Source organism: Cynocephalus volans, chromosome 1, assembly GCF_027409185.1.
Source record: "Cynocephalus volans isolate mCynVol1 chromosome 1, mCynVol1.pri, whole genome shotgun sequence".
Lineage (NCBI taxonomy): Eukaryota > Metazoa > Chordata > Mammalia > Dermoptera > Cynocephalidae > Cynocephalus > Cynocephalus volans.
The window spans coordinates 199,661,056-199,733,144 of NC_084460.1; the positions used below are offsets into that span (position 1 = coordinate 199,661,056).

A 72,089-nucleotide genomic window follows, 5' to 3' on the forward strand; every position below is an offset into this window, starting at 1 on the left:
ATAGACCAATGGAATTGACTTGAGAATCCAGAAATAAATCCATATATCTCTGGTCATTTGATTTTTCACAATGGCGCCAAGACCATTTAATGGGGAAAACAACATCCTCTTCAACAAATGCTTCTGGGACAATTGGTCCATAGGTAAAAAATGAAGTTAGACCCTTACCTCACACCATATGCAAAAATTTAATCAAAGAATGGATCAAAGACTGAAAAGGAAGAGCTAAAGCTATAAAACTCTTAGAAGACAACATAGAGGAAAATCTTCATGACCTTTGCTTTTGCAATGGATTCTTAAATATGACACCAAAGGCACAAGCAACAAAAGAAAAAAACAGATAAATATGATGATCAAAATTAAAGACTTTTGTGCACCAGAGGACACTAGTAAGGGAGTAAAAAGACAATCTGCAGAATGGGAGAAAATATTTGGTCCAAAATATATACAAAACTCTTTCAACTCAACAACAACAACAAAACAATATTTAAAAGTGCAAATAATCTGAATAGACATTTCTCCAAAGAAGATATACAAATGGCCAACAAGCAAATAAAAAGGTGTTAATTGATATTAGTCATTAGGGAAATGCAACTCAAAACCGTAATGAAATACCATTTTATACCCACTAGGATGGCTATAATTAACAAAATGAAAAATAACAAGTGTTGATGAGGATGTAGAGAAATTAGAGCCCTCATGCAATGTAATGTAAAATGGAGCAGCTGCTGTGGAAAACAGTAAAATAAGCTAACATAGAATTACCATATGACCCAGCAATTTCACTTCTATTTATACACCCAAAAGAACTGAAAACAGGTGTTCAAATACATGAATGTTTATAGCAGTTCTATTCATAATAACCAAAATGTGGAAGCAACCCAAATGTCCATCAACTAATGACTGGATATACACAATGTGGCATATCCAGTGGAATATTATTCAGCTATAAAAAGTAATGGAATACTGATACTGCTATTACATGGATGAACCTTGACAACATTGTGCTAAGTGAAAGGAACCAGAAGCAAAAGACCACATATTGTGTGATTCCATTTATATGAATAGGCAAATTTATAAAGACAGAAAGTAGACTAGTGGTTGCCAGTGGCTGGACACAGGGACATACGGGGAGGGACTGCAAACGGATATAGGGTTTCTTTTTGAGGCAGGAAAATGTTCTAAAATTGTGGTGATGGTTGCACAACTCTGTGAATATGTGAAAAACCATTGCATTACACAGTTTAAATGGGTAAAATATATAGTATGTAAATTATCTCTCAGTAAAGGTACCCAAAAATGTTACCAAAAAAACACAGAAAACACACACACACACACACACACACACACACGCACAAATGGAAAAAAAAAAAAAAAAAGGAAAGGAAAGAAAGAAAAAGAAAAGTTCATATGGGCTAGACCCCTCCAGTCCTTCAGCTCTTATGGGGCAGGCCCCTTGCTCTCCTTCACCCAGAGTGGGAAAAACCTCCCAGGGTCAGCTGCTGACCTCAGCTGGCCCTTCTGGGTTCTTTCTGGGCCCTCCTGGTCTCAGCTGCTGCATGTCTCCCTGGCTCCCTCCTGCGAATTGCCCATGACAGGCAGGGATTGCTTGGTGCCTTTTCTCACCCACTTGTATTTTAGGATCCAAGGTGATCCTTTGTCACCTTCTTTTATTGTAAATGTCCATGGCTTTTTAGTTTTGCTCTCTAGTTGTTCTATTTTTATGTGGGGATTCAGAAAGATCCAAACAATTTTCTAGCATCGCTGTCGCCATCTTCCCAGAATTCCCATAGAAGAACATTGTAAAATACCCCTTTTTGACATGGGTGTCAAATATTTTCCCCCAGTTTTCCTTTTGTCATTTGGGCAGCTTGGATGGGTGACTTGGAGAAGAGGAGATGGGGGAATTTGGGGGTGCTGTGCTGCTTCCCCCACCACGTTCTGTATGAGCTGGTGAAAGCACTTCCTGATCGCTGAGGGAATTCATCTTATTCCCCCGTTTCAACAGCCCTCAGGCTCTATAAAAATGACCAGAATTTCTCAGGTTGTTATTAACATTTTCTCCTGGGCTTCTTCAGTAGTGCAATTCGGTTCACCTATTGTTCAGAAAATATTGCTATGGTAACCTACTCTGGTATATACAGCAGTTAGAGTTGAAGAAAAAATGTTGGATTAAAAAACTGAGTACTCCAACCATTTATCACCAAAAGGCACTTGAAAGAATTAAGAAAAACAAACAAACGTAGGTACATTGCTGTGCTTTGTCCATTACCGATGAGAAAGGGTTTAATCCAACTGGAATTATCAGAGACAATTCTTTAGTGCAAGGAATGTTGGTGAATGCAATTGCTTGCCACACTGAGGTTTGAAGGTTAGTCTGTCATGAGACTGCCAGATGTCTAATTTTGGGTCAAAATGTAGCTTGTTTTAAAGTTTCTTCAAGTCCTATGGAGTTCCATTAATATTTAAACCCGAGATTCCATTGCTGTGAAAGCCTGTCCAAAGGTTCAATGCAGAAGTCCAGTCTCTTACAGCTACTCTCTTCCGAATGGCTGACAAGAATCCTGAAAAATGTGCACATATACAGACAAATTCTTTACTGGGAAATAGGAGAAAGACGGTATTAATTTCCTTTCGCTGCTGTAACAAATTACCACAGACCTAGTGATGTAAAACTACCGGAATTTATTATCTTACAGTAATCAGAAGTCTGAACTGGGTGTCCCTGAGCTAAAATCAAGGTGTCAGCAGAGCTGCATTCCTTCTGGAGTCTCTAGGGAAAAATCTGTGTCCTTGCTGTCTACATTCCTTGGCTGATGGCCCTTTCCTTCATTTTCAAAGCCTGCTGTGAAGTATTTTCAAATCTCTCTGTGGCTCTTGATCTCTGCTACTGTCGTCACATCTCCTTCTCCGACTCTGACCCTCTTGCCTCCCTCTCATAAGAACCCATTTGGATTACAGTGGGCTCATCTGGATAATTTGGGATAATCCCATCTCAAAATCATTTACTTAATCATGTCTGCAAAGTCCCTTTTGCTGTACAAGGTAATGCAATCACAGGGGACTAGGATGTGGACATCACTGAGGGGCATTCTTCAGCCTACCACTGACCCCAACAGCTCTCAGGTATGCCCGTCCTAATCAGCAGCCTGTCTTCTCCCATGGGTTTCTGTGGAGCTGGAGACCCTCCCAGCTCTGATGCCAGGGGAGCTAGAATGCTACCCAAACCCTTAAATCCAAAGATGCTCAGGGTGGTTCTTATGAAATAAACACTTCTGAAGTATTTAGGGTGAGGAAAACATCTGATAGGGAACTGTCGTGTTCTGATTCCATTACTCACCTGCCAGCCTTCTCTGTGACTCTGCTTCATCAGCTACTGTCATTTTCTTTTTCATCTTTAATCTCTCTCCCCTTTGACCAAGGATATGCCTAAGTCTCTTCCATCCTATAAAAGCAAACAACAGTATCATCCCAAGCCACTCCAGCACTCCTTGACCTAGATGAGCTAGCAGTACAAAAACCATTTTTTAGCAGAAAAAATGGCCAGGAAATGTGTGCTCATTTTACAGGACATTGCCATTGTGATGGACACCATGTGGCTGCTGTACAAGAATATTCATTGTCCTCTGTCATTACTGTCATCCTCTCTATGGCAGAGCCAGTGTCTCAGGCCCATGGCTTGGCATTCAGAGAGCAAGAAGAAGAATGATCTTTCCATTTTGGTTCCTAAATGGCAGCAGGGCATGGCCATCCTACCACAATGATATATTGCAGACAGGTCCCCCCAGCCCAACCCCAGATCAATTAGAATTAGGTGTGGCTGCATGTGAGACAGGCAGATATGCATGCACATGCACACACACAAACACACACCAGAGATAACAAGTCTTAACCAAGGTAAAACTTTATTTCTGTGACACATACATAGTGTTGAAGTAGGGAGTTCAGTGCTGATATGGTGGCTCCATGATCCTCAGGTACTCAAGTTCCTTCTGTCTGGTATGTTACCATGATTAGCATGCAACCTCATAGTCCAAGATAGCTGCTCACACTCCAGACATCATTTCTGCTTTCCAGCTAGAAAGATGGAAGTGACACAAAGGAGGAAACAACACAAAAGATGGGACCCCATATTTCTGGGCTACTTTTCAGAAGTTGCACATGCACATGATACTTCTGATATTTCATTGGCTAGAACTTACTGCATGATCATACTTAGTTGCAAGGGAGGCTGGACAAAGCTTTTTTCTGAGCAGCCATGTGCCTAGTTAAAATCAGGGGCTCTGTAATTGAGAAAGAATGGATATTGGGGGAGAACCAGCATTTTTTGCAACAACCGCAAACAAAAAGGAAGGTTGAATACCAGCTAATTTTTACCTTTCCCAAAAAATTGATAAAAGACCACTACAGGTTCTATGTTGGCTCATTGTCTTGGTTCTCCTCCCACTCTTGGGCCATCTGTTTTATTCTTTCTCTCTACTTCTTCCTCTCTGACTTTATCAATAAAGGTACTGGTTGCAAGTAACAGAAAGTGACAGTGTAACTGAAGAAAAAAAACAAGTTAGAAAGGGCTCACAGAATCAAAGGGAAGACTGAAAACTGCCTTAGAGAAGTCATAAAACAGGTAGCTGTGGGGGTTTGGGAAGCAAGAATTATTTGACACTCTCATTGGGAAAAAGATGCTAAAGTTAATGAACTTCAACTATTTTTTCTTTCAATAATTACATCATGACTCCTAAAATGTTAAGTTGTGTTTGAGAAAGTTTCATCAGTCTGGCGTTTTCTCATGCCTGTACCATCGTCCCTCAGTAACTGCAGGGGATTACTTCCAGGACCTCCACCCCCACCCCACTTCTCAGTTACCAAAATCTGTGGGTGCTCAAGTCCCTTATACTCATGTAAAATGGTGTAGTATTTGCATATAACCTACATACATCCTCCCATAGACTTTAAATCAATTCTAGACTACTTATAATACCTAATACTATGTAATACTATGTAAACAGTTGTTAGACTGTATTGTTTTTTAATGTGTATTATTTTTATTGCTTTTTGGGGAGGGAATATTTTCGATTTGCAGGTAACTGAATCTGCAGATACAGAAACCATAGATAAGGAGTGTGGACTGTACCTCCAATAGAGAAAGGGAGAGGGGGGAGAGAATTCTCGAGGGAAAATTGATGCTATTACCAAAGAAGAAATGGATGCTGGGCAGCTAAATAAACCTATAAATGCTTCCTACTCTTCTCCAAATATAGAGCAATAAATTTTTACTGCTCTGGTCTCACCTGCTGTCCTCTCCTACACACTTTACTCCTCTGCCACATGATTCTCCCACTATAGCCCAGCCAGATGTTTTCACCGTTCTTTCTCTGCACAAGCTGTTCCCACTGCCTGCAATATCTCTCCAGTCCTCATGCTTCTTGGAATGTGAGTCCTTGGCCTTGGTGTTATAACACTGCACTCTAACCAACTGAGCTAACCAGCCAGCACCATCTCTTTACCCAAGAGATCTCTATTGATGCCTTCTGTTTCTGGCCAATGCTCATGTTGCCCATGAGTTCCTCAGGCAGCACTAGCTTCCCATCTTCTGAGGTTCCCAGAGCTCTGCTCTTGACAGGTTTACTTATATGTACCTCCCTCTATCTGTAGACTATGGGCTCCTTAGGGGTAGGGCTTGTGTTGCTCTTCTCTGCTGCCTCAGCATCTGGCACAGTGCCTCACACAAAATAGTCTCTCAATGAAGTTATTATGGTTGAATCAATGGCTGTAAGTGTCTTGTTCCAAATTCTCTTCTGACTTCCAGTGTCCATGCTAAAGCTACCCCTGGATATCCAGCCAAATTCTCAAGACTGACTTACTCCAAACTAAGTCTCTCTTCTTCCCCATAAATCAGCAGCTCCTCCTGATTTCTTTTCTGTTCAAGTCCTATTTATTGGGCTCATTCTATGCTTACTAGACACAAGGGGTTCAAAGATAAAATAAGATTCAGTCCATGCCACCAAACATGGTCTCAATCAGGGTTTCCCAGCCTTGGTACTATTGACATTTGGGGCTGGATAATGTGTGTTGTGGGCTGTCCTGTGCAGTGCAGAATGTGGAGCAGGGTCCCTGGCCTCTGCCCACTAGATGCCAGTAGCACCTCCTCCCAGTCATGACAATTAAAGATATCTCCAGACAAATTAACTCAGTTGAGAACCACTGGTTTAGATGCAGAGACATAAAGATACAGAAAGAGAAAATTTCAATATGAAGTAGATGTAAACACAAAGTACAGAAATGGTCTGTAAGGAAATTAAATTGAAGACTTCAAAAATAATTGTATCTACACCAATGAGCTGGCCAATAAGCTAAGGCTTTAGTCACATGAAATAATTAAAAGATTATGTCAGACAGCATTGTCATAGGTGGGAAGAGGGAAAAGAACTGACACTTGTTTAGCCTTGTCAGTTGTGCAAAAATTGCTTGGCATTTGTTGATTTATTTCATTCTCAAAACAATCCTGCAAGGGTAAGGATTATTTCCCATTTAGTCTGATGAGGAAAGTGGCTAATGAGGTAAAGTGACTTGCTCAAGGCCACACACTGGTTTCTCTTGTATTTGCTAATGGCACTACCTTTCCATCACCTGATCTTTATGGTCATCATACCCTCTTGTCATCTTTGAACCACCCCAGCTGTATTATTCATCACGTCTGGAAGATGGCAGTACCACAGTGACCTCCTGTCTCTCCAGTGACCTTCTTTCCCTCTCCAGTTTTCCTCACCTCCAGTTTCATCCCTGTCCTTTCCACCGTAAACCTTAGCCAGGATGAATCCTGATGCATAACTGCATACTGCATCTCAGTTCTCTCCGTTGCACAGCAAATTCAAGTTCAAACCTCAGGGCTTGGCTCTCTAGTCTGTTTCTCTGATTTCCACCAAGGTCTCTGGCCCCATCTCCCACTGCCTTCCCAAAGCATATGTCATGCTCTGCTAAAAGCAGCTAATATTTCTTAAGCACTTACTGTGCCAGTTCACACAGTCCTTCCAGTAGACCAGCAAGGATGATAGTACTGTTCTTATTTTACAAATGATGGCCACGAGACACAGGGAAGTTGCTTGTTAGTGAGGGACAGTGCTAGAACTCACACACATGCAGACCGCGGAGCCCAGGCTCTAGGCTGTGCCCCCAACCACCCCATACCGCCTCTCTGTCTTTGCTCTCACTGTTCATGTTGACTGAACACCATGTCTTCTCTCTTCCTTCACTGCCAGATAAAGTATCCTTCAGACTCAACTTTGACTGTACATCTTCCCAAAGCTGTTCTTGAGCATTCAGCCCTTGAGATGGTTATTTTATCTTTGTAGTACATTTCCTTCTGGATTTATCTCAGAACTCTCACAGTAAGCTCATAGACCAGAACTGGACTCTCCCCTGCATCCCTAGGCTCTTCCTCTTAGCAGATACTCAAATACACGTTACCTATGAGAAAGAAGTCAAGGGCACTGCTCCTATGGTGTTTGGCCTTTTTTGTTTTCCTCACCCAAAGCCGCCCTGGTAGCTGTGACTACTGGAGTGTCAGGGCTGGGAGCTGAGCTTTCTGTGTCCTTGCCCCAGCACTGCCAGCACTGGATAAGGGCTCAGGTTCTCAGGTACTTGCTGTCTGCATCTGAGGATGTCAGCAGCTCTCCCTCAGGGGAGCAGGGAGGAGGAAAGTCAGGGAGGAGGAAAGTCAGGGAGCAGGAAAGTGCCCAGCTTTGGGGCTGAGCAGAACAGCACTTGTATACAGGCCAGGCCATTGACTTACTAGCTATCACAGATGCTCTTCTGAGCTTCTACTTCCTCATTGTAACATCTGGATAACACCATCTTTCTCAGGGCTGCTGGGAGGCTTAAAGAAGTTAAAGTATAGGGGACCTGAACACCCCACTGTCAATATTAGACAGATCATCTAGGCAAAGAATCAGTAGAGAAACACAAGATCTAAACAATACTCTAGAACAATTGGAATTGGCAGATATCTACAGAACATTCCATCCAACAACCTCAGAATATTCATTCTTCTCATCAGCACATGGATCATTCTCCAGGATAGATCACATATTAGGTCACAAATCAAGTCTCAATAAATTCAAAAAAATTGGAATTATCCCATGTATTTTCTCAGACCACAATGGATTAAAACTAGAAATTAACAATAAACGAAAATCTGGAAATTATACAAACACATGGAAATTAAACAGCATTCTACTTAATGACATATGGGTCCAAGAAGAAATCAAGCAGGAAATTCAAAAATTTATTGAAACTAATGAAAATAATGATACATCATACCAAAACCTGTGGGATACTGCAAAAGCAGTATTAAGGGGGAAATTTATTGCATTAAATGCTCACCTCAGAAGAATGGAAAGATGGCAAGTGAACGACCTAACACTTTACCTTAAAGAACTAGAAAAACAAGAACAATCCAAACCTAAAGTTAGCAGATGGAAAGAAATCATTAAGATCAGAGCAGAACTCAATGAAATTGAAACCCAAAAAACAATACAAAAGATCAATGAATCAAAAAGTTGGTTTTTTGAAAAGATAAATAAAATTGACAAACCATTAGCATGGCTAACAAAAAAAAAGAAGAGAGAAGACTCAAATAACAAAAATTAGAAATGAAAAAGGCGATATTACAACTGATTCATATGAAATACAAGGAATCATTCGAGACTACTATACACAACTATACGCCAACAAATTTGAAAATCTGGAGGAAATGGATCAATTTCTGGACACACACAAGCTCCCAAAACTGAACCATGAAGATGTAGAAAATTTGAACAGACCAATAACAATAAAGGAGATTGAAGCTGTTATCAGAAGGCTCCCAACAAAGAAAAGCCCAGGACCAGATGGATTCACAGCAGAATTTTACCAAACATTCAAAGAGGAATTGACACCGATTCTTTACAAACTATTCCAAAAGATTGAAACGGACGCAAATCTCCCAAACTCATTCTATGAAGCAAACATCATCCTGATACCAAAACCAGGTAAAGATATAACCAAAAAAGAAAACTACAGGCTGATATCCTTGATGAATATAGATGCAAAAATCCTCACTAAAATACTACCAAACAGAATACAGCAACACATACGTAAAATTATTCACCACGATCAAGTGGGATTCATCCCAGGGATGCAAGGTTGGTTCAACATATGCAAATCAAAAAATGTGATACACCATATTAATAAACTCAAACACAAGGACCATATGATCATCTCTATAGATGCTGAAAAAGCATTTGATAAAGTTCAGCACTCATTCATGACAAAGACCCTCTATAAGTTATATATAGAGGGAAAATATCTCAACATAATTAAAGCCATATATGCCAAACCCACTGCCAATATCATCCTGAATGGAGAAAAGCTGAAAGCTTTTCCTTTAAGAACAGGAACTAGACAAGGATGCCCACTCTCACCACTCCTATTCAACACAGTGTTGGAAGTACTAGCCAGAGCAATCAGAGAAGAGAAGGAAATAAAGGGCATCCAGATTGGAAAAGAGGAAGTCAAACTGTCCCTGTTTGCAGATGACATGATCCTATATATCGAACAGCCTAAGACCTCTACAAAAAACCTCTTGGAATTGATAAATGATTTCAGCACAGTAGCAGGATACAAAATCAACATACAAAAATCAGTAGCCTTTCTTTTCTCCAATAGTGAACATGCAGAACGAGAAATCAAGAAAGCCTGCCCATTTATAATAGCCACCAAAAAAATAAAATACTTAGGAATTGAGTTAACCAAGGATGTGAAAAATCTCTGTAATGAGAACTACAAACCACTGCTGAGAGAAATTAGAGAGGATACAAGAAGATGGAAAGATACCCCATGCTCTTGGATTGGAAGAATCAACATAGTGAAAATGTCCATACTACCCAAAGTGATATACAAATTCAATGCAATCCCCATCAAAATTCCAAAGACATTTTTCTCAGAAATGGAAGAACTATCCAGACATTTATATGGAATAATAAAAGACCACGCATAGCCAAAGCAATGCTGAGCAAAAAAAATAAAGCTGGAGGCATAACACTACCTGACTTTAAGCTATACTACAAAGCTATAATAACCAAAACAGTATGGTACTGGCATAAAAACAGACACACTGACCAATGGAACAGAATAGAGAATCCAGAAATCAACCCACACACTTCCTGCCATCTGATCTTTGACAAAGGCACCAAGCCTATACCCTGGGGAAGAGACTGCCTCTTCAGCAAATGGTGCTGTGATAACTGGATATCCATATGCAGGAGAATGAAACTAGACCCATACCTCTCACCATATACTAAAATCAACTCAAAATGGATTAAGGATTTAAATATACACCCTGAAACAATAAAACTTCTTAAAGAAAACATAGGAGAAACACTTCAGGAAATAGGACTGGACACAGACTTCATGAACACGACCCCAAAAGCATGGGCAACCAAAGGAAAAATAAACAAATGGGATTATATCAAACTAAAAAGTTTCTGCACAGCAAAAGAAACAATTAACAGAGTTAAAAGACAACCAACAGAGTGGGAGAAAATATTTGCAAAATATACATCTGACAAAGGATTAATATCCAGAATATATAAGGAACTCAAACAACTTTACAAGAAAAAAGCAAGCAACCCAATTAAAAAATGGGCAAAAGAGCTAAGCAGGCATTTCTCTAAGGAAGATATACAAATGGCCAACAGACATATGAAAAAATGCTCAACATCACTCAGCATCCGGGAAATGCAAATCAAAACCACACTGAGATACCATCTCACCCCAGTTAGGATGGCTAAAATCCAAAAGACTCTGAACAATAAATGCTGGCGAGGTTGCGGAGAAAAAGGAACTCTCATACATTGTTGGTGGGACTGCAAAATGGTGCAGCCTCTATGGAAGATGGTATGGAAGTTCCTCAAACAATTGCAGATAGATCTACCATATGACCCAGCTATCCCACTGCTGGGAATATACCCAGAGGAATGGAAATCATCAAGTCGAAGCTATACCTGTTCCCCAATGTTCATCGCAGCACTCTTTACAATAGCCAAGAGTTGGAACCAACCCAAATGTCCATCATCAGATGAGTGGATATGGAAAATGTGGTACATCTACACAATGGAATACTACCCAGCTATAAAAACGAATGAAATACTGCCACTTGCAACAACATGGATGGACCTTGAGAGAATTATATTAAGTGAAAAGAGTCAGGCACAGAAAGAGAAATACCACATGTTCTCACTTATTGGTGGGAGCTAAAAATTAATATATAAATTCACACACACACACACTCACACAAACCGGGGGGGGGGGGAGAAGATATAACAACCACAATTACTTGAAGTTGATACGACAAGCAAACAGAGGGGACATTGGTGGGGGGGGAGGCGGTTAGGGAGGAGGGAGGGAGGTTTTGGTGATGGGCAACAATAATCAGCCACAATGTATATCGACAAAATAGGAAAAAAAAAAAAAAAGAAGTTAAAGCATATAAAGCAATTAGCTCTGACCCTGACCAACCTCGGGGTCAGACTCGTTTCTTAACAAACTCCTAAGTGTATGCCCTGAGCATGCAAGGGCCTACCAAGTGTTTGTCCCTGCTCTTCCCTAAACTGTCCTTTCTTTCCTCTAAGTTGGATACAATGAGCTGCCTATAGCTCTCCTGCGCCCACAAAACAAAGACAAATCAAGTCACCAGCCGTTCCTGCGTGGAAGGTGCCTCTGACAGCGCAGGAGCCTCAGCTGTCCTCTTTAGCACATCAGAGAGGCCCCCTGCTGGGGAGATAGGGAACCATGGAAGGGTAAGACTTCTCCAGAAAGAGGGCTCCTTTGAGCAATTTACTGGCCCAAAGCATCTGAAACCATTACTGTTATTTTGATGGTAGAGAGAGTGTGTGAGAAAGCAGGTTAAGTCCTAGAAAATGTCACTTTTCTTATTCCTTTCTTCCCCTTTTTTCTGATGGATGTTCTTGTTAGTATCAATAGCTTTTGTTTCTAACAGCTGACTCTGCTCAACTTTGTGCAGATAATCTATGGATATCATTCCTTCCTCCCTTTCTATAGAGGAGGAAACTGAGGAACAGAGAGGGGAAGTCACTTGCTCAAGCCTCACTCTTAAGTTCTGCCTGACTCCAGAATCTGCTGCCCTGTAACGTTTGATGCCCCCAGCCCTGCCCTTTTACAGCTGCGTATATTCCCCTCAAGGCTGTGAGCAATGCCCAGGGTCTTACTTCTTCCTGCCTCCAAATCGTCCAGATTGAAAGCAGCTTCTCCCTGATCTGTCCTTAGAGGTGGTGAACTTGCCACTTGTTCTGCCTTTGATGCATCCTTACTCTAGATGTTTCAAGTCCCGGCCTCGCTCAAAATGAACCATTTTCCCTGTGCTCAGGAACACGAAGGCTCTGGGCATGGATGTGAATGGCAGCAAGCAACCTGGACATTTTACACACAGAGGGGGAGACAGAAACTGAATCTCAGAAGTTATATCTCTGTGCTCTTAGTTATGGGCAACAAAAAGTCACTCTGTATGATTTAAACTGAAAAGGAATTAATTGAAAGGCTATAAAATGGCTGCAGAACAAGGCTTGAAAAATAGGAACCAGGGCAGGTAGGTAAAAGGCAAGACCACAGCCAAAGTCATGCTGCATGCTGAGACTGGTGCAAGTATGGCTGCTGCCTTGGATGCAACAGCCAGAATGACCTCTGTTTCCAATGCAGCTGCCTCTGGAACCTGGGTGAGAAAGCCTCCACTTCTACTGTTTCTGCTTTTATTAATTAGTATCTGATTCAGAATCTGGGCAGGTGTATCTGATTGGTCAAACCCAGGACAAAACTCTGCCCTGGCGGCAGGGGAAGCATTTCTGCTTTTCTGATGGTAGGTGATCTCAGCAACCCACCAGGAATTGAATGGCATGGTCTCCCAACACAGGAAGGTTAAATGCTGGGCAGCCCATCCAGACAAAAAACGTCCACTACAGTGGTCATCCAATTAGAATTTTCTCTATCCCCCCTTAAGTTACAAATGTTGATACTGGGTCCTCAAGGGAAGAATGGCTTCCTTTTTTCTAAAGGACATGCGGCCAAGGCAAATTGGTTTTATCTTCTGTACCAACGCCAATTAACAGTGACTGAATGGAGAGCTGTTGAGGGATATTAAGGCTCAGTCCACTGCAGGGAGGTATGGGGGACATGAGTGCTAGGCTGTTCTACAGCATGCTGCTTCCCACATAAGGCATTCAAACAAAAGCAGCTGTTTCCCTCTAAAAACCCAAGCCCGTATGTCCCCACCAGGCCATCCTAGTTTGTGGATGATTATGACATACTAACACCATTGCCTGTGCTGGGTATTTTCACTCTGCAAGGTGACAGCAGAAAAAGTTTAGTGAGAAGCTGTATGCTTATAGATTGCAGCCTGGCTGTTCCTAAACCTAGCTGTGCGTAAGAATCACTCAGATTCCTCTGCCTAGCCAAATGTCTACTTAATCAGAATCTCCTGGGGATGGGGCAAGAAAATCTTAGTCCACTGGAACCTGAGAAGGATGCAGGATTTCCAGGCTTGGAAATAGCTGAAATACTTGTCTGCATCTATCATATCATTTGGAATACAGTACTGTAATTGTCCATGTTCTCTATTTGTAACCAGCCTCCCTTCTGAGAGGGACCTGACCACAATCATGTGTCCTCTGGTTTCTGGCACCTAACAGGCTTTTAATTTATGATGAATAATGTTATCCAAAGGCACATTGTTGTTGCCTCTAACAGTATTAATCAGAAAATGGCATTAATCTACTTGACAACTACCTTACAAGAGTTGCAAGACTGGATCACTTTCCAAATCCTGAGTCTGCTCTTCAGAATTCCAGGGGATCCAGACTCAGAAATCCTTAATCTGTTCTCCAAGAGTCCCAAACTGGCTCGTATTTGGGATGAACCCCTGTACTTGCTGCTGCTTGCCAGCAAGCTTCTCACATAATAAAGAAAGCTAACATGTGTTGAGTCAGGCACTGTCCTAGCACTTTTTAACACCTTATAGAGTAGGTATTATTACTCTGATTTTACTCATGAAACACACCCAAGTTAAGGGCACAGCTGGAATTTAAATCCAGGCATTCTAGTTCCACTTTTAACCCTTAGTTAATTTATGAATAAACTAGATCCTTTTTTGGTTATCTTGAATTCAGCTTTATTTATGCTAAACTGGCTGGTTAAGACAAAAAAAAATTAGATATAGCAATGATTAATCTTCACTGTAGCCGAGAGGACCCAAAGGCTTCTACTTGCATGCAGTGGTCTGCTTGGCTGCCTGCCCACTATGCCTTCTAACCTCCATGGCTGAAGCCACTTAATACCACTTGTCAACTGCTACCAGCAACTATGCTCTCAGCACAGGAACCTAAGGAGCCCTTCTTGTACAAATGTGACTTTCAGATGGTGCTGCCGTGACCTTGTGTGTGACTCTAGTAACTGGCTCTCTGACGTTGGAGCCCTGGCTGGGCTGGTCAAGTCTGGTTGTTTAGATGTTCCCAGCCTTGACCATCCTGGTACCAGAATAGCACACAACATCCAGTGATGTTATTACAGTAGGAGCAATCTTTCCACCTTCTGTTCATATACCCTTGTCATAAAACCTCTGGAGACTGATTCAAACTGGCAGTCAACAATGGCAAGACAAACAGGGGCCCTAGACATGCCGAGACAGGGAGCCAGTCTGAGACAAGCAGGTGTCCAAGAACCCAAATCCCAGCAGACCAAGCAAGAGTTAACAAAGCACAGTCATAAATAAAATATAAAATTCACGTAATTATTTAATGACACAGAAAAATAATGTCATGAAACAAGCTGGTTACAATTAGTAGGTAGAAGATGACTCCATTTTTGATAAAAAAAACATTAAAAAGTATGAGCATGCATAAGAAAAGTTAGAAGGTTATATACCAAAATATTAACAGTATGTACTCCAGTTCAGTGATTAAATATTCTTTGCTTTTGTGTATTTTTTGAAACATGATTATTTCTGAAACAACAACAACAAACAAAAAACAAGGTACCGGAAGGAACAGTTATTAAATGCCAGGAGTTAGAAACCCAAGAAGCCAAGCTAGGAACCCAGCAGTTAAGGTATGAAACCCAGGACAAGTCCAGCAAGGGTGACAGTGGTCAAGCCCAGAGGTGGAACATTGTTCTTTTCTTTTCCTACTGGAATGCTGTTTATCGGACAGTTTCCTCTACATTTGATGTTCTCAGCATACTTACATTTTATGGCTACAAATATTAACTGGCACAACAACAAAATGATGCTAGCAACTTTGGTTTTGAATTGGTACAAAATGTAACTATTTCTAGTTGTTCACTATGCAAAACACTAGAAATCAAGTGTACCTACAACAAAAAACCCACCCTACTAAATAACTAACTTTCCTATTATTTTTCTGACCTCTGTTTGTTTTCAATTTTCACTGAAAATCTGTTTTTTGTTTCATTGATCTGGAAGAGAGAATTTTTTTTTTTTTTTTTTTTTTTTTAACAAAGAAACTGACATTAATGTACACTGAGCACTGTCTGATGTCTTGGCCTTTAAGTCTACTTGACAGTTGGCCTTGTCTTCTAAGTACTCTGCAGAATGGGAAGGACTCACCCAAACCCAAACCACCTTGAAATAAACAAATCTGAATGAGTATCACCGTTGTGTTTTTTAAAATAGATGTTTGCTAAGTTACCAAATGGAGAATAGCAGAATATACCTAAATTGCTGTAAATGAGGCTCAAAAATTTCAATTGTGCACCCTCCCCCCTCCCATGTTAAGACTACTAGGGACACTTCCCTCGAATGACACATAACCCATATTTCTTGCTTCTTAAAAAAAAAGTAGTGATACCAACTTTATCCTAAGGTGCTGCTTCTTAGGTTTACCCAAAACTCTTTGCCCTTTTATCCTGCAGCATCTTCAGGAGGGGTCAATAGATAATATTAAGATCCAATAAACAACTAAAACCAAAAAATAAGCTGAGACTATTTTCTGCATTACCACCACCTGTCCAGTATACTCTATCACCTTTTATAGCAAGTTAGTACATCAATCCAGGCCACAAAAACCTTTATGCACCAGGAAAGAAAAATACAAAAACAATTATATTAAAACAATGATACAAAATTTTTTTTTGAAGGGGAGGGGGAGAATATTTAAAATTAAAATACTGTATCATTACAACAAAGACCCAAATAATTCCTTGCTTTGTCCTTGGGTAACCAAGGAATATTAGTCTGTATTATATCCCCCAAATAAGACTTGCTGGAAGTAACAGTGCTCAGTTCTTGCAATCCAAGTCAATTTATACTTGTTAGAGCAGTCCAAATTATAAAGGCTACAAAAATTCCTTCGTCAGAACTAGAGAAAAGAAACCCACTTCAGGGCAAAGTTATCCAAGATGAAAGTGTGTGATTTCAGTGAGAGAACTGCCTCCTGTCAGATGATTTCTTACTAATGTTTTTAAAGATTTTGGACTTCTCAACTTTTTTGGTTTTCTGGTAGCCAAATCCACCACCACCTCCTCTCTTTTTACGCTTGTCTTCATTGCTGTTCACGTCTAAAGGCAAACGTTAAGGAAATCAAGCAACAAAGCTAATAAATTCCAATATAACATCTACACAGAAAAAAAACTCGCATGCAAACTATTGTTTCTACCATAACCCCTCTCCCTGAACAATGAAAAAGTAGAAACATAAGCATACATAATAAATTTCCAGAAAATTAGGAGTGGCCACAAGATTGTGAACCGAAATTAGCAGATCGGTCTGATTTTAAAACCCAGTATAATAGTCATGTTAATTATTTCCTCCACACAGTAAAACTCAAGGACATTAGTGAGTTAAGAGGTCAATCAGGAAGTATAAGGGAACTCATTAAAAAACACCCCCAGTGTCAAAACAAATGACTTCTGCTCAGAGCTGATTCTGGAACACTTAACCAAGTGAAGAAGCTGTTCTTCCTTTCCCATGATTCAACATACATTCATTACAGTAGTTATTTACTCAATGCCTACAATGGGGATGCTGACCCAAGATATGGTCCTCCACTCCCCTTAGAAGTTACTGCCATGCATCAAAGAACAGAACTCATTTTAGCTGGTTCAGTTTCTTCTGCTAAAAATGTGGTAATAAAGCACACATTATAAATTGCAACAGAAGCAACTGGAGGTATTTCCCGCCTTTTATCTTTAGCAACATTTAAGGTTTCTTTTCTTTTGCTGAACTCACCACTTCCTTGTAAAACCCTTCAATGACTCTAAGAGAATTAAAAGTCTTTTGAAAGGTCCCATTCTCTCTTCAGCTTCAGAGCTTCCTGTTCCTCCAGCTACAGTGTAGAGTACATCCTCAGCCAACAACACAGCTCTATTACTTCACTTCTCTGTGCTTCTGCCTAGAATGTACAACTATCTATGTGGGTCTCACTCTCTGATGAATTCCTTTGTCTTTTTAAGGCTTAAATCCTGTGAAGGTTAATTCTCGGGGTCAACTTGATCAGAATAAGGAATGCTGAGAAACTTGGCAAAGCTATTTTATTAGGTGTGTCCATGAGGGTGTTTCCAGAAGAATGCATGAGAAACTATCACTCTCTCTGCTCTGGCATTTTCTGGCCATGTGAGACCTCTGCATTGCTGTAAAGCCACCACCAAAAAACCCTCACCAGATGTGTTCCCTGGACTTTGGACTTCCGGCCTCTGAAACCGTAAGCAATAAATTTCATTTTCTTACCAGTTCAAGGTATTTTGTTATAAGCAACAGAAATGGACTAATACAAATCCTAAGCTGCCTAGCTCCTGTAGCTCCTGTCCTTGCTCACTCCACCTTACCTCTGTCCTGTGCTAGCACAGACAAGCAGACATTGACCAAGATGACACTTGAGCCTCCAGTCCACAGCCAGAGCACATACCAACCCACTGCAAAGCCCCGAATGCCCTTGTCAAGCTTTTGTCCTTAATTCCAGGATGACTTCATAACACAGAAAAGGATACTCAGATCAACAAAAGGAGGCACCTTGAAACCGAATGACAGAGCAACTTGAGGCAAATTTAAGTTATTGACATTAAAGATCTGCTTCAGAGAATGGGAATCATACGCTCGAATGTATGACTTATATGCTTCCTGCGCTGACTTATGAAGAAAGTAGTTCTTTTCAATCAATTTTTCAAGCTGAAAAATAAAGAAACATTGCTTTTAATGAAATAAAAAAGCAAACTTCAAATATACTAGAACAAAGCCATTCCACAAAAAAACATATTTATTCTAACACACTTGCTACAGGCTATGGATTATATGCAAAATCATGCTGCAATAAGAACAATGCAAAAGTTCTTACAGGGTGTGAACCGAAAGGAGGAAGAGAGCACAGGAATGTGGTAACCAACACAGCAAGAAACCTTAAAGATCGCAGTCCAAACCTCCCATTTTATGAAAGGCAGAATCAGAGGACAGTGACTGCCCAATGAAACACTATAAGGGTAATATTGGGACGAGATTATCTCTTACAAATGTATTTAAAAACATACCTGAGATTGAATATCAGAAATTTTAGACCAAGAAAAGTCAAATTCATTTAATGGAACCTAGAAAACAAAAGTATAAAGATTAGTAAAAAAGGATGATCAACATTTAAATTTTTACTAGGTATTAAAGAAAGAGAAGGATGACCAGTCCTACAGAACTCCCTCAGACAGATAGAAAGATATGCTTTCTCTAGATTCCCAATATCAATGGGAAAATTTCTCTTTGCTCTGCTGAATTAGGAAATCTTCTAATCTGCAATTCTGTTTTCCTGAAAAGTGAGGTGAGATTAGAGTGTTGGGGGATTGAGTGTGATGTTAACTAGGGAAAATATACACTACTTTCCCAAAATGGCAGCGTGAGAAAAGGCAACAGGTAGTAGCCATCCTGGAGGCAGTTGTAGGAAATGGGGATTAGGGCTGAAGTTAGTTTTTAACAGTGAGAGACTTGAGATGGTACAGTGATAACTGCAAGGGAGAGATCTAAGGTCAAGGGCTGATGAATAAGGGAAAGGAAGAGGCAAGAGCAGGAGTGAATGAGGATCTCCACTGCTTCACATGAGGTAGGAGGGAAAGATACTAGGATGAAGAGTTGTAGAGAAGACTGCAGGGAGAGAGATGAGTAGGCATGAGGGAGCTTAAAAGGAGAGGGGAAGGTTTCAAATAGGGCTGTAGGAAATGGGAGAGGAGAGACTGGGGACACAAGAGCATTGCTGAGCAATGCAGAGCTAGAGGGCTAAGCCACCTGGGTAGTACCCTTTGTTCCAACTTCCTGGGCCAGAAGCACATCCTTACTTAACTGCTGTAAAAACTTTTAATAGCACTGCCCTGACTCAGAACTCCTCTGACACATCTAGAAATGGTGTTTGCTAAAGTCCTTCACAAGAGGAATCTGTTCTCAACTTAAGATTTTCCAAGCAAGGATCTTTACCTTGGATTGTTTCAAGTAACGAAGGAATCCCAATTCTTCTGGGCGCAAAATGAGCAAGGCATGCCCTCTTCCATTCAGGCCTCTGGCTGTTCTACCCACGCGATGAATATATTCCTTTGGTGACAAAGAAAATCTGAGCTAATGCACTGAGTTCCACATGGGCCCTCTGGCAATGTCCCTGCATTTCAAGTAAGTGCACAGTGGGGGACAGAGGCTTGTCAGCACACCTGTCCTGAGATGGTGTGCCTCCCACAGGGCTAGGCCACACACACATTCCCAATGCCTCCCACAGGGCTAGGCCACACACACATTCCCAATGCCTCCCACAAAGCCAGGCCAGCATTCCCTCTGCACACACCATCCCTGAAGGGGTAACAGGCCATAAAAAGGCTGGACACTGTTCATATTAACACTGTAATCTAACAAAATGATTTTTAAGTGTGCTTCATCTTCAAAATGGCTTTGAAAAGACATGTTTAAATGTTAGTTGACAATTTATTATAAACCACTGTTTGTTGAAATTATTTCTCAAGGAAGCTAATTCTACTATACATTCTACAGAATATTATATACCTCCTCAAGCAAATTTTATTTCCTTCAGACATCTGCTGCTCTTAACAGATCATTCCAAGGCTCTAACATTCCTAACTTATGCTCCCCTGATGCCTCTCAAACCTCTTTGTGCCCTCCTTTGGGCCTTGTAAAACCCGAAATACTTATCAACACCAGAGAAATACTGCAGAGTCACTGCACAGTAGGGATAAATGTTATAAATGTGAAATAAGGTATTTTTCAGGGAACCTGGAGGGTAAGTGCATTCCTTCCTGTAGAGCCAGCCTAAAGACATCCATGGATGCCAGTTACCTTAGGGTCATCTGGAGGGTCATATTGAACAATCCAGTCAACTTCAGGAATATCCAGTCCTCTTGCTGCCACATCTGTACACAACAATATCCCCGAATCTGCATTGCAGAATTGGAAGAATGTGGTTGTACGCTTATTTTGCTTCTGCCTTCCCTAGAATCAAATGAAAACATCCATCAGAGCTGGAACCTTGAAGCTGTTTCTGGGAAGTCTAGATACAGAACCTCTGACTGTGGAATTGTTACTTTACTGCAAGCTCACTCCCTGACCTATGTCCTATTTCCCCAACTGTACAAAGCCCCTCGAGAACGATAGAGTCCCTTACTCCTTTGTAGTCCTTGTCTCTCCAAACCCAGCAGAACTCCCTCCACACAGGATTAATTATCCAATGATGATCAAACTACTCAGACCTACGTTTAGAGGAGAGTAATACCTCCAATCCTGCAATCTACAGAACTTGATAAGCATAACCTGTTTTTAATAATTTCATCATAATCACTTACATGAATAGCCAAAACAGGCAAATCAATGTAGTTCAGCAACTCGTAGTGGTATTTCACGGACTTACAAGATGAAAAAAAGACCATCAGTTTCTTCTTTCGGTTCTTCTTAAGGAATGTAAAGAGCAGAAGAAATCTCTTTTCTGAGGGACAAACAACATATCCCTAGAAATGGTTCAAACAAACAAATACAAATGAATCAAATGAACACTTTCAGCTTCATGAACCAATGTAATCTAATTGAGAGCACTGGTAAACATAGCACATATACCATCATGCCTTATCTACAGCATTTTAAAAACTAAACAACCAACCAAAAGGTTTTTAAGCTACATCTAGTTACAGGGAATATTTTATTCATCAAAAGACTCAATCTTAAAGTTCTTGTTTTAATCAACCCAGTGTGGATCTCTGCAACCTCATTTCTATCCTTTCACAGCTACATGTCCTGGGCCAGTCTCTCCATCATCCAACTCACCTCAAATCTTATGGGGAGAGATGATTAAAAACACTTTTTTTAATCGCATTTAAAATTGGCAGTGATTAATAATGCCTGCCATGTGGCAAGTGGTATCAACAGAGTAAACAGAATTGATCAAATGATTCAGAATTCATGATTTTTATACCCGCAGAGTCTAGACCCAATTCTCAAGTTCACTATACTTGAATTAAAAGTTCATTAACCCATGTGCTTTCTGAATGATCCTCCAAACAATTATAAGAAATCACCAAATAAGAGCCTTAAAGTTTTAAGTTACTTATGAAAAATACCTGCTCAAGACCATCCACTGTTGCATTAGCTTTGTCATCATCAACGCCAACATACAATGGCTCCTTTTTCAGGGAAATCCTGGCCAGATCTTCAACTTTTCGAGTTTGTGTGGCAGAAAAGAGCATGGTCTGTCTGCGTACTGGAACAGATACACAAAAAGTAACCCAAATCTTTCAGGAAATGTTTGTAATCGCTTCACAACTACAATTACTCTACGCAGAAACATCAGGAATGAGAAATGTGATATCACCACAGATTCTACAGATATTACAAAGGGTTAGAAAGGCATATCACGAATAACTTATAGGTCTATAAATTTGATTATTTAAGTGAGAGGGACAAATTCCTTGAAACATAAACTACTAAAGTTCACTCAAGAAAAAACAGAAAACCCGAATAGTCTTAAATACACTAAAGAAATTGTAGTTAAAACCTTGAAAACTTCAGGCCAAAATGGATTCCACTAATGAATTCTCTCAAACATTTAAGAAATACTAATTCTTCAGAAACTTTTCAGGAAATCAAAGAGGAGAGTTTACTTACCAACACATTCTTTGAAGCCAGCTATTATCCTAAATGAAAACCTGACGATGCCATTAAAAGAAAACTATGGACTAATATAATTCATGAGCAGATGCAAAATTTCTTAACAGAATTTTAGCAAAGTGAATCCAGCAATATATAAATTTTACCATATTAACTACAGAAAAAAAAATCTGGCCATTTCAATTGACATAGAAAAATCATTTGACAAAGTTTAATATTCACTTCTGATTAAAGCCCTCAGCAAAATAGGAACAGAAGGGATTTTCTTCAATCTCCTAAAGGGATTTACATAAAATGTATAGCTAACATCATACATACTTAATGGTGAAAGACTGAATGCTTTCCTCCTAAGATCAGGATTAGGACAAGCATGTCTGTTCTCACCACTTCTAATCAGTAGTGTAGTGGAGGTTCTGGCTGGGGCAATCGGGCAAGAAAAAACACTAAATGAAGTAACTGTCTTTTTTTATAGATGACATGATTACCTATGTAGAAAATCCAAAAGGCAACAGTCACCTGGAGTCATACTAAATGTTGCCTGCAGAAATAACTATCTCACTGGATATGAGATGAATTGCATTTATTTGAGTGTATACAAGCAATGAACAATTGAAAATTAAAACTTTAATAAAATACTCAGGAATAAATCTCACAAAAATATGAAAAAATCTGTATACTTAAAACTCCCAATATTATTGAGAAAAATTAAAGACTTAATAACTGGAGATATTCCTTACTACAGTTACATGACTCAATACTGTCTTCCAGCAATGATCTCCATTCAAAACAGGCAACAACAGCTCAATGGATAAAGAAACTGATATACAATGGAATGCTACTGAGGAATAAAAAGTAAAGTACTGATACATGCAATAGCATGGATGAATCTCAAAAGAATTTAAGAAACCAGACCCCCAAAAAAGTGCATAAGATATGATTCCAACTATATAAATCTCTAGAAACCGCAAGCTTCTCTACAGTGACAGAAAGCAGGTTAACAGTCGCCTGGGAAAAGGTAGATATGTGAGGAGGGGTGACTGGAGGGACTGCCAAGGTGCAAGAGGAAACTTTTGGGTATGATGGACATGTTCATTACCTTGATTGCAGTGATGATTTCATAGGAGTGAACATGTCAAAAGTATCAAATTGTATACTTTAAATGTGTATAGCTTATGTCAATTATACCTCGATAAAGCATTAACAAATCATAAGGAATGAAATCTTAGCCTTATTATAGATATAAGCAGTTTATAATGTTATAAGCACTATAACCAAGGTATGTACAAGTCAAATCTAACACAGAAGGCAAGTCTATTACTACCTGGGAGATGTTAGAAGAGCTAAGAATAGTTAAGAGTGGGGTGGGGTGAGACATGTTAAAACTGTTTAACTTGCATTATAACCTCTAAAATGCCAATTTATTAGTCACGTGATACAGTCACTGTATCATGTGACTAATAAATTTGATGCTTGATTTCCATAACACCTCTAAGGTACTTTACTTGGCTTCTATAGTAAAATTGTGGTATTAATACAGTAATTTTTCTACAGGAACAACTCCTATCTGCCTCCAACAGGCACTTTGTAGAGCACTTGCAGATGTTACCTACTTACCTGGCAGAAGTTTAATAATCTGCTTTAATTCCTCTTCAAACCCAACATCCAAGATACGATCAGCCTCATCAATAACCAGACACTGTAGGTTTTTATACATAAACCCTGGGGTATTCTAATAAAACAAAGGACAAAGAAAACTGTTAGTTGTCAAGTTCATGTTTCATAGAAAACAATGAGAGAGGCACTACAAAATAGTGTTCTCTTACCTGCATATGGTCCAAGAGACGGCCTGGTGTGGCCACAATGATATTGATCCCATTAGCAAGTTTCTGTGCTTCAGCAGATCTGTTACTGCCGCCCATTATCAACCCATATGTGTGAACATGATGAGTCATTAGCTCCTTAAGAACCCCAAAAGTCTGCATGGCCAGTTCTCTAGTAGGTGAGAGAATAAGGACTCCTGTTCCTAAGATGCAAAAGATGATATTTGGTAAAAGTCAAACTGTGGTTGTCACTATAAGTCCTTAACAGCTACAATAAACTTCTAGTGAAATAATGACAAAAACAAACAGATTAAAAGCTTACCATTTCTGGGCATGAACTTTAATTTAACAATAAGTTCAACAGCAGGGATGAGGAATGCCAGGGTTTTACCACTGCCTGTTTTTGCAGCTGCTAGAAGATCTCTAAGTATTAAAAAGAGAAAGACATTTAGTCTACTCGTTCAGTAAGTATTTACTAAATACCCACCATGTGCTATGCAAACACATTTTAAAGACTAAGGTTAGAATATGAACAAGACAGACAAAGTCCTTATCTTCTGTATCAATCAAATCAATCACCTGAGTTATATAGCTAACTCAGAAACAAGAATTGTGCTACAGAACAGAAGTGAACACTTATCTTCAAGCATCTGCAAATAACTTAATGCCGGCTAGATACATGACCCAACATACAGTACAAAACCAAGGAAACACTGGTGTTTTCATTAACAATCTACTAGCCCTAAAAATAGATATCATGTCCAAGCATCAATATTAATCATACCTGCCTTCCAAAAGTGGTCTGATACTTTTATGCTGAATTTCAGTCATGTTTGTAAAGCCCATTTCTTCTACAGCCTTCAGAGTGTTTTCATTGACAAGATTAGTTAGAGAAGCAAATGAAGTATCTTCAAAGGCTCCTAAACAGAAGACAGTTTATTATTGGCAAATTTATTTTTTTTAAATACTGCTTTAGTTGCCTAAACTAGTGTCACTTAGAAGAGCTTCTTGCAGTAAGAAGAAACTAAACCCCAATCACTCCTATGTGATAATATTAAGAAAAAGACCTTATACTGTTTATGTTTCTGACTCTTCATGGCTGTATGATTTAAAGTCCAGAGCCCATAGTGTAACAAAATAAGGGGAGGAGGAGGTAACTGAGAGACTTACAGGAAATGAAAATGCCAAGGCAGGGGGAAAAAAAAAAGAGTCCTGAGAGAAATAAAATGTTTAAAAAATCTGATATAAAAAAATAAAAACATTGAGCTTAATAAAAACTGAGTATGAAGTCTTATCAAAAAAGTAGATCATCTCACACAAAAGGGACAAACGAGAATAGTGAGATATAGCCACAGAATTTTAGACTGAACCCACACATTGAGTGGTGTGGTGGTTCTGCAGCAGGGAAAGGCATCAAAATCACCTGAAGAGCTCCCTCCTCCCACATGCCCAGGCTGAATCCAGAGATTCTCACCCTTTGCACTACTGATATTTTGGGCTGGACAAATTTTTGTTGTGGGAGGCAATGCTATGCATTACAAGATGTTATGCAGCATGTCTGAACTCCAGCCACAAGATGCCAGTAGATTGCCCCAAGTTTTGACAACTAAAAATGTCCCATAGGAGTAGGGTGACCAACCTTCTTGGTATGCTTAGGACAGAGGGGGTTTCTGGGATGCAAGACTTTCAGTACTAACACTGGGAAAGTTCTCGACAAACCAGGATTAGTGAGTTACCCTACCTGGGAGGCAAAATTGCCCTGGTTGAGAACTACTGCCATAACCTTTGCAATTTTGATTAAGCAGGTGTGGGATTGGGACTCAATATTTTAACAAACAAAAAACCCAAACCAAACAAACAACCTAAGTAACTCCTAGACATTTCTGGTTAGGAGCAGCTAATTCTAGTCTAAACTCTACTTTATACAGGAACAAAGGCCAAAGGAGGTTAACCTGGCCCAAGTCCCTCAATTACATTAATTTCATCACTCTTTCATTATTAGTAACTGAGCCTATATTAAACTTCTGGTCTCCAGACTTCTGGGCCAATGATTTTCCTATTACAACATGGAATGAACCTTTGAAAAGGAAAAACAAAAAAACCCCAAAGGATCCCAGAAACTATCTGTGCACATATAAAAATATTTAGTGTTAGGAATGGAGAAAAGGGAAAAAAAGAAGGAACAAAAAGAACTAAAGCATCACAAAGTAGAAGATTTAAAAAAAAAAAGTAGGAGATATTTACCTTTTTTCCAGGTAAATTAAAAGTCATAAATGAACCTTCAACAATATAATCCAGACAGGTGTAACATTTTAAAGAAAATGTATCTGGAAAACTTCCTGGAAGTTACCTGTCAGTCCCAGGGGCAGGCTGGGCACTTCACTGTCATCTTCCTCGTTATCTGGCTTCTCCACACTGTTTTCTGTCTCTTCGGGAACCTCAGCACTGCCTTCTTCACATTCTCCTTTGTTTTCAGTTTTTGCTTTTTTTGTATCTTTGGTTTCAAAAAACAAAACCCCCCAAATTTTCTTAAATGAGGTCAACAAAATAAAAGATTTGTGATGCAACAGGTGTATTTTCAAAAGCTGAACATATTCTGTATTAATTTGTTAAAAACCAAGGGTATATATACATATAGATTTACCAACAAAACTTTTTTTGAGGCTTCTTAATGTATTATACCATCTCATTAACATTTTTTTCCGAAAAGTTCAACTAAGCGAAATAAAGACACTAATTATAAGTTCCATATATTTCACTGAGAAAAACAGCACATCTGATTAATGTAATTTTTAAAAACTCATTACAAGCACTGATTTTTCTTCCCATGCCATTTGTCCTAAATTTCCTATGGAAGCTACTTTTGTTTTAAAGACGAACAGAAAAACCAAAGGCCCTTAAAGTTACTAGAGATAAACTGTAAGGCAAGGGCAACAATGTACTTATTGGGGTGATAAAAACTGGACTGTTCCCTGATTGTAAGTGGTAAGGGAGAAAAGGAGGTAGAGCTTCCTAGCTTCTCACTTCTAAATTCACAACTTTCATAAGGTCCTAAACTACCTTTCCAGTCATACCTCTCATTAGACTCAACTCAGGACTCTTCATAGCCCAGGACTGGCCTCTTCCCTGTACCTTACTGCCACCTTTCTGGGAAATGGTCAGCTCTGCAGGACCCACATGTTCAAAAGCCATAGATGTCATCAGCTAGTCTCCACAGCTTATCACTTTTGTTTTCCTCAAAATAGTTCTTAACGTTTACTCATAAAGTTAAAATTCCCAGCACTGTGACCCAATGCTTGAGAGAAGAAATGATGTCACTTCCTGGGACATACTCAGAATAAAAATCCTAAAGGCATCAATAATTTTAGAGCAGGATTATAATCACTTTAGAAGTCCAATGCACTATCCATTGCGCAACGGAGCCACCTTGGAGCAGGATTATAATCCCTTTAAATCAAAATTAATTCCCAATCCTCATGCTTTTCCATATCTTGTTTCGCTTTTTGTTTAAGCAATTCCTCATAACCTACAAATTAGTTTGTAGGCAGTGTGAAGACAAACAGCCATACATGTCTGAAAAAGTTCAAAGCTCCTTTCTAGATGAAACCTTTATTTCATATAAGATATGTACCTAAATAGGGTGTTCTTATTCAAGAGCTGGCACACTTTCTACAAAGAGCCAGATAATAAATATTTTAGGCTTTTTAGACCATACGGTCTTTGTTCCATAAAGACATGTCTTTATGTACTATCTGTGTACTGTCTTTTTGCCACAAAGACAAAGTACACAAATGGCCATTGCTGTAATCCAATAAAGCTTTATTTACAATAATAGGCAGAAGGCTGGAGAGTTTGCTAACTTTGGTCCTAGTCTACACTGAAATCTCTGATTGTACACATATCAACTAAAATGCCTATTCCTTCACCTGAGGTTATCCAAATTCAATCATCTTCAAAAAATAGTCCCTCCTTCTCCCCCTCCCCAACATTATCCTGCCCATTCTATTCACTTGGAAATTAATGTTCCATTTATTCAGAAGTTCCCTAAATGCTCTTTTATACACTTTGTAACTAAGTCTCTTTCAAAGGGTGGAATTTATGGTAGGGAAAAGGAAGAAATAGGGCAAAAAAGAGGTAAATGAAAAGAAAAATTAATGCAAAGTCCCTTCATACAGAAAGGCCTAGGAAGATGACGCAGATTGCTTTAGTGTTAAATAATTCTACGATGCGGTTTGTAAGTTGGTAAAGCTAAAATACTATGCCATAACATACCCTATTCATCATAAAAAGCCCAGATAACTGCCAAGAAGATCAAACTTCTAGAATTCTAAGGAGATCCTTACTTAAGTGTAAGGGTTTCTTCAAGGTTAGAGAATGTAAAAACGACACATCGCTCAATTATTTTGAGAAAAGTTAAATGCACATTCCCACTAATAAAATGTTTCCTTCAGCTACAAAGTTAGTCTCTGATAATTGGGGAATACAGGGAATTCTCATACAAGGGTACCTCAAAAAGTTCATGGAAAAATAGAACACATATGAATCTTTCCATGAACGTTTTGAGGTACACATATGTCTTGTGCACACAATAATAGAGGAAAGGTGAAATAACTGAAAAACTGTGTGAATGGCTGAAGTTCAAAGAAAATGAAGTACCTACCAGGCCCAGCATCAGTCATCATTTTTCTCTTTTTCTTCTTCTTTTTCTTTTTTGATTCTGAATTGGGAGACTGTGTTGCTGTTTCTCCATTGGTTACTATGGTAGATTTCTGGAAGGATTTTTTAACTTTTACTTTTTCCACTGCTTCTTTAGACGTATCTCCATTTTGGGTTTCTGATGAGCCCACATTCATAGACTGTTTTAGTGATTTTTTAAGTTTTCCAACTCCCACTGTTTCTTCAGACACATCTCCATTTTGAGTTTCTGACAGGCTCACAGCTGAGGCCCCTGTTTAAAAACAGAACATACACTGTGACAGAAAAGGGGAGGTTTACTTAGAAACACTGGAATCCCAAATGAGAAATACCATGGCTTCCAGGATTCAAATTATTTAGATTTTTCTTCTCTTGCATGTACATTATTAAAACCTCTTGCAATTTTATGGTGTTCTCCTATAGGAAAAGTAAGTTTCCTTTAAGAAAAAATGCTGGAAAAAGGAAAGCAATATTGACTTCTTATCTTTAGTAGACCATATCTGTGCTTTAAGGAATCCAGGTCAGGAAAACTTCAATAAAATCAAACATTTAAACAGATGGAGTCAGACAACATCAGTTACAAAATAACATATGACTAACTGATATGCTGAAAGACATTTACATTTTATCACAAAACTTACTTCTAACTTCAAAACATTCAACCCCAACTCTCCTATACTCTTCATATACAAATACCTGAGCACGTCTTTACAAAATACTTGAGAATGTGTTTACAAAAATCCCCTTTTATATATGGAAAAAGATAAAATGTAAGTAACATTATCTTTTGTTCAAACTGTTATCTACATCTACACCAAGAAGTAGTTAGTAACACTGTCTTATTCTACAGGAATTGAAAATATAAGTGAACTTCAAAACACATTCCTAAAACCCATAAACCTATTGCCTCCATCAGGATTTCTTTCAATCAATTAATGTCTATTGAAAATCTACTGGGGTGGCAACATACCTCCAACATTTTCTTCAGCAGGGGGGTACACTACAGGGGGGTGTTATATCTTACATGGGACTCAAAGGGTTAACACAATGACTTCAAGATCTCTGGCCCACTGTCAGGAAATTAGGACTGCAAACGAGGTGGGTAAAAAAGATAATACTATCCATGTAAAATCCTTTTCACTTAAGTCACCGTGCAGGACACGAGTATGCAGAAGCTCTTAGGAAATCTATATATAACCTAAAGTTGGCAGTAATGGGAGTATAGGGAATGAGAAACTTTGTGTTCAACGTGCGCAGAAGACACTTTTCAAGCTGAATATGAGGAAGCGCTACATTAGAAGAGTGAGAGAGAAGCTCGGTAGAAAAAGGCATTGGTATCGGGAAAGCTCTGTAGTGACACCTGGGCTTTTCTTGAAAGAAATACAAAAATTAAATAGATAATGTGAAAGGTAAGTGCATAGAGATGAGAAAGTTCCACATGTCTGACTGGAAACGGGCGGGGTGGGATGAAAGTGGTGAGGGAGTAAAAATGTGTAACGTGGAAATGCAAAGGCAGGTTTCGTTGGAAGGGCGCAAGAGAACCCAGAGACCTGCTCTAACCCTGAAAGGAGAACCTGATGCTCAAAAAGGTCGGGCAGTTCTGGGGCCACGCGGCGAGTGGCCAGCAGCTCCGGACCTGACCCGAGGCGGCCCTACGCTGCTTTCTCACTCTCTACAATCACCGGTGCTCCTAGGGATGCTGCCTGCACCACACCGGAGACGCCGATACTCCCCAACATCGCGGCTCGCCCTCGCCGGCCGCCCGAGAGCTCCCAGCCCGCGCGTGGGCCTCTCAGCCGCCGCGTCTCACCCTGTAGCTTCAGGTTTCGCTGCCGCAATTTGAGGTTCCGTTTCTCGATCTTCTTGCGCAGGAGTTTCATAGGCAGGTGAGACATGCTGTCGAAGAAAGGGCTTCACCGCTGCGCCACTGCACAGCTCCTCTACTCTCCGAGTTGACGTTACTTCCTTTTCGTCCACACGTGCGCAGTTCTGCCAACCGGAAATACGTCACAGGAACCCTGGCGCCTTGACAAGCGGAAATAATTCCGGGCGGACGTGCTTTTGAACGCATGCGCCGAGGTAGGCTTGGCGATCGGATTCTTTGCAGCGCCCTCTTGGGGAGTGGAGGCTGGATCCTGCGCCGGGTTTACCTCATGGCTGAGCTGTCTGCGCCGTCGGGAGATTTCGGAGATTTGGAAGTTTGAGCTTAACGTAGAGGGAGACTGAAGAAACGAGATCGAGCGGAGAGTCTTAGGGAGTCTCGGTTTTTATGTTCCTACTCTCTTTGGATTCTGGACTATATAGGAAATCGAATAAAACCTAAATTTTCTCTATATGTGTGTGTGTGTGTGTGTGTGCGTGTGTGTATAAATAAATATATATATGTGTTTCCAAACTTCTTTGACCACTCTCCTCATAAATGCTTTTCATGTCACTTGGTACACATACACACGTAAATATAACATTTCTTAAAGGAATACTCCTTCAATTCCATTCATTCCATCATAAGTTCTATTCTTAGTCCATTAAAAATGCTGATTACTATGCGTTTATATTTTACTTTTTTAAAAAAAATAATATTGATTATATTATTAATGGGTTGGCTACAGTTTGAAATACAGCACCTGTGGACCCTCCAGGAGACCAGGAGCGAAACTGAATCTGGCTAGCTCATAGTTATCTGTTTTTGTTTGTTTTTTGGGAGAAGAGGGGATGCATAGAATGTTTAATTAAAAAAAAAAAAGAAAATGTTACCAACATTAAAAAACTAGGAGAGTTTAATGAAAATTTTTATTTTTCTTTAAAAATTGGCCCAATGGGCTCAAATTCCTCTTGGCAATAATCAACTTGAGTTGACTACATCTAGAAGAGTCAATGAAACCGGGGTTAATTTGTTTACTTGGAGAGGCAGGGTATGAGACCCTAGGGATAAGACATGATCATAAGGAGGAATGGAGAGGGAGAAAACTTGGGAGGAGGTTAAAACACAATGTGAATGAATCGAATGAGAAATCACACTGTATTGGACTGGAAAACCAAGATAAACAAACAAACTAATCATGATGCGCTTAGATTAAGTTGTTAATGATGAAGTAAGCTGAGAAATGAGTCAGAAATTTAAACTGGCATACACACACACATATACACATATAAACAAATATCTGCATTTAAATGTATACATAGATTTATATATGTAAGTTTAATTATATGTAATACACATACGTATTCATTTCTATCTCTGTCTCTATGTACACACATATGTATTCACATGATTTTATACCTGAGTGTCGGGGTCTGTGACTTTGAAATTTATATCCGTCACTCTTAGGTGCAACAACTAAAACGTCTTCCATATAGAAAGTGCTCAAAGTTATTATTTTCTCTCTATTGTAACTTGAATTTGTGGGGCAGTTAATGCTTTGGTAGTAGTAACAGAAGGATACTCTCTTTTCTCTAGAGTATGACCTTTTTCCAGCTAATAGTGAGGATTGACAAAGTCATTTCCGTGAGACCATAAAACCCATGTTTCTGATGTGTTCAAGACATTTAGATCAAGGAAGCTGATCCCATGAGATGAATGGAAATGCTTAATTTCAGGAATTGATAACTTTTAAGATGTAGGTAAGGCTTTGATGCCAATTTTTCTGGATTTTTAGTAAAAGAATGAGGAATTATAACCTTGCATCAACTCTCAAAATCAGGGTTGAAGGTTAATTTAAGAGAGTGACTTTCCGAGACACCATCAGCAGTTATTCTAGCAAACAAATGAGTGCTATTGGGTTGGATATGCAGAAAATACCTATGAGGGTTTTGGGAGATAACAATTAATCATGCACCCCTGAAAATCCTGATGCCCCTCACTGCTAGAGCCTACTGTAACTATTTAATATATGTTTAAGTTTTTAAAACTTCTTGCTTGGGCTGTCCATCACAGATATCTCTTTCCTCACAGTATAGTTATTTACCAACTATTCACCCATTTAGCCATAATTTTTTGAGCATATTTGTGCTAAGAGTGTGTGGTAGGTGTGTGCTAAATGCTGGGGATAAAATGGTGAGCAAGATAGACATGGCTCACCTTTGTGGAGCTTACAGAGCTTACATAGAGAAGGCAGAAAGTTAAACATTTACAGTTAACTATGGTGGATGCAATGCTAAAGCAAGCACATGACAGACAGGATCGACCTCCTAGTCTGGGAGTGGGGCTAAGGATGAAGTCTGTCATTCAATACCCATGTACATAAGTACTGAGTTAGCGGCAAGCAGCAGAGGAAAGGGAGATGCTGCCTTTTCCCTTCCTGCTAAAAATATTTAAATTTAATACAGACCAAATCTCATCTATGTTCTTTCAATTTTCACTTGAGATCCTTAAACCTTAGACAAGTGTTTGTAAAATAAAAAGCAGATTTGTGTAGTTTCTTTTCACTTAAATGAAAAATGCCACACTTCACTGGAAAGAGAAATCAGTCTATTTCACCAGCATCTTAGAATTGTGAGTTGGAAATAATTGACTCATCTTCTCCAATCATTGCATTAGGACCCTTGAAGTGATTTTCTAGGAACTTTCAAGGGCTATTTTGTTTATATATTGTTAACCACCATACAATGTATAGGAACTTAAAAAGTTCTATATTACTGTGAATAAACAGGATGTTGCTTCTTGGACTTTGTTGCATGGCTTTCCTGAACCAGACCCAGGTTCTGTGTATTTCTACATTGTACTGACCAGATGGCGTGTACTTAAGAAAAGTCTTCTTCAGTGTGCTGATGGAGATCATTTTTAAGGAGCATCACCACAATTTACTATGTCATTATTATTGCATTGGTCCTCAGAGCTGAAGAGGGTACAGATGCATAAACAGAAACCTTTCATTCAAGAAGTTCATTCATTTATTACTTTTCAAAACAACATCATCTACTTTGTGCCAGGTATTGTTTTGAGCACTGGAGATTATTAGTGAACAAGATAGGCAAGGTCCTTGTTTCCAGAGAGCTTCTGTCTAGGTAAGGGGAGACGGATGTTAAACAGGTAAACAAATGAGTGAACAAGGTAAATTTACATGGGACTAAATGCTGGGAAAACATTAAAACAAGATGGGCAGGGGGATCAGTAGGGGGCAGGGCAGCATGCTACTCAGGGTGGGAGGTATTTTTTGTGGTGATAAAGTCAACCGGGCAAAGATCCTAGGTCAGAGCAAAGGCTGGCAAAGACACGCCTTAATATGCTATTAAAAGACAATACAGAATAAGAGCAGATTTGTAGCCAGGAGAATAAGAACAAATCTCCAGGGGAGAGAGTCTGGGGGCTAGGACAGCCTTTCCGAGTGAAGCTTGAATATTGGTGGGCAAGGTGACAGTGGCAATATTAAAAGGACAACTTCCTTTGACCACCTTCCCTAGGAGACATACAGTCTATCCTTTTCCTAGGTCATTGCAAGTCATTCCCATTTAGACTTCCAATGTTCTGCACAGTGCCTGGTGTGTAGTAGACTCTCAATAAATGTTTGACTCTCTGTTTTGAAAAGATCTTTCTGATGGCAGTAGAGAGAATGGAGGTGAGATAATTAACCAGGTGGCTGTTGCAACAGTTCAGTGGGGGACATTATGAAGGTCCTGGGGCCAGAACAGAGTGAGTTTAGATATATTTTCCAGGAAGGAATACACATAACTTGGTGACCAGTTGGATATGAGAGTTAGGAGAAAGGGAGGGGCAGAGGATGCTTCTGAATTTTCTAGCTTGGTTTGTGTTATAGATAATAAAGGAAGAGGGAAAAAAAAGTTTGGAAGATGCTGGTGAAAAGGAGGAAGGGAAAAGAAAAAATGGGAAAGAAAATGAGTTGTGTTGGACAGTTAGCTTAAGAATTACATATAATAGATTACTTCTTGAATGAGTGAAGAAAGGAGTGGATCACTACTTTAGTAACTGTGGACAGATGAGAATTGGACTAAATGGAGCTATGGTTCTTTCAAAGTGTGATGTTAATTGCCCAGCAGTTTTGGCAGCAGGAGCAGATAAGGAACAGGCATGGACAGGTGGCAAGTGAGGAATGAGGGTGTCAACAGGGAGTAGATCCATTAGCAGTTATCGAAGGGAGTTGGGTAACTGATAGCAAAGATAAATGTGGGAACAGATGAAAATGTCCTGAAATAAGAGGCTGCAGTTTGGGCATACTTTGATAATTTATGACGATATAGATTCTTGAGAAGGGCAGTGGGACTGATCAAAGTTATGCTTTTGGAGGATCTATTTGATAGCAGTGTTCTGGTGGACTTGGAAGGGGGAAGAATTGAAACCAGTTGGTGGCTAATTTTGTAATCCAGGAATAAGTGATGGAATCTCAGGTGCTTGTTTCAGGTCCCCAGGTGGTCTTCATTGCTCGGCACACCCTTCCCTTCTTTCCTGCCTCCTTCTCCTCATTCTTCCAGATTCATCTTCAACGCAGCCTCCCCTGGGGGGTTTCCCTACCGCCCCAGGCAGGGCTGCTCACACCCTTTTCATGGCTTCCTGCATGTTGTGCACAGTTTCACACTGGATGATAATGTACCCTCTTTGAATATTTTTCTCTTCCAATACACTATGAGTTACCTAATGGCAAAGATACTATGCTTGGGGTTCCAGAATTCTGCCTGGCACATAGTATGTATTCAGTAAATTGATTTCCATCGTGTTGAATAAATTAATGACAAGGAGAATAGAAAGAAAAGAGTGAGTCAAGGTTATATTTGGAGGACAAAACTGCCAAGATTTACTGACTGATTTAAGGAAAGAAGAGCTGTCACCAGTAGAATTTATATTCATTGAGGATGGAGTGGGAATGCTGAGTTTTTGGAAGGTAATAAATTTGGGGTGTAACTGTATCATATACACATATATGCCATATACATGAGAGTACTTCAAAAAGTTTGTGGAAAAATAGAATTAAAAGATAATATGAATTTATTTTGTAATAGAGATTTATTCTGAAATATGTTATGCAGAATGCAAAGAACTATATTAAAATGATATTATTCATAAAATTGTACAACTCTAAATATTAAGTATTGATATAAAGATGAAGAAATAAATTTCTTTAAACTTAGTTTTGTTTAAAATAACATATTCTCTAATGCATAATAATATTGGATTTTGTAAATGGCGTCTTTCTTTCATTACATTTCTTCTCTTTCTTGGACGTCTGATCTTAGCTCATAGAGTTTATGATTATTAGTCTTTGGTTCCTGAACCATTTGATGCTGTTGTTTTCTCTAACATTTTCATGATTGTGGATATGATTCGAGGCTTCTAATGCTAGGAATAGCCTAAGATGAAAATGAGAATACTGAGGATGAACTTGATCTGCTTTGCTTGTCTTGTGATAAGAATCTTTCCACGAACTTTTTGAAGTACTTGCACATACATATATATTAAAAATTACATTATATGTTATATATTATATATAACATAAATATATAATATATAAATGTGTATGTATATATTTTACATATAAGAATGCTTATATATATATAAATACATAACATTTAGCTTGGAAACTATAACTATATTAATATAGCAGGTTATAGTTTCCAAGCAAAGTGCTTAGATTCCAAGAATAAAATAAAAATCAGTGGTTAAGGGCTCAGGATTTGAAATAAGAGAAATATAGGCTTGACTCCTAGCTCTGCCATTTACTGACTATGTGACTTTAGACAAATGTTTACCTTTTTTAGCCTCAATTTCCTTATCTACTTGAGGAATAGGGTAATAACAGTTATTCCACAGAGTTGGGTGAGGATTCAATGAGATTATATATGTTAAGCACATTTAGCTTGACTCTTAGCTTTTATTAAAGGATGAATGTGATTATTATTCACACATGTATAGTAGAATTAAAGGGGAGTTAGCCAGGAATAGGGACAGCTAGTTAAAGTCGATAACTATGAGTAAGACTTTGAGCTGAGGATTAGAATTTCTATCAGGGTGAGAAAGTTAGGGATAAGGGAAACAGATCCCACATACATTCGTGTAATTACTTTTAAGTAAGTTAAATTAAACTGTATTTATCAAAGCATCTGGTGGAAGAATTTCTGAATTTTGTACATGAAATTTGGGTTGAAACACTAGCCACATTCATATGATTACTCTGGAGCAATATATCCAAGCCAGGGTCACCTTTCTGCATCAAAGGAAAGAGAATGTGTTAGCTCTGGGTCTAGGGTTATGATTACTGAGATGAGGTTTTCTTGAAGCCTCATGCTGAAAATTGATGCTGTATATCCATTTTCAGAAGACAGAAAACAAACATGGTTATCAAATGCCGAAAGGAGTATCTTCACATCCTTTAGCTGAACATATGCCATTTATGATTAGCTGGTTTGATTCTCCAGCCTATGACAGAAAACAACCTGTTGCAGATGTCCAAAGATTTACTTGCTTGGGTTTATATAAAAACAAGAGAGACTAACTCATCCGATCTGACAGAATGTCTAACTTGTATTCCCAAACAGGGATCTGGGGTCCTGACCTGGAATAGGAAAGGCAGAAGTACTGTTGTTAGAAGGATTCATGGAATGTCAGAGCTGCAAGGAATCTTGGGGTATCTAGTATAAATTTCTCAAAGCAGAGGCTGGGGGGGGGGTTGCTATACAGGCCTTTCTTCTGGGAATGGGGCATGGAGAATATTTAGCTAGGTACCCTCTGTCAAGAACATTAGGCTTGTTTATTAAAGAAAAATCTGATTATATATTCTTATGTATTTCTCACACATTGGAAAGAGTTGGTGAAACAGGCATCATATACCTGGTTTTAGAAAAAGAAAATAAGTCCACTGAAACAAAGGGGCCCAGTACCCTCGGTATCATGAGGGGAGAATTAGGTCCAATATTGGTGGGATGTTCATGCCTTGTCTACCAGGACTGAGCCTGATGCTAACCTGCACCTTCGGGTTTAAATAACATTTTTAAAGGCAAAATGAAACAAGAAGATACATTTCCTTTAGATAATTTAACATCATAATCTATTTGTCCTTTAAAAGTTATTTCTTAATCACTATCCATGAAAAATGTGAAGTGGGCTAGTCCAAAAGAAATACTGATAATGGCCCTGTGAGAAGTCAGGTCCAGGAGTTAGGGACAAAATCCCTAACTCGTTTTTTTTCTCTAAAAATGTCATTTTTCTGTCTGAAATTGTGACATTTATTGCTGATCTCATTTGTCACATAGGCATTAATTGTTCACCTCTGTCCAGTAGTAGTCATGTTTTATATCAGGTATTTAATAATGGTATTAATTGAATATTTATATCAAGTATTTATTAATGGTATTAGGGCATTCATAATGAGTTGGCCTCAAACTTGAGTTATTTGGCCTACAATTTTATAGAAGTGTCTCATATTTTGGACTGGGGTAGTTTAAGATAATGTTGAGATTATTTCTATATTAATTGATATTTGTTCCTCACATATACCAAATCAGCTTATAGCTGGTTTGACTGAGGGATCTCACTCAAGCTGCACTAGGGTGCAAACATTGCAGAGTTTGACTTTTTAACTTTTACTATATCCTGTTAGATTTTTATGCCCACTATGCTGTGGGATTTCTTAACATCATTGCAGTTTGATTTATTATTTATGCCATCTTCAGTTATTAAAGCATCTGGCCTATTGAACATGTCAATCTGATGTTTAAATGAAATCTCCCTCCTCTCTCTAGAGCAGGCTAGGCATTTCTCTTCGAAGATTTGAAAGGGAGGAATGAGGCATTGCCTGCTTTCTTCCTCTTTTCTCTTCTTGTGCTTGTTCCTTGGGCATTGTAGTGAGAAAGAGAAGAAAACAATAGAAAAAGTCATTTCCTTTCTTGATTTTTCATGGTGAGTTCATTCCCCTTTCTTTGTTGGTTGGAGTGACTTTTCTTCTTACACAAACAACTGTACATTAGTGGTAAGGAGATCATTTTTCTTATTTTTCTGGTCTCCATCCCTTATCTAGTTCCTCGCCTGAAGACTTAGGCAGATGGAGGCCTCAGCAGTTTCCACAGACAAGGAACTCAATTCTGAGAATTCCGCATAGGCATTGGTGGTCCTTTCTTTGACTCATATGCATCTTCTAGTTGACCACCCCATTCTCAGTGGCAGCCTCAATGTACCTTCCTGTCATGCACATACCTCATTGTCCCATGCTGTAGAGGTAGCCAGCAAGTCTACAGCATCAATCTCTTCTACATTTTGTGGGCCCTTTAGTCTCTGTAATTGTTCATCTTCCTCTAAGTTTCTTAGTATGGCCTTGCAGTGGAGCAAAATGTACTAGAAAAGTATGCATGGTTATTTTCCCTTGCCTCTTTCTTTGTATCTTTTCTGCTCAAACTAGTACTAACAAGTCTTGTACTTAATGCTTCATTATCACAGGCTTATTCTTCAAATAGCTGTCTGTGAATTTATGAGCATAAAAGTCTTCCTGCAGAAATGTTGCAGGTGTAGGCAAAACAAGACCTGAACTGTGAACATGGTTGTGTTAACTCAGAACATGTATTTGTAGCTGTATTGGTGTTATTTATTCCCTTTATCTTGGGAAATGTACTTCTGTGACTATGAAAGAAGAATGCCTTTTTACTGTCTGCTTTTTCATTTGGTCAGCCTTATGTCTGTGTGAAAGGGTAATCAACCAGCATCCCCAGTACTTACAAGGCCCGGAGCAATGCTGTCTAGATTTGGGGCCAGCTACTTAAATTTTTGTGCTTCATTTCCTTATCTATAAAATGGAGCTGATGTTAGTAACTACCTGATAGGGTTGCTGAGAGAATGAAATGAATAAATATATGTCAAGTGCTTGGAGCAATTCTGTCATACAGAAAAGCTCAATAAATGTTTGCTAGTATCATTAAGGTATTCCTCTGGTTTGCTATTTTGTGTTTGTAAAGAAAACCTTATGCAGGCTGAAAGTAGCTGGAGATGTCATCAAAGACATGCTTCTTGGGCTCTGAGCTCTTGGTGCCACAGGGACCATACCTTATTATATTTGCTTTCCCAGCATGCAGTGTGGGCCTGGCACATAGTAAGTACTCAATAGCAAATGAATGAATGAATGAACATGCACTCAGTTCTGCATTAATCCTTGGTGGTAGGCATTCACTCTTTGGTACACACACGTTAAGTCACGCAGTACAGCTCACACTCCTTGGCTTGAAATTCTCCAAAGAGTGGGGAAATAAAAAAGCCATTTGGAGGCAAAGAATTTAAGTCATAAAGTACCAATGACCTGTTTTGTTAGATGACTTCTGCATGGACTTTACTATCAACTTAGCTTCACAGAGTTTTGTAATTGAGAAGCTACTTCCATGTTTTTTTTACTTGAAGTAACATTAGCACTGCAGATCTTTCTACTTGCTGTCAAGGCTAGCAAGTAGGGTCAACTGAATAATGAGCAGATTAATCAAAACTTCAGATGCTGCCTCTAGCTCATAACTTATAGACTGACAGGTTCATAATCCTTAAAATCATAATTTTTCCTAGGGTAGAGGGCTTTTTTATAACAAGCTACTCTTTTTTTTTTTTTTTAAATAGGAAGATTCCCAGTAAAAGGATTACAATCTCTTTTTCTTCAGTCGAGTACACCTCAATTCTTTATATCTATTCAGATACAAAAAGTGTTTAAAGAAATCATGATAAGGGATTGATTCACACATACACACACACACAGAGAAATATGGACTAAACCTCCAGACTTATCCTACTCTTTTCAGTTTGTAAAGTTACTTATAGCCACAAAGTCACTCAGAAATGTGCAGTTTTCTATTAAGTCATTAGGGCTGTGGGTTTAAAATTTCTAGTCCACATTCAGCTCCTAAACCAATGTCTGAGAAAATATAGTCATAATTGTACAAGTTCTCCACTGTACTTCAGGTCTTGAGAATTTTGATTTTTGTGACTGAAACAATATATTAAATCATACTCTAACAACAACAACAACAACAACAAAAAACAGCATAAAAAAAGGAATCAAGAAAGTAAGCCCATTTACAATAGTTACTGAAAAAAAAAAAAAAGGAATAAATTTAACCAAGGAGGTGAAAGATCGCTACAATGAGAACGACAAATCACTGCTGAAAGAAATTAAACAGGATGCAAAAAGATGGAAAGACATTCCATGTTTACAGATTGGAAGAATTAATGTTGTGAAAGTCAGGTTTCACCCAAAGTGATCTACAGATTCAGTGCACTACCCCATCAAAATACAAATGACATTCTTCACAGAAATAGAAAAAATAATCCTAATATTCATTTGGAAAAACAAAAGACCCCAAATAGCCAACGCAATCCTGAGCAAAAAAATAAAGCCAAGGCATTACACTACCTGAGTTTGAATTATACTATAGAACTACAGTAACCAAAACAGCATGGTACTGGCATAAAAACAGATGCATAGGCCAATAGAACAGAATAGAGAACACAGAATCCAGAAATCAATCCATTTACTTAACAGACTACTGTTCTTTAACAAAAGCACCAAAAACATACATTGGGGAAAGGACAGCCTCTTCAACAAATGGTGCTGGGAAAACTAGATCTGTATGTGGAAGAATGAAACTAGACCCATACTTCTTGCCATATACCAAAATCAACTCAAAATGGATTAAAGTCTTAAATGTAAGACCCAGCTATGAAACTCCTAGAAGTAAACAGGGGAAACACTTCAGGATGGAGGCCTGGGCAAAGACTTTATGAATAAGACCTCAAAAGCACAGGCAACAAAAGAAAAAATTAATAAATGGGCTTATATCAAACTAAAAGCTTCTGCATAGAAAAGGAAACAATCAACAGAGTGAAAAGACAACCTTCAGAAAGGGAAAAAATATTTGCAAACTATACATTTGAAAAAGGATTAATATTCAAAGTATACAAGGAACTCGAACAACAGTAAAAAACAAATAATCTGGTTAAAAAATGGACAAAGGAGCTGAATAGACATTTTTTAAAGGAAGACATACAAATGGCCAACAGGTACATGAAAAAATGCTCAACATCACTAATCATCAGGGAAATGCAAATCAAAACCACATTGAGATATCATCTCACTCCAGTTAGACTGTCGATAATCAAAAAGTCAGAGAATAACAAATGCTAGTGAGGATGTGGAGAAAGAGGAATGCTTACACACTGCTGGTGGGACTGTAAGTTAGTTCAGCTATTACAGAAAACAGTACGGAGGTTTCTCAAACAACTACAGATAGAACTGCCACACAATCCAGCAATCCCACTACCAATTTTTTGATAAAAATCAAAATTCTTTATAGTCCTCTATATATCTAAAGGAATATAAAGTCTAAGTGATCCCTGAACTCTCATGTTTATTGCAGCTCTGTTTACAATAGCTAAGATATGGAAACAACCTAAATATCCATCATCAGAAGACTGGATAAGGAAAATGTGGTATATATATATACAATGGAATACTACACAGCCATAAAAAAGAATGAAATTCTGCCATTCACAGCAGCATGGATGAGCCTGGAGAAAATCACATTAAGTGAAATAAGCTGGGCACAGAAAGGGAAATATCGCATGTTCTCATTCATAAGTGGGAGCTAAAAAATAAAAAATAAAAAATAAAAAATAAATAAATAAATAAATAAATGGGCAAGCAAGCAAGAAACAACAATCACAGTAATATACTGAACTTTAAGAAGGAGAGAAGAGAACTGTGGTTACTAGAAGTGGGGAAGAGGGAGCAGAAGTAGGGTTAGCGAGAAATTAATTAAGGGACACCAAGAAGGTTATGTTTTGTAATGAGGATTATGTTAATTATCCTGATTTGATCATCACACATTGTACACAAGTATTGATATTCTACTCTATACTCCACAAATATGTATAATTAATTATGTTTTAATAAAAAAGAGTAATATTAATAGAACTTTTAAGAGGTAACAGGGAATAAAGATCAGCAATTCCTTAAAAAAGAAGAGAAAAAAAAATCATGCTATTTTTAACAGGATTCAGAATGGGATAAAAATATGCTTTAAAAGTTAGGACTGGCCAATTAACTCAGTTGCTTAGAGTGTGGTGCTGGTAACTCCAAGGTCATGGGTTCGGATCTCCATACTGGCCAGCCACCAAAAAAAAAAGTTCACATGGCTCACAGACCTTGGTTATAAACCTCAGAAACTTAAGTATTAAAATTTTATCAAAATAATGGTTGTATATATAAAAAGAAAAAAAGTATTGTTACATTTACAATGAAAAATAAGACTCCCACTCTAGTCTTCATCCCAGTGGTAACTTGCTTTAACTTTCTAAGTTCTTCTGGTAAAATGTCACTGTATTTCTAAGTAACTCATACATTGCTCTATCTTAATTTAAAAATTTTAGGCTTTTTTTGACTTTCTATATTGATAGGGGTAATTTTCTCTCTTAAATAGGTTCTCTTAATCCTTTCTGGTATAGTTATGTTACTGTTTTTATTAATTATTTATTATTATTTTTGCTTTCTCTCTTTTTTGTTTTATTATTTTTCAATTAACTAATTAATTATTACTGTTGTTTTTTTACATCCTAAGATGTTGCAGAGCAGTGGGAGGGGGAGGGGGTAGGAGGTAGAGGGGTAGAGGTGGGGGTGGATGGGCAGGGCTGGCCCATGGCTGTCTCCTTTGCTGGCCTAGTCGTGGAGGGCAGGGATCGGATGTGGCTTTAGTTGTGGAGGGCAGGGATCGGATGTGGCTGAAGCCCATGGGCCCCACTAACTTTGACTTGGAAGCCCAGGGGGCTTTCTGGCTGTGGCTTGGTTGTCACTGGGCTGGATGTGGTTGTTGGGGGATGTGGCTGAGGCCTTAGGCATCCCCCATCCCAGCTCAGGTGCCCAGGGGACTTCTAGCTGTTCTGTTTTATAGGTTTTCTCTGGTGGTGTTATACCTTTATTGGTTAAGATCAGAACTTTTATCTGTGTTTTTTTTGCATTTTCTTTCAGTTCTGTGTTGCATTATTAGCTACTCCCACCACTTAAACTCTGCACTGGAACTAATTTGTTGTCTTTTGATTACTTCTAAAATGGGGGAACTTCCTGTGGGGACCAGCACTTGAGCTCTGTGGTTGAGCTAAATTGCTGCTTTGCTACTGATTCTCCTGGGAAAACTTTTTGTGCAGCTCAGGTTTTAATTGTTGACCTTTTAAGTACTTCTGCATCTGGTGAAGTTCGATACACCTGGGTTGTGTGGAAACTCTGGTCTGGGCCTGAGTCTTTTCGGTAAACTATATTCCTTGCAGTTCTATATTCCTGACCCGTCTCCACTGAATGGTCCTGTGCTGATTGGGGGGCAGATCAGCTGTTCATGCTGTGCCCCAGGGTTCCCCTGGTAGGCCCGTCTCCCCCACCTCCCACACTCCAACCACTTCCCATGTGTTGGGAAAAACAGGAAAATGTCAGGGTCCCTCCTATGTTCAGAACCTTGCTGAGCATTTGCTGTAAATATGCTCAGGTGTTCCTTGTTACCACTTAATGTAAGTTGTGTATGGGCACTCAGGTGTCCAGGGTTGGGGACTTAGGTATAAAAGACTAACAGCTCTGATCCACAGTTCTTCTCAGAACTCAGAGGAGCCACTAGGATAGTTGCTCCTAGATCTGAATAAAACGCATTCATTTTTCTATACCTATGGCTCCTAGAACCTTTTTTTTTTTCTATTATCGAGCTCACAGACCTGCGTGTGGAGGGTTTGTAACCCAATCTGTGCAACAGACTCGAGAGGTTTATAAGCCCTAGCTTTACACCATGGGATGGGCCCTGTGCTGGTCCCTTGTGATGACTCACCGGACTCTGAGTAGCTTCTTTTTTCAGTTGTGTGTGGCCTCTCACTCCTATGTGGGTTCACAGGAACGCTGTCAGTAGTCTCTCTGGCCTGGGGGCCACTAAGGCCCTCCTCTCCCCTGAAGTCTCCAAGCAACTTCACACAAAGGGCACAACTGTAGCTTTTGCCAGCTCCTGCTCTGTGTGTTGACCAGGGCCAGACTTGAAGTGGTCAGGGCTCCAAATGGTCGGAAATGTTTCCTTCTTTCTCTCATCGTGTCTTCTCCTGCCCTCATGCACTCCATAGGTCTCTTCTTTTCACCTGAGCTCTAGTGGCCCCAGCTTGGCTGTCTTTGCTTTCTAACAGTTGTAAGTTGGTTGATTGTGGGAGAGAGAGATGCTGGGGACTGTCTCTTCTGCCATCTTGATTCTCCGTCCCCCTGTTTTTAATTATTAATTCATGCTTACCTCATTATACTTAAGCAAATATTACCCATGACGGAGGAATATAGCTTTTTCTTTTCTTGGACACCCTAATTGTCCTTATTTTCATTTAAACAACTTATTATCCACCTATTTTTAATTTTAAAAAGATGCACTAATATCATGAACATATCATAATCATAGAATTATCCTTTGTTTTCTCAGAGCTATCCCATTTGGAAGTCTCGATCCTATTGCTTCAATTGTTTCTTTGCTCTTTGTACCTGTTACCTGATGCCAAAAATTTTAATAAATTGGGACAGATTTATATTGCTTGATAAATAGCTCCTCCTAAATCATAAAAAGTGTATTGGGGGAAGAAACTTAACCATATATCACTTATACTGAGGAAGATTTTAAGATCTGATACCAAAGAGTATTTGTCATTTTCTCATGTGTGACTTGTGGTAGAAAAAGCCTTTTCTCACCTCATCATGAATCCAGCCTGATTTTGGCTAGTTCTCAACGTGTTTTATAACTTGGAGAATCTAGTCATTCTTTCTGCTCCTGATAATTATGTAAGAAATAAAGTAATAGCAGTATAAACAATTTCTAGGTATCTAACTGCCCTGGCTACTCCTATCACTTGTGAATAACATAAAGGCAGTGAATTGATCTGGAAGCTTTTCTGTTACCTTTTTCAGATATGTTTTGGTGGAGTATACTATAAAGCAAATCTATTTCACAGGGCCTAGTTTCTTGTACTTTCAGGTTTAGTCTTACTTCTTAAAAGTACATATAAAATGTTGACCTTGCAAAAAAACAGGAAATTTTCCCCAGGCTATAGTCTCTGTTTTAAGATAAAGAATTGTAACACAGCAAGGCTGCTAGTTCAAAGACAGACAAGTTACTGATTGATAGGTAAAGATACTGGGAAGCAGTGTGGGGAAAAGGAATGTTTGCTAAGACTAAGCCTTTTTTTGTTGGTGGATCACTTAAATTGCCTTATGGAATGTCACTTTGCTTGTTTTACTGAATGTTACCAGCCTATATTATTAAACTATAACCCCACCTATGTTCTCTTCCTGTAACTCCCTGGTCTGGAGAATAAATGCGGGAAGAGAACCTCGATTCGTGGTTAATTTCCCAAATGAAAGGAATGCCCTCTTTTGAGGATTCCAGGAGATTAACCACTTCAGGGCTTCTCATTGCTCAGAAGAGATGGGTTTTGAGTAATCCTTTGTGGCTCCATCATCCAGGGGAAGATGGGTGACAAATCCATGGGAGGCAAAGCAATATGTTTTTATGACAAACTCATAATCTGGTCCTTTAACCATATTTGAGGGTCTATTTAAAGGCTTACTTACAGACCACACAGTTTGGCTCTTACTTTGGCATTGCTGGATATGAAAGTACAAGCTTAATTTGGTAATCCTTAAGGAAAAAGGAAATGCATTAAGTTTAACAGGTAAGGTACATAAATCAAGGCAATATTCCTGTTAGTTGCACCAGATTCCAGTTAGTGCCTTTCCTGGTACTGTTGTGTAGACACACATGAAGCTGTCTGCTCTTCTGGCACTCAGCATTAGAGGAATCCCACACAATCATTCATTCAGCAAAACTGATTGAGTGCCCACTGTGAGCTGGCATCACGCAAAGTGCTGGGAACACAATTCAGACACAGTCACTGCTCTCCAGCTGCTGAAAGCCTGTGAAGGTGTCAGGCGGTAATTAAATATTTTCAAGTGGTTGTATCATTACAAAGGAAAAACAGGGTTCTAAAAGAGCATATGGCGTGGGTAAGTGCAAAAGGCAAAGGCAGCTGTTACTGCCTCTCATGGGGGCAGAACTGCCACCTAGGAGGAAATTTGGAAATTTGTGGGAGCATTTATCCTTGCCCTCCACATGACTGGTGATAGGAAACATAGTGGGAGAGAATCAGTGTTGAACATCCTGCAGCTCACAGGAGGTCCTGTACACAAAGAATTGTCGTACTCCGCACATGACTTTCAAATATCCTTCTGGATACTCAGAAAAGTGTGTTTAATTATCTGAGCTTTGAACTGGACTCAATTTTACATATAAATGCAGAGTATTTTTGCATGATGTTAGCATATGCAGAAAATAAGTCTTCCACTCCAGTCTTCCTCCACTTTCTAAGTTCTTCTGGTAGATATTGTATTTCTATACCTTAATTTAAGAATTTTAAGGCTGTTTTGGCTTTCTGTAATGATAGAAAACCTTTCTTCTTTTAAGTCAGGTCTCTCCTTAGTCCTTCCCGGCATACTTATGTTACTGTTCTTAGCTCAGTATAAATTGAAGGAAGATTGTAATTTATTTTATTTACAACTTTAAGGGGTTGTGTATCATTCTGAAAAATTATGTCAATGATGGCAAAGCTGTTGATGGCATTTGAGTCACCAACATAACAAACCTGTATTGTCTACATCTGGGGTTTTTGCATTTATACTGATTCTATATGTGAAAACATATGCAAACATGAGATTACTTCATTGAATCTTTTCACATGGTCATGACTAAGCATTTATATACTGAAATACATGTTATTATTTATTATAAATTGCTTTCCTTTTATTTCTGTTTTATTTAGAACACTACATTGATTGTTTTGAAATTATACGTGTAGAGATGTTATATGATCTGTAAATTTAATTTTAGAACAGTAAAGGTGACAATACAAAATATTTGTTATTAAAAAAAGAGATGGGTCTTATAGAGTTGAGAAGCACAAGTGTGCGACAAAGAACTTTCTAGAACAAGTAGCATCTCACCCTAGGCTGAATGATGAGCTGGAATTAACTAGGCAAAGACAGTGGGTGAGTGGAAGGGTGGGAGTGGGGTGCAGTGTCAGACGAAGGGGGCAGGTCTTTGTGGATGATGGAGCCAGGGGAGTTCAAGGAACTGAAAGACGCTCCCATGGCTGGTGTTCAGAGAGTGAGGCAGAGAGTAGCATGAGGTGAGGCTGGTAAGGTGAGTAGAGGCTGGTGCCTTCCAGGACGTGTAAACCAAGTTAAATCAGATTTTGATTTTAATTCTAATGTCAATGGAAAGCCATCAAAGGGCAGAGAGTGATATAATCAGATTTTCACTTGGAAAAATAACTGCGTGTAGTGTGGAGAAAAAATTGCATAGTGGGGAAAATGCAGGGTGAATATAGGGGACTCACAGTCCAGGAGAGAGATGACTGTGGTCTGAATTAGGGTGAGGTAGCAGTTATGAGGAAAGTGAACACATCTGAGAAATAATTAGGAGATAAATAGACTTTGGAATGAATTGCTTGGTGGTCACTGGAAGGAGGGACAGGATGGTGTCAAAGATGAATCGTAGGATTTTGGCTTGTGCAACTGGGTGATGAAACCGTTCAGAATCCTGGAGGAGGAAGAGGACCAGGTTTGAGTGGGGTCAAGATTGTAAATCTGGTCTTGGAATGTTGAGATGCCGATACTGTTGAAACCACGAGGTGGAGGTGGTGAGTAGGCAATTGGGGCCTAGAAGAAGATTACAAGAAGTCTGGCCAGAGGTAGAAACAGGGCTATTTGTATAATCTTAGGGGCAGTCTTGGCCATGATTGTATAAGGAGACAGTGTAGGGTAAAATGAGAGGAGAGCCCAGGATGGAGCCTTGAGCAACTTCAACATGTAGTGCAGGACAGTGGTTCCTAAAGTGCGGCCCCCAGACCAGTGGCAGCAGCATCACCTGGGAACTTGTTAGAAATGCAGTTTCTTGGGCCTCACCCCACACCTACTTTCCAGCTGGGGTCCACCAGTCTGTGTTTTAGCAAGACCTCCAGATGATTCTGAGAACACTATATAAGAACAGAAAGGAGTAGCCAGAGAGGATGGAAGGGTAAGAAGAGAATGTGGTGTCATAGAAGCCAAGGATAAAAAATGTCCCAAGAGGTATTTAGTCTACAGCAAAATCCTGCTGAGAAGCCCCCCAGTCAATTTCGTTATCTGATGGTTGGACAACATAAAAAGCTATTACTGACACATTTTATAACTCCAACATTTTTAGCTTTTATAATTTCTGTCAGCAATAAAATTTCAAAATTTGTAATTCGCCATTACCCTGACATATTAAACAGTAGGGTAGGGCTTACTATTGGCTGTATTTCAGGTAATATGTATGTAATTTCATAGGGGGAGAAATAAAAGAAGTGGGGGTAAGTGGGTGAAGAAAGTGACCCTTTGTAGTCCGGACTCAGCCCCAAGCAGACAGGGGATCAACCTGGAATGCCTTGCTTGAAGTCCCCGAGAATAAGCGCATCTTATATGCAGTGGTTCTCAACCCCGGCTGTCTTAAAAAATGTCCAGGGGAGCTTTCACAAAATACTGATGTTCTGGCCTCACCCCAGGCCAATTAAATGAGAATCTCTGGAAGTAGGCTGGCTTTCTTATGCTTAAAACACTCCCGATGTGATTACAATGTTCAGCTAAGGGTTGGCACCTTTGAGCAAGTTCTTTGGTGAATCAGGTTCTACTAATTGGACAGTCTACCTTTCAGATAGATTTAGAGGCGCGGTTTATTAGATCAGTCTCACCTGGCTGGGTGGAGCATTTTAACTTTAATATCATTGAGTAACTTCTTTTTCAGGTTGCAGTTCCCGGTGAAAATCAGTTGTATACTTTTTATCCTGTTAAATCCAGCACTTCTAGCAACATATTGACACTTAAAAGATTTACATCAACAGTAATTCATTTGCCAGTGCTGAGAATAAGTAAATAGATTCCGTGCAGATTTATGAGTTTGTACTGTGAAACAAAACCATGGTGTTGTACAAGGTCTTTGCTTTCTGTTTAAACTATCAGAAGAGAGAAAAAGGGAGAATTATTTGCGTCAAGCTACTAAATGTTCATTTTTTTTAAGTTGCTGTAAATTGAGAGGTAAGAAAAAACATTTTTTCTTCTGTAGAGAGATTGAATCAACTGTGGAGAGAGACAAACTGTATACATTGAAAATGTTACAAGTCATGTAGAGGAGATAGTTTTTAGAGCCCCATCTTGGGCCCCAGCTGCCTTAGCTTATTTGATTCATGGTCATTTTGATTTTACTTCTAAGGTCTATAAATTACCACCAGGGGGCCCTGAAAGCATTTCTAGCATTTCTGTCTTGTTTCAAGGACCATAGTCTCTTTCAGTAAGTAAATCTGATAAAATATCTCTAGTGCAAATAGGAGTGTCCTGCTTCCTGTTTAAAGTTTGATTTTCTCCCATGGACATTTCCACCCAGAATATAGCAGCAGCTGCTGAAACTGCTTTGATGTACTCTGGATTTTACCAACTTTTTACTGTAATGTTGAATAATCTTTTATTGGCTTCTGTTTGAGGGGTTAAGGTTTTGTATTAATTTGATGTTTGCCATAGTAAGAAAAATAAGGTTCATTTCTGCTTAAATTAAAGGCAAAAAGAGAAAAGTTAACTTTGGTTCTTTACCTTGTTACTGAGCTGGAATATACGGGGATTCGTGAGGTCTGTGCTGAGTGCATGGTGGGTTCCCTTTCTTTTATTATTATTGGCACATTCATTATTACAAATCAAAATCTTTCCCCATGCCCTCTACCTGACCTAACACTCCCCAACCCCTCTCTCTCCATACCCCCCTCTCCAGTATCCTTAGCTTTATTCTCTCCTTCTGAAAGTTCAAAATATTATTGTGGTTTCTTTCTTTCTTTCCTTCTTCCTAACACCCAGTTGTGAAAGAGAACGTGTGGTATTTCTCTTTTTTTGTCTGGCTTATTTCACTTAACATAATTCTCTCCAGGCTCATCCATGTTGCTGAAAATGGCGGAATTTCCTTCTTTTTTTAGTAATATTCATTGTGTAAATATACCGCATTTTCCTTATCCAGTATGGTTCCATATTTTGGCTATTGTAAATAGAGCTGTGATGAACATGGGAGTGCTGGTATCCCTTTGATGGTTTCCACTCCTTTGGATATATACCCAGCAGTGAGATTGTGGGATCATATGGTAGTTCTATCCTTAGTTGTTTGACAAAACTCCATACTGTTTTCCATAATGGCTGTGCTAATTTACAGTCTGTGGTGGGTTTTCTTCACACCCCATACTTTGTACCAGATCTAACCTGAATTTTCCTTTAGATCTTCTATTTCAAGATCTCTGAATTATTTTGAAATGAATATTAATTGCAGTATCTGCAAGGCAACCATTAATTGCTTAAAGGGGTTGTGACTCGTAGCCATGATATATTTGTCTTAGTCCATTTGGGCTGCTCTAACAAAACACCATAAATTGTGTGGCTTATAAGCAGTTTGTTTCTCACAGTTATGGAGACTGGGAAGTCCCAGATCAAGACACTGGAGATGAGTATCTGTGAGAACCCATTTTCTGGTTCATAGATGGATGGTGCTTTCTTGCTGTGACCTCACATGGTGGAAGGCGCAAATGAATTCCCTCAGAACTCTTTATAAGGGCACTAATCCCATTAACGAGGGCTTTATTCTCATAACATAATCACCTCCCAAAGACTCCAACTCTTAATATCATCATTTTGGGGATTAGGTTTCAACATATGAATTTTGGGGGTACACACATATTCAGGCCATACCAGTATTTTTATTAATCTGGACAATTCACTTAAATTTTTAGAGAAACCATATTCAGATAGATACTAATAGTATGTATTAGTTAAAGATACTGTTGTTTTTATTGAAATGATCTCTTGGTGGGAAGGATTCAAATAATTTAAAATGAGATACTGGTAATAAGGCTCTATTATCTTGAAGAAATGAAAGATTTTCTGTTTGTTCTGCTTATATTTTGAATGACTTCTGTGGCTTTAACATTGTTTTTCTGAAATATAATTATTCCCACTTATTGGCAAGGATTTTATAGTTTTACTGAACCTGACATTGAATTCAAAGTAAAAGTTGTACCAAATGCAAATATTTAGAATATACTCTAGTAAGTATTGAATAAATATAAAACTAATACAGAAAATTCTCTGACCCTGTACTCAAGGACAAACAAGGATAACCACTTGGAAGGAAGGCAGGAGAGGTTTAAGCATCACAAATTTGGTGGGTAGAGATATCTTTAATATATTGTCCACCTTAGATTTCATGCATACAAGTATGTGAAATCAGATATTACATTCAGTTTCATTAAAAATGTGGTTTCCACAAACCCTGCAATTTCTTTGCAGATAAAATATTTTTGGCAATGTAGAATAAACTTGAAATTTAATTTGCAGGATGCTTAAGGTCACTGGAGGAATATCTAGTCAGGATTAAGTTATTGAACTGGCTTTGTTCCTATAACTGGTCATTGGATGTAACTGAGTCAGTGTGCTTTGTGGTTTGTTTGCTCTGTGTCTATGTGTATGTTTAAGATTTTTCTCTTATAAATGCATTTAATGTGTTCCTTTACCTAATGCCCTCATAGCACCAGCAAATGACATCAGTTTGCTAGGGTGGCTGCCATTAGTAGGGCTCGGAAATGCCAGGGGTAAGCATATCATCTTAGAATGGAATTAACAGTCTATGTCTGGAGAGAACTGTCATTTGGCAAACTCCAAGACAGTTAGGTTAACTGAGGAGCAAAGATTTCGTGTGTGTGTGTGTGTGTGTGTGTGTGTGTGTGTGTGTGTGTGTGTGTGTGTGTGTATGGATGGTAGGTGTAAGTGTGGGTTGGGGATCTTTTCTTCACCAGTATTTACGAATGTGTATTTTATATAAGTAAATTTAAATGTACAAGAGTTAATCCAAATATTTACATTTTGAAGAAACTAGTAGATATAATTCTTCGATTGAGAGGTTCTAGAAACATTTCCTCATTTAAGAAAATGGAATCACCATCTACAATGCAAATTCATTCTCATCTTGGTAGTAGAGAATTTCTTATTTGTCTAGAGGTCTCTTAGCTTCTAATATACATTTGGTAACCTGGCAATTAAACAGAATAATAGGTGTTTGACCATCAAAACAGATCACTCAAGGTCCAGAATGTAAAGCCCCTGTTCTTTATTTAAGAAAAGGCCTCTAAAGTACTATTGGTTTATGGACTCTTAATTTACCAACACTTCTTTGAAGCCTGGTGACTTTGATTTCCCAGTCTACAGAAACTGCAGCTGTTAAGGGGAGGGGTGGGTGGGTGGGTGGAGTAGAGCACAGATGCAGGGAGTCATACTGACAGCAGCAAGAAGTGATTACTGACATTGAGAAGGACACTGTAAAACATTCAAATTTAAAAACTACAGCAATTTTGGATCATAATTTATTATCACTTGAGTATAGGAGCAGCCTTCTATCTTTCAGCAGTCCTGAGAGTGTCACTATAAGGTACCATGGGTTTCCAAGGATGATTCTGGAATCTAATGGTTCTTTGCTGTCTCAGAGGGAACAAGTGAGTAGGATTCTGCAGCATGCCCCTCTCGCTTACTTCAACTCTTCTTTGTACTCATTTTGCATGTTAGAATTCAATAAAAGGGTTTCTCAGCTAAAGCATATATTTGAAAATCAACATTTTGTTATATAGTTGGATTCCATAATGAGACTGAGTCTCAGTAAAGGTTAAACTGTTCTTAAAACTGTGTAAAAGGCAGAGAAAGGTACAAAATATTTCAGAAATATTTGCATTAAAATGGTGAAAATAAAAGTTTTCGCATGGTACACTCTAAATATTTGTTAAATGGATGAATTAATAAATGCAAAGCGAAAAACTGAAACTATCTGAAAAGTTGCCTTCCCCCACATCACAGAATAAGTAAGACACGACTGAATATGGCTCCTTTGTTGAGTTTTGTTGTGTTTATAAATACCTGGATTCAATCTTCTACGAACAACTCAAATAGAGACGTGGCAACATTTGGCAAGGCACTTGTCACAAGTACCTTCAAGTATCCTTCTGCAATCTTTAACATCTTTAAAAATACATCATCAAAGTATTCAGAGTGAAAGCTGAAGATTTATTCTCTTGCAGATGTGGAAATTGAGAATGAAATCAGTTCTAGAGGCAAGTACAGTTTATCTTGTCTATATAATCAATATATTTAATTAAAGAAAAGGTTATTCATTTTCTTGAAGGTAATTGACTTTATTTTATTTTATGCATTGAATGTCTATTGCTAAATATGAGGCAAAGCTAAACGTGGAATCTAGTTGTCAATATACATATTGTTAAAATTGTAAAAAAAATGTAAAATACAGCATATATACAGAAAAGTATACACAATAGAAATGATTTATTACAAAGGTTGGCAAGCTTTTTGTGTAAAGGCCAGAATGGTAAATGTATTAGGCTTCTTGGGTTATATAGTTTTTGTCACAACTATTCAACTCCTCTATTGTTAGTGTAAAGGCAGACATAGACGATATGTAAAGTAACATAGCTGTGTTTCTATAAAGCTTTATTTACAAAAATAGGTGGAGTACTAGATTTGGGCCATAGGTGTGGTTTGTCAATTCATGATTTATTACAATGCAAACCCCAGTTTTACTACCATGCGGGACAAAAAATATGATATTGACATTTCGAAAGCATCCTAGTCTCTCCTTCCAATCACCATTGCTACTCTCTTGCTTCTATCCTGACTTTTATGGTATGTAATACATTTCTTGCTTTTCATTATAGTTTTATTAGACAAACATGCATACCTAGACATACATAACATTACATTATAAACATACATAGCATGACATTAACTGAGTCATAGAGGGTGTATTCTTTTCGCTCAACATTATCTAATTCATCTCTGTTGCATAAAGTGGTAATTTATCCATTTTCATTGCTGTAAAGAATTTCATTATGTGAATATGTTAATTCTAATTCTAATTAGAATTGAAATGCTGATGGATGTTTGATGGTTGTTTTCATGTTTTGGCTCTTATCAATAGTGTTCCTGTGAGCATTCTTACAGTCTTGCATTGTGTAACATTTCAGTCCATGATGGACCACAGTTGTTAGAGCAGTAAGCTAGGTGTGCAGTAGGCTATACCATCCAGCTTTGTGTGAGTACACTTTACGATGTTCACACAATGGCAAAACTGCCTAAAGATGCATTTCTCAGAACATATCCTTGTCATTAAGTGATGCATGACTCTACATGTTTCTGGGTGCACATGTGCGTGCATTTCTGTTGAGCACATACTTAGGAGTGAAATTTCTGAGTATGTTTTGTACTTGTATTTTCATGAAAAATACCAACAGTTTTCCAAAGTGGTTGTACTAACTTACACTCCTGCCTGCAGTGTACAAGATCTCCCATTGCTCCACATCAGGAGTCAGCAAACTATGGCCCATGCCCAAATATGTAATGCACCAAAGGAGTGAGCTAGCACCATGAGCCCTGGAGACTGAGCTGGTCCACCCCCTTCACCATTGTTCCTCTCCTGCTGGCAGCCACACCTCGCTGCTGCCCCGAGCCTCACTGATTGCCAACTACACCTTGTGGACTCTGCTGTTGCCAGCTGCTGAGTTACTAAATAGTGGAATTCCAGTCAATTTCTCCTTTGGCCAGGTGCTCAAATTGAGAGAGACAGGCTTACCAGGAAAGAAGGACATGTTGGCATCTGAGTGTCTCTGGGGCAGTGAAGAAAACTGACCATGGTGGACTTCCTCTCCCACCCCCTTATCAGGCCTTTCCCTGTTGGACCTGTTGTTCTTCCTCTCGGTAGTTTCCAGTCAACCAAAACTGGTGGCAAAGCTCCCCACCACCTGGACTGTCCACCCCAGTCAGATGTGTCAGGGTGGGCCGAGAGTTTTCTCTTGTTACCTAAGTACTTGTATTCATAATATTGTCGCGTTTGTCTCGCGACTGCAAGGCCTAAAAAAATTCACTATCTAGCTTTTTGCAGGAAATATTCGCCAATTTCTGCTCTATGTCTCACCAACACTTGCTTGTTGCCAATCTTTCTAACTTTAGATAATCTGGTAGGTCTGTAATTTATATTGCATTGTCATTTTTATTTTTATTTCTCTGATTTCTAAAGGCATTGATTACCTCATCATGTTGACTGGGCATTTGGATATCATCTTCTAAGGAATGTCTGTTCAGGTCTCTGGCACATTTTTCTTTTGGATTGTCTGACTTTTTCTTATTGATATATAGGGGTTCCTTATGTCTTGTGGATATGAGCCTTTGTCAGAAATGTGTTGCAAGTTTCTTCTTCCACCGTGTGGTCTGTTTTTTTCTCTCTTCATGATATCGTTTGATGAACAGAAGTTCTATGTTTTTATTTAGCCATATTTTCCTTTATAGTTGTGTTTCAAGAAGGCTTTTCTTACCTTGATCGTGCAAATATTCCCCCAAATCAGCTTCTAAAATTGTGACTTTCAAACTTTAGTTTGCTTCAGAATTACCCAGACAGCTTGTCAAAACACAGCTTGCTGGGCCCCACTGCCAGCCCTTCTGACTCAACAGGTCTGGGGTGAGGCTGGAAAATTTGTATTTCTGATAAGTTCCCAGGGGATGCTGACACTGTTGGTCTGGAGAGAACACTTTAAGAACCACTGATCCAGAAGCTTTGTTGCTTTGCCTTTCACATGTATAGCTATAACCCATCAGAAATTAAGAAGAGTCAGTTTTCATTTCTTGCATATGGAAATCCAAGAACCATTTGTTAAAGATTGTCTTCTCGCCACTATTCTGTAACTCAAGTGTCCGAATGTACATGAATTTGTTTCTGGGCTCTCTAGTTTTTCTATCAGTCTCTTTGCCTACTGTTGGGCCAGTACTATGCAGTCTTAATTAATGTAGCATTATTATGATTAAGCAATCTTTCCCCTTTCTGTTTCCCTCAATATACATTTATGACCAGCTTATCAATTCACACACATACACACACACACGCACACACTGCGTGCACTCATACACACATGCACATAGGCTTCCTATTGAGGTTTTGATTAGAAGTGCATTAAATCTGTAGATTGGTTGGAAGAATTAACATATTTACAATATTGAATCTCATAATCCATTGCTTCTCAATCTGTTTTTTTTACGCTCCCCCAAAAAGGCTTTCTTAGATATTTTTTCCTAATTCCCCCCACCCCCACAATGGAATTTTAATACCACACATTTACTGCATATCTGTGCTTTGCATATAAAAATAGTAAGGTTTTTTATCCTCCAAAAAACCAATTTTTACCCCTTTTGGGGCAATTTCATTCCTATTGTGAGTGTGTCCCAGTCCCTAGTATTGCCTTCCATTTGTTTAGATATTCTTTGATTTCTCTTAATAATGTTTTATCATTTTCTGTATAGTAGTCATACACATCTATTTTTAAGTTGATTCCTAGGTATTTGATATTTTGGAGATATTTTGGAATGTAAGGTTCATGCCCTTCTGGGGTGGCTGTGCAGCTCCTATGTGGGCTTAAATGAACAGATATAGTCATGCTGTGCAGGCCATCTTGGCCTTTTGGTTCCACGCCCAAGTGCCTTGACTATCCCACCGCATCAAGTTATGATTTGTAGGCCCCATTTTTCAAGACATACACTTTAAAATCCTAGTCTAATTCTAAACCTATTTGTCATTTGTGTCTGTAAAAGAAAATAATATATATGGCTTTAAGGGCAGCACAGATATTTGGAAAGGCGGACCATGTCTTGGAAAGCATTCATAATTAAGGCATAAAAACAGTAAGAATTATTTTCCCCTGGTTTACAAAAACTAGTGTGAAAATCTATCAGTAGATGGCACTGTTTCTTAATTGATAGAGAAAGCCCTATGCTGGTAGAATAAGTTTGAGGAAAAATATTTTTCTCTTCAATTGGAATTAAGAGTAAAATGAATAAAACTAAAAAAGTTCCGCAAAATCTCTTGTGATCTACTTTCCTGGTGAGCTTAATTAAAGTCAATGAAGAGGTTTAAGCTCTTTCACCCTCTCTTACTTTTGGTGGGCTCTTCCTCCAATTGTGTCTTTCCTCAGACCAGGCTGAACTAAGTGACAGCATATTGTATTGTTGGCGAGGCTAGAATATAATCACCCAGACAGAAGCCCCGGGTGTGTTCTTTGTGCGGCTATGTGCTCTGTCAGAAGGCAATGCTGGTTTTCACTGTCAGAACCATCTGTGTGGGAGACATGAGAAGAATAAAACCCAGAGCCTCCCCTCAGTGTGATTTCCATGCAGCAGAGTGGAGACCTGGTTGCAAATCCTGCCTCTGCCATGTCCTAGCTATTTGACCTTGGCAAACCATTTCACCTCTCTAACCCCCATTTCATTACCTGAAAAACGAAGATGATATCTATATCACAAGGTGTAGTAAGGATTAAATGAGGCAAAATGGGTAGAGCATTGAGCCTAAGTACCGAGTCACAACATGCTATTGTGATTATTCCATGCTCCGTGGAAATTTGAAAGTGGCTTACAAAGTAGGTCTTGCAGGTGTTAAGTGGTAAATGCCATGTGCCCAGGTGAAAAAGTCATTGAACCTGGCCACTTGCCTTGCTCTCAAGTTTGAACTCTGCAACCTAGGCATGTGGATCGCCCGAGGAGCTGCCAAAACACACTAACGCTCCAGCTCTAGAGGTTTTGATTTAAATGGTCTGGGATGGGTCAGGTCCCTGGGTGACTCTAGCTGGCAGCTGTGTTGAGATACCTGATCTACAGTGTGCCAACTTTAAATGGTGTTATCTGCAGAGGTGGGACCAGGTCTCAGGCTGTGATGCAGTGGCAGGCTAGTATCTGAGTATCTAGCAGATGTCAGAGCTGATCATTTCCTCTCAGGCACTGTGCAGTTGGCTCAGGTAGGTTGCTGACAGATCTTTGACAGCAGATTCTGAGTGGTCAGAGGTGTGGCTAAACTGTGAATGGCATGTCTTCCCCTCAGATATGCTTCCTGAAATATAGAAATAATGCTCCATGAGCAAATCATAGAAAGCATCCTGAAATACTGTATTTTTTCTTACCTTTTACTGTCTTTTTTTTTTTTGCTTTTGTTTTTCTGTCTGTCAGCTCTCTTTGTGTATTGTCTGTTTCTGTCTGTCCTATTTCTTTCCATCTGTCTCTGTGTGTCTGTGCTGCGTACCTGTCTGCCTGCAACTTTCTATCTACTCTGTTTTTGTTTGTCTACTGTTTCTGATTATCTATGTCTATGTCTGTCTCTATCTTGACTCCTTTGTCCTGGTGGGGCCTGATTTATACACCTAAGGATCACCATGCATATTAGTTGGGGTTCTCCAGAGAAACAGAACCAATAGGGGATATATATATTTGTGTGTGTATGTGTGTGTGTGTGTGTGTGTGTGTGTGTGTGTGTACACACACACACACACACATATATATATATGTATATATATAATATAATATAATTGGATGACATGATTATGGAGACAGAAGTCTCAAGATCTGCAGTCAGCAAGCTGGAGACCCAGGAGAGATAATGGTATAATTACAATCTGAGTCTGAGTCGGAAGACTGGAGAAGATTGATGCCCCAGTTTGAGGACAGTCAGGCAGAAAGAGAGAATTCTTTTTTACTCATCCCTTTTGTTCTATTCAGGCCTTCCACAGATTGGATGAGGCCCACCCACATTGGGTAAGGCAATTTGCTTTACTCAGTGTACCAACTCACATGTTAATCTCATCCAGACATACTCTCATATACATGTTCAGAATAATGTCTAACCAAAATATCTGGGCATCCTGTGGCCCAGTCAAATTGACACATAATATTAAGCATCACACTGTGGAAGTTTTTATGTTCACCACCCTAGAGCTTCTGGGTCACAGAGGTCTTAAACTGGCTGACTAAGGGCCAAATTTGGCTCTCAGCTATGTGCCATTGGTCTCACCCTCACATCTGTATTCTATCCATTGAGTTTCACTTTGTACATTACCTGTCTGACCACTTTTCTAGGTCATTATAAGGTACAAGGTCACTGAATTTGTGACTCCATTTCTATCTATTCTAATATAGTATAGCAGAGTTAGATTAAATATGGTTTATTTAGGTCACTGAGAAAATAAAAACTAGTTTATAACTCCTGTTGGCAATATTACTTAGCTAAAAGAATTCATAAATTTGACTACACAACTACCTGGTTATTTCTCAGTCTTCTATTTTGGGAAGAAAATTCACTTCCTGATGGACTTATCCATGAAATAAAGAGGATTTCAGTCACTTGTACTCTGCCGGGGTGAACCATAGATGTTTGTTTTTTGTTCATCAGAAAAGAGGGTTTTTTCCCCCAGTTGACTGTATCTTTATCCTAATTCTTCTTTTCTTAGGTCACTTTGAGCTTCTTCCTCACTGGAACTTTGCCTGACATCCCCAGACAGTTAAATTCTTTATCAACTAGGGCACACACCCTTGGGCTACTCTGGATGTAAACTGTCTTCTGGAAATAGCTTGAAGTTTAAAAATACAAATTAGTCAGGATAAACTTTATGATGTTTAAACAGAACTTAAAAGGTTTTAAAACAAACTGTTCTATACAAGAGGAATTAAAAAAAAAAGAAAAAAGGCAGGTTCATAATTAGGTAATAGAAATACAACACCCTGAGCTAAAGACCATGTAATTATACCCGTGTTCTACATTTTTTTCTGAAAATCTTTGTGACAAATTATTATAATTTCTTTATTTTTATACAGTACGTTGAAATGTTTTCAACAGTGCTATGTTTTGGAAATTTCAGGGCAAAAATCAGTCTCAAATGTTAAAAATAAAAAAAAGAGTTTCTGTGCCCGAGCTGCCTGGCAGGAAGGGGCCAGTTTAGAGGTGGCAGTGAGGACTTGGGGTGGCTGAGCTTGCAGAACTATGAGTATACAGAACTGGCTGGGGGGGAGGGAAGCAGAGAGGGTGAGGCATGGACATCAGGAACCTCCTGGGTCTTCCTCCCTCTGGATGTCAGCAGCCTCCTCTTGACAACAAGAGGGTGTTATATTTCTATTACGTAGTTATGGACCTATCTTTTCTTTTAGCCCTGTTGGATAGAACAGTTTGTTTTAAAACCTTTTAAGTTCTGCTTGTACATTGGGTGATGTTTAAATCATCCCAGAAAACATCCAGGTGCCTCCGTTCTCTGGGAGCAATTTTACAATCAATCCAGACCATTTCCAATTAATTTGGCGGAATCTCCAGGTCTGCAATGGGAACTGGGATAAGCCTCGGTCATCAATTCTGCTAGAGTTCTTAAGTTTCCAATCAATTAGAGGTAGATTGTTTTTTGCACTTCAAAGGAATCCAGCCTTTAAAATAAAAATTGAAGTGAGAAGCAAGGATGGTCCAGTAACCTTCTAGGTTTTAGGGTTGGCTGAGCACAATCAGGAATTTGGCACTAAGGAAAGAGATGAAAAAGAAAACAAAGGATGTCTCATGAAGGAGTAGCTGTTTCATTTGCTCAGAGGAAGCCCATGCGTGAGGACTCTAGGGATAACCTGTTCGGCTAACGGTGGACCAGGACGTATTTGCATTTCGAAATTACCGAGTGCCAAAAATCAGCGGAGCCTGGCACATGGTCAGATCATTTCCAAGCACTACCAGTACTCTCTGAAGTACTGTTTCACCGCCATGGCATCCCTGCTTGGCTTCAACAACATCACCCACAGGAGGTCCTGCACTTTTCTCTGCCACTTTCACAACCAGAGTATATACGTATGAAGACAATTCTGAGGACTGGAGGGAGCCTAGTTATTTGCATGGTAAGAAATGCACAGACTTGTCCTGCTGCATTGCACTTGCTGAGTGGCACCTCTCTCTTTGTTGAACTGTAAGTTTCTTGTGAACAGGGTGACAAAGACTTCCTTCTTGACCAAACTTGAGTCAGGCTCCTCTGAGTTCTCTTCTCGATTAGGCTCAATCTTGGGCTCTGCCCTTGGCCCACCTAGTCCAGTTTTAACAAGAATCCTGCTCAGTCAGTTTAGTGATAATCTTCTACCCTTGATATATGTTCTAATTCCTCATCTCCAACCCTTGATATCTTACCCTTCTGGCCTGCCTTCGGCAAGAAACTGTTGAGTTGCCCTGGCAAGAATCCCCCTAGCCTTGATGTTTCCTTTTAGTAATTTTTCATCCACTGACCCTAACCTGCTCCTTGGCTGTAAATTTCTACTTGTCCTTGTTGTACTTGGAGTTGAGACTGATTTTTCTCCCCTACCACAAAACTCAGGCAGTGGTCCCTTGAATAAAATCTCCCTCAATGTCTTCAACAAGTGTCAGAGTAATAAAATGTCCGATAATCTTTTCTTTGACAAGTGTCAGTTTGACTTTGCATACCCAGGATCCAACACAGGGCCTGAATCAGAGTGGGCACTCAATGAATAATTTTTGAAGGGAAGAAGGCATATAAGATAGAAACAGGTAGCTTGGTTTAGCATTGCAAGCAGGGCCTTTGAAACCCAAAGACCTGTGTTCAGATCCCTGTTTTGATATTTACTAGCTATGAGATCATGGATAAGCTGTTGAACTTTCATGTGCTCAGCTTCTTCCGCTGTAAAGAACAGGGATAATATAACCTATTTTATAGAACTGTTGTGAGGAGCAAATGTAATAATGTGAAGAGTCAGACACTTGATCGAACTATCTTCCAAATGAAAATTGGTATTCAATATTTTGAGTTTATAATTTTACGTGACCAAGGAGCTAATTCATTTTGTTAACAATATCTTGTATGATTAGAGAAATTACAGAGAATCAGCACAGACTGTGAAGGTTTCATAGAGGAGCTATCATAGGTTAGGAAGGGAGAAGAATTTTATTATTTTGGCCAAAGAGAAGGTCAAAGGTTACAGTGGCACTGAGACTATAAATGCTTGTAATTTGGTTTTTAAAAGAGTAAATGTCTTTCCATGACACCATTTGGGTGAGCAGATGTTCCTGTTATTATTTGCCCAACAAACCCAACAACCCATCACATAATTTAATGGCTTAAAATAACAATGATTATTTATTTCACCCATGGATCTGAAGTCTGGTCACAGATTAGCAGGAACAGCATGTCTCTGTTCTAGGTGATGCTGGCTGGGTCAGCTTTCCTGGGGGCTGGAGGATCTACTCTCAAGGTGGCTCATTCATATGGCCTGGAAATCTGGGAGCCCAGCCAGCCAGTGGGGCAGAGCCTTGGTTTCTCTCTCTGTGGGCTCCCCACAGGCTACTTGGGTTTCCTCACAGCATGGTAACTGGTTTCCAAGAAAAAGGTTTCAAGAGACAGCAAGGAAGTGGAAGCTGCCACTTGCTAAGGTGTGGACCTGGAAACTGGCACAGCATTGCTTTGCTTTCATCTGTGGGTCACGTTGTCATGAAGCCCAGATTCTGGGGGAGGGGCCCTAGATCCTACCTCCTGATGGGAGGCATGTTGAAGAATTTAGGAGCCATGTTTTAAATATGGAAGAACAGACGGTATTCATGAGAAATTCTCAACCCTGGCTGTTTTTTAGAAACATTTTGGAGTTAAAATAACAATGCCTTAACAAAACCTTAAGAGGTTCCGGTTTAAGTGGGCTAGAGGGAGGCCTGGGAATCTATATTTAAACAATTTTGTAGGTGATTCTGACATACAAACAAGTCTCTGGACCAAAGTTTCTGTGTCCAAGGATTGACAAAAATGGATCGTGGGTCTCAGGCTGTGTGATTGAGGCTCCTCCTGCCATCCGGAGCCTGCTGCAAGGAAACATGGCTCAGAGAAGTTGACTCCAGAGTCATTCCAACACCACTGCCTGCAAGATAAATCATTTCCAAATGAGAGTAGAAGAAAAGCTTTCAAGTAAATGGACCTGTCATCATCACACATGCTTTTTCTCATATTACATTTTACCTGCAGTTTGTAAATATTACAAAAAAAAAAAAAAAATCAATAATGCTGCCATATCGCCATAATCTAATTTGTCTTTTCTGATTGTGTGAAGCATGAGCAGGCATTTGGCATCACATTTTCAGACCTCAGAGAGTGATGTTAAACATTTATAGTGCACTTAATCATCTGTCAGAAATGTACAAAGGCATAATGTCTCATTAGTAATTATTAAATCATTGAGTCGCTCAGAAAGAGATATTCCCCTCTTTACTTACATAATGACCAGTAACCACTAAAACGTGGGCCGTTTGTGATGCACCACCAGCACGTCTGATAGCGGAAATCTGATCCAGGAAATTAATAGGAAATCTTATTCAGAGATAAGCTTTTAGACAGGAAGCAAACATGCACATGGATGGTTGCAATATGCAGCCAGGGCAAATAGATGCTCCCTCCCCTTTCAGAGTCAGGTTAAAATTTGGTCAGATAATTGCGGGGAGTGAAGAGATGTGAAAGGAAATGATATTATTTGCTTTCAGAAGTTAGATAACATTTCAAAATGCCCAGCTTTAGGCTTTTATTCATAGTATATGCATCATTTTATGAATAAAAAAGATACATATTTTGATTTGGAATGAGGTTGAGATGGGAGAGGCAATCTGAATTTTTCAGGACTTGGGTTTTATTTCTGATGCTGTTTGTGAAGATTAAAATTTTTTTTGTAAGAACTTTTAATACCAGGCAATGTCATTTTTGTAACATATAATACAAGAATTGAATTATGTCTGTTGCAGATTCTACTCCCTTCCCCCAATATTCAGCCTAGATAATTTAAAGTTTTAGCCTTTAAAAAACTTGCAGTCTCTGCTTGTCTTTATAGCAGCTGACAAGATATCAACTCTTCTCTTCATTTTTACCTCAAATTTTCCTTATCCTGGGTAAACTTGAAGCTTCCAGGTGACAATCACATGATCCAATCAAGCAACGTGGTGGTTCAAGGTTGGGTAGCATTGTTATGGGTGTCACATAGGGTCAGTCTTGGCCTGGTCTGACATTCTGTGCCACCAATATTCTTGTAGACAAAGTTTTGGAGTCTTTCATACCTTGCTCATTTCTTTGCTGGGGCCGGTCTTTAGTAAAAATACTAAATACTCAGTATTTGCTTTTGATACTCATCCTTCAGTTCTGGGCCAATAATCAGTAACCCCATCCCTTCCTGCTATTAGTTGTCATTCTGCATGGTTGTTAAACACAGCCTGGCCCATAGATCTTTGAACCATTGTGTTTTGAGACATTTGTTGGTTGTTCTGTTAGGGGAAAGTCATCAGAACATCTTGTTTGTTTTATTCACTAAAATTTTGGGAAGAAAAACCACATTCAAAATGACTCTTAAAATTTGGGAATATTGGGGCCGACTGGTTAGCTCAGTTGGTTAGAGCATGGTGTTGGTAACACCAAAGTCAAGGGTTCAGATCCCCTTACCAGCCAGTCTCCCCTCCAAATAAATAAATAAATAAATAGATCTCTTAAAAAAATAAATTTGGTAAGACTGACTTTTATGTTAATTTGGTCAATCAAATTAATGACTTCATGCCTCTCCCTTGTCTGGAAATGCTTTAAAACACTTCTAAGGATGCATTCAACTTTTCAAAATACCAAAAATAGAAGCAGGTGAGGAATAGAAAAAATTACTGGTGGAAGTATGAAAAGGAGCCTGAAATGAAGCCAAAACAAAAATCCAGACCACACATAGTCTATTACTTTTATAACAGATGGGCCTCAAATTGCTCTGTAAATGTTCTAAAAACTAAGTGAAAAGGGACATTTGATTGGTTATATGATTCAGAGTTCATGAGATAAAAAACAAACCCATCCTCAGGAGATGCACAATTCATTTTGATACTGTGGCAGGAACAACATTCCTTCTGGGACTCTCCCTAGTGAGCACACTGTGTAAAGTAACAGCATTCTTGACCTTCTTATTGTAGACACCTGTGTTTCCATTGGACTGTCTCTTACTGTCTCTCTCAATGTAGACTGATAGTGTCACACCATAGCCCCATGTCAGTGAAAACCTTTCAATGGAGGAGTGGGGAAGGGTGAAGGGGTCAAAAAGACAATCTTAGTTCACAAATTTTCACTGATCTAGCTTAATCCAAGAGTCGACTTTAGAGTATCAGGATGGAAGGGTGCAATGGGTAGATTTCATACACCCTCCAAAACATTTTTTTTCCCCTCTAAATTGAGTTTTTGTTAAGTACAGGAAGGCAGAAGCATGTTTAATGATACATTTCCAGGCAAATGCTTAGAGTATGTGTATTTCACATCCCCAATTAAGTGTGGAGGGAAAGGCCCTAACAGACAGCAGCTGGGGGTAGGATTGATATAGCCTGTGAAAATGGAGGTGCTGAAAGAGTGCTTTCCTGAAAGGATGGCCATTCCACTTCTGCTGAGAGGTGAGTGGAAAGAGTAACTGTGTGCAAGAGCAGAGGGCTGCCTTGTGTTTTACCATCTCTGAGCATTTTTGCAATTACTATTGCAGGAACATGAGAGTCAAAGAAGATGGACTGATAAACAATAACAGTCAAGGTGAGTCATTGCTGAAGGCAGAGGAAATGAGGAAGTAGGATAGTTGACTTGTGCAGATTCCAAGATACATCTAAATGGAACTTTCTGACCAAGCAATAGATTCATTCATCTGTTTATGAAATTATGAAGAATACTCAGTACATATTCTTTGAGTTCTAGCATGTGGTAAGCACTGTGCTAGGTACTGGGCAGGCCAAGAGAAAAAATACATAGTTTTATTCTATATATAGATGCAACTCAACTTACGATGGAGTCATCCCAGAAAACCCATTGTAAGTTGAAAATACTGTAACTCAAAATTGCATTTAATGCACCTAACCTGCTGAACATCATAGCTTAGACTAGTCTACCGTAAACATGCTCAGAACACTTACATCAGTCTACAGTTGGGCAAAATCATCTAACACAAAGCCTAATTTGCAATGGAATGCTGAATATCTCATGTAATTTACTGAATGCTGTACTGAAAGTGGAAAATAGATTGGTTTTATTGGTACTAAAAGTACGCTTTCTACTGAATAAACGTTGCTTTTGCACCATCGTGAGTTCGAAATATCATTGTCAAAAAATTTTAAGTTGGGGACCATCTGTATATATTTTTTCATTCTCATCTTCTGCAGGTAGACTAATGTTGCTTTAGCCTTCCATGGATGTTTTGGAGCTCACGGTTTGTTTTCCAGCTTCTCAGCAGCAATAACCTTCAAAGAGCAGGGGCCAAGCCTACAAATATGGTCTAAGTTCTGGTAATGATGGAGGTCCTGATGGCAAAGACAGCATTGTTTTCACTTTTTTCTTTTTTGTTTTTGGTGGCTGACCAGTAAGAAGATCTGAACCCTTGACCTTGGTGTTATCAGTGCCATGCTCTAACCAAGTTAGGTAACTGACGAGTCCTCTTTTTAATTTTTTTAATTGGGTAATGATATAACAGTTAAGAATTACTGTTAGTAACACAGATATGAAAGAGTCATTCAAACTTCCTCACTAACGTAACTGTTGGGAAGCCATAGTTTTATGCCGAGTGATTTTGAGACCTAATTACTGAATCTGACTGGCTGTTTTTCAAATGTCAGTAATGGTAGAAAAAGATCTTTTATTCTTAAGGGCCAGCAGGGAGTGGGCAGTACAAAATGTTCTCGTTAAAATTTCCCTTCTCCTTTAAAAATAGATGATCAAAGACATCCCAGAGTTCCCATCATTTTATGAGATGTGTACATATATGAGAACTGGCAGATAGGAAGACTCAGATCTTTCTAACAACACATGGAAGTCCACAGAATAAGAGAGCATTTAAGCTGGAAGCAATGTCTAGCCCAACCTCCTCATTTAGCAGATAAAGAAACTGTTTAGCATGGGGGCATTACTTATAAACGTCACAAAGTTAATGACAGAGCAGGTATTGAGTTCGACCTCCCCTTTCTGCAGTTAGTGTATGCATGTCAATGGTGTCTAGTAGGATGCTGATTGCTGCATTCCTCCTTGCTCCCAGAATGTCCACTTTATTGTTGGTGTAATGTGCCTAGGCCCAGGGGATAGATGGTGACCAGCATGGTGATCATGCACCCCTTGCCAGTGGGTGTGCTCTGGCCTGTGATATGTAAGGGGAACTATGCTGGTCCTCTTTGGAAAAGTTTTGCATCTCTGAGAAGAGGGAAGCACTTGAGAATGGAGTCCTTTTGTGAATACCCTCCTTGCTTTCTCTTTTGGACAGTCATGGGACGACACAAGGCATAGAGCTGTGGCAGCTCTCTTGTGACCACAGGAGAAGATTGTTGCTATGGCATCAAAGTTGGCAGACTGGAAAGAGAAAAATCAGCCTCGTCCTTGTTAACATCATTGATCTGAGCAAGCCTGGGACTGATTCAAGCCTGGGAATGTTGCAAAAACATCAACAACAAATACAACTTATGCTATGCATCATCACGGGTCAGCAGAGAACTCTGCTCCTCATGGACACTCAGGGACCTAGGCTGGAGGAGCCACCATCTCAAATGTTTTGGGTCATGATGACAGAGGATAAGAGAGCTCTGGAGGCAATTAAATGTACTGGATGAGAAGTGACTCATGCCACCTCTCTCAGCTTTTTAGGGAGAAGTAGTCACATGGCCCCACTCAATTACAGGGTTCCACGAAGTACAGCTCGACCATGTGCCCAGAAATGGAAATAGTGAGAATATTGGGTGAACATGTAGAATGACTACTATGTGAATAGTTAGATGTCTTTGTTCTTTAAAGCCCCTTAGCCATTTGAACCTCTGGAGAATTGTCACTGGCAGTATTTTCCATTCCACCTCTGTGACTTGTGAGGCAGTTTGGCATGACGGTAAAGAGCATGGAGCCTGTAGACAGATTACCTGGTTTCAGCTCCGGCTCTCCCACTTCCTGGCTCTGTGATCTGGACAAATTGCTTCCCTGTGCATCAGAATCCTCATTGTTAAAATGGGAATGACAATATTATTACTTATTTCATAGGATTATTGTGAGAGGTAAGTGAGTTAATATGTGGAAGTGTTTAGCTGTTATTATTACTAGCAGTAAGTAACCTTAGACAGACTACTTTACCCTTCAGATCTGCTATGTTTTGTCCAAATGTAAAACAAACTCCAGATGACACCAGCTACTACATCAGACTACTCCTTGTGATCATGTTTGCACTGCTGGGGGACTTAAGTGAGCAGCACAGGTTGGAATTATGTTCAGACCCCCCCTCCCCAGAAGGCAGGGGCTCTTCATGTCATCACAGCTCATAGGTGAGGAGGCTGCTGCTGTTGAAGACTTGACAATGAAGACGACTTTGGCACTGAGCTTACTTTTTTTTTTTCCCATATGTCTCCTGGATTCAATTTGAAATTATGAACAACCAAAACGTTTGAAGGTTTTAAAAAGGTGATTATTATATAACTGCAAGAGAAGCTATTATGCAGTAGAGAGACCTATGTTGAATTTTGATATACCTTTCCTTTCCTTCTTCTCTTTTCCTCTTTGACAAATAAATGTATATGGCAGGCACTGTGCTAGGTTCTGGGGATAAGTGGTAAACAAAATAAGCATGGTCTTAGCTCTCACGACACTTATAAATAATGGAGATACAGACAAGCAATTGAGTAATTGTAGTACAGTTTAGCTGGGCAGAGTGGAATGAATAAAAGTTTCTGAACTTAACCAGAAAATGTCTGTGACTGTACACCCTTTTCACATATCATACATGTCTTAAGATGAATAAGAGATATCATTTAAGAACAGACAATCTTGCTTATGATTAAAAATAATTTATATCCATCAATTTATATAATCATACAGCATCTCTGGGAGGCATTTATCCATTTATCCATCCATCCATCCACTCTTATTGTACATCTAATATGTTGTAGGCCCACACTATGTATTGGGCATAAAAATATGTGGTTCTAGACCTAGAGGACTCTACTGTCAAATAGGGGATGACAACATATAGGCAGACAGTTATTTTATGGTAATTGCTGTGGCATAAGTGATAGATATAGAGTTTTTCCAGTGGAAGGAGTTGTTCCAGTTGGCTATTGTTATGTACTAATTGATCCTAAAACTTAGTGGTGCAACACAAGAACAGTCACTTATTATCCCTAGCGGTTTCTGTGGGTCAAGAATTCAGAAGCAAACTGGTGGAGCAGTTCTGGATCAGGTCTCTATGAGGTTGCTATCAGGTGGTGGCCGTTCCAGGTTCATCACAAAGGCTTATTCAGTCACATGTCGGGCACCTGTGCCGAGAATACATAAGTGGTTGGGAACTGCAGCAGCTGGAGCTGTTGGGGACCTTTGTATGTCTCTCTCCTTCTCTGTTTGGTGTCTGCACATAGTCTCCCCTGCTTAGTGTCTTCATGGCATATGGACTCCTTACATGGTGGCTCAGGGCTCTGAAGACATGTGTCTCTAAAGAGGGAACAAGGCACAAGCCATTATCACCTTTTTATAGCCTAGCCTTGGACCTTACACAGCATGGTTCTCATGTATTCTGCCTGTGGAAGCTGGCACAGACACTTGCTCATGATCAAGAGAGGAGAAATAGATTCCACCTGTTGATGGGGGAAGTGGCAAGGTACTGGAAGAGCATGTGGAACCAGAAATATTGCTGTGGTCATTCTTAGAATATGTGGTCTTCTGCTGCAGCAATGTCTAATATTTTTCTCAATGAAGGTATGTACAGGGGCAGTTTCAGAGCCTCCACAGGTGAAGTAGTGCATGGACAGAGTTAAAGGATGGGCAATCTATAGTCTGTATTAGGAGGTAGGATATGTTTATTATTCCCACTTCATATATGAGGAAGCCGAGGCATAAAAGAGTTAATAAAGACACCTAACACTTGTAATGAAAATGCTAGAAAGGGTTTCTAGTGTCCTGATCCTCAGCTCAGCTCTTGAGACAGCCAATAAATTCTCATCCAGAGTGTGGGGCATTTTCGCACCCCAGCTCCAGGAGGCACAACACAATCTCTAAGAGTGGGACCTGAGAGCTTTTACTTATCAAAAGGAAACATGCATTAGAAAAGGTGAAAAAGGCTGGATTAGATCCCACTGCTGCAATTAATTGTAGACCCATTTGTTGGGTTCTTTGATTTTAAAACCTATTGCCTAATTAACCAAGAAGTCTTAATATAAAATCCAGTATTGGAGATTCTAGGAAGTATACTTGAAAAGTGGGAAAGAAAAACTTTCACTTCATAGTGTTAATTCCTCAAGGAGTTGCTGGGTGCACTGACAGAACTCAGAAGGTGACTCACTGCATTCCTTTCTTGTCTGTTTTCTGTACACCTTTGGAGACTATTGAATGAAGAGGAAACTTTCTTTCCTTAGATATCTTCAGGCCAGTAAGTGTTTATTGAGAACCTGCTATGTGCCGGAAGCAGTAGTATGTTTTGGGGGAAGAAAATGCATATGCCACAATATTTCCTCTCAAAGAGCTCAAACATAGTTAATTTGAATGTCAAAAAGAAATGCTATAATTTATAGATATGTATGCACTGCTATGTTGGTATCAAAATTGGTTTAGGGGAAAGTGGCAGTCCTTCAGGAAGGGATGCCAGGCAGGGTCAGGAAGGATGTGTAGGATTTTCCCAGGCATGGCAGGTGGAAAGCAGGCAGAGTTAAGAATCATAATCTTTTGGAGCTTCATATTATCCAGTATTAACTGGATTGGTAAGGATTGTGAATAAAATTCATTTCCTGTCCTGGCATAGTAGATTCCATTTGTCCACAGCACTTGGATTTCCCTAGCTAATGTCTCCCTGCACCTTTATGGATCAGACATAGAACAAATGTATTTTATCATTCGTTTAAAACAAGTATAAATACAAAATATGCATAGTACTGACTGCATTTCAAATCTTCTTTGTATAGTTCATAGAGCCAAAATTCCCATACTTTATCAATATGAACCTGTCACGTTAGTTTTTGTTTTGGATGCATGGAGCACTGAGTCTTTAAGGACTAATCACTTGTTTAATCCAGGGAGGATTCTACTCTACTTTTAAATGTGTTTCTATTTGCAGTCTCCTCCTTAAATGGGAAGATTTGTCATGTCTTGCTTTAACAGTAACTTCTCAGTTTCTAACAAATTTGATTTGTGGCCACCGGGGAAAGCAGGGTCAGCAGACAGAAATTCCAGAGCCTCTGCTTCAGCTACAGGCTTCGCATCCCTCTCTGCTAGGATGCTTTCTTGGATGATTCCCAGAGATCTGCCCTACCTCAGGTCCTTAACATGCTTGGGCCATCAACATATGTCATGGCAAGTCTGAGACACTAAAAGAAGCCAGTCATAACTTAAATGCCTGACAATAGGGGAGTGCCTACATAAGTCAGGTATAGCCATACTATTGAACACATTGCTGAGGTTGAAATGAATGAGGTAGCTCTGGATATTCTATCAGAGAAAACTCTCTTAG

At 39.2% G+C, this 72,089-nt stretch overlaps 1 protein-coding gene and 1 non-coding gene across 2 annotated transcripts; one reads left to right on the plus strand and one right to left on the minus strand.

Moving 5' to 3' along the window:
- Nucleotides 1-16,149: 16,149 nt before the first annotated feature.
- DDX18 (DEAD-box helicase 18) lies at nt 16,150-30,667 on the minus strand. Its single transcript, XM_063101529.1, has 14 exons — nt 30,512-30,667; nt 28,667-28,954; nt 26,357-26,500; nt 24,791-24,926; nt 24,329-24,429; nt 24,010-24,209; nt 23,801-23,915; nt 21,640-21,779; nt 20,872-21,033; nt 20,369-20,521; nt 19,505-19,618; nt 18,580-18,636; nt 18,046-18,223; nt 16,150-16,617 (listed from the first exon to the last, which is right to left on the minus strand). The coding sequence occupies exons 1-14, from the start codon at nt 30,594-30,596 to the stop codon at nt 16,475-16,477; spliced, it is 2,016 nt and encodes a 671-aa protein (XP_062957599.1). The 5' UTR covers nt 30,597-30,667; the 3' UTR covers nt 16,150-16,474.
- A 34,332-nt stretch (nt 30,668-64,999) lies between these two features.
- On the plus strand, nt 65,000-65,074 carry TRNAT-GGU (transfer RNA threonine (anticodon GGU)). The gene has a single exon. It is a non-coding gene; the product is annotated as a tRNA-Thr (tRNA).
- The last annotated feature ends 7,015 nt before the right edge of the window (nt 65,075-72,089 follow it).

Coding starts and splice junctions, on each gene's coding strand:
- DDX18 (XM_063101529.1), bottom strand. CDS start 30,596: ATGTCTCACCTGCCTATGAAACTCCTGCGCAAGAAGATCGAGAAACGG. Junction 24,430..24,790: donor AGACCACTTTTGGAAGGCAG/GTATGATTAATA, acceptor TTTAATACTTAG/AGATCTTCTAGCAGCTGCAA. Junction 20,522..20,871: donor TGCCTGTTTTGGCTATTCAT/GTAAGTGATTAT, acceptor ATTTGATTCTAG/GGAAGGCAGAAGCAAAATAA.